We start from the raw sequence: 72,089 nt of genomic DNA on the forward strand, positions 1-72,089 counted from the left end.
ACGAATATTCAGGACTGATTTCCTTTAGGATGGACGAGTGGCATCTCCTTGCAGTCTAAGAGACCCTCAAGAGTCTTCCAACACCACAGTTCAAAAGCATCAATTCTTCGGTCCTCAGCTTTCTTTATAGTCCAACTCTCACATTCATACATGACTACTGGAAAAACCATAGCTTTGAAGCATGAAGCCATCATAATTATGCAGCAACACACAGGGCAACCTGTCCTCTTCATTGGACATGCAGTTTCCTGGTGTGTGGTTGACATTTGTCTTTTCTGTTGTCTCAACTTTCAGTCCAGGAAACACAGATGAACAATGATGTGTTTGTGTGTTCGTGCTTGCTCTCCTTGTCCTCTTAAGACATTTTGGACCACGTCTATGAAAACGTGATGGCTAAACCCAGGAATACTTTTGAAACTGTAAGACAATGCCTCTCATTTGAATTACAAATAGAGGTTCAATCCCTGGGTCAGAAGATCCCCTGGAGAAAGAAACGGTAACCCACTCCAGTATTCTTGCCTGGAGAATCCCATGGACAGAAAAGCCTGGTAGGCTACAGTCCACGGGGTCACAAAGAGTCGGACAGGACTGAGCGACCGAATGGAACGGATAATACAAACAATAATGTATGTGATAGGTAATTATATGTTTACAAGCATGAAACATTGTAAAGAGCACAAAAATGTCTTAAGGAACTGATGTGTGATGCTATAGACCATAGAATAGGTTATTATGTAATCACTAAAACTTATCCAACTCTATGTGACCCCATGGAATGTAGCCTGCCAGGCTCCTCTGTCCATGGGATTTTCAGATAAGAATACTGGAGTGGGTTGCCATTCCCTTCTCCAGGGGATCTTCCTGACCCAGGGATCAAACACAAGTCTCCTGCACTTCAGGCAGATTCTTTACCGTCTGAGCCACCAGGGGAGACCAATATTTTGAAAAATATTTAGTAAGGGGAAAATATTCTTTTTTGTTCCATAAATAATTTTGAATGGATAAATTATTTAATAGTGAGAGATCAGAAAGGCTTCTCAATGGCAGTTTACAGATATGTGAGGGTAGAAAAATAAAGCATTGTGTGAAATAATTCCAGTGGTTGGGAATCTGCCTTCCAATGCAGGAGGCACGGGTTCAGGAAGATCCCACATACCTCAGGGCGAGTAAGCCTGTGTCTACAACAAGGAGCCCACACTCTGACACTACGGAAGCCCACACACAACTAGAGAGTCCAGGTGCTGCAACGAAATATTCTTCATGACACTGCAAGAATCCTAGGTGCCGCAACTAAGACCTGACACAGGCAAACAAACATTTTTTTTTTTTAAGAGAAACCTGGGAGATTCCATTAACCCTCACACTCTAATCCCTAACCCTGGTCGTCTTCTCCAACCACTGACTCCAGTCTCATTTCTAGTCACATGCCTTGTGACTAAAAGTACTTGAAAAGAAACCAGAAGAAGATGAGAGAACAAGTCTTGCTTTTCATCTGGAGAAATAACTTTCTAGGCAAGTGCAAAGGCCTAAACTGGGACCGTGCCTGGCTTGTTAGCTGAACAGCAAAGCAACCGGGAAGGATGGAGCAAAGTGAGTGAAGGAAAGTGGTTTTGGGTTTTGTTTTAAATTTTTTATTGGAGTATAGTTGATTTAGAATGTTGTGTTAATTTATGCTATACACCAAAGCGAGACAGTTATACATATACCCACCCCTCTTTAGATTCCATTTCCATATAGATCATTGCAGAGTATTGAACAGACATCCCTGTGCTATACATCAGGTTCTTATTAGTTACCTATTTTGTATATATTAGTGTATATATCGGAGAAGGCAATGGCACCCCACTCCAGTACTCTTGCCTGGAAAATTCCATGGACGGAGGAACCTGGTAGGCTGCAGTCCGTGGGGTCGCTAAGGGTCGGACATGACTGAGCGACTTCACTTTCACTTTTCACTTTCATGCATTGGAGAAGGAAATAGCAACCCACTCCAGTGTTCTTGCCTGGAGAATCCCAGGGATGGGGGAGCCTGGTGGGCTTCCATATATGGGGTTGCACAGAGTCGGACACGACTGAAGTGACTTAGTAGCAGCAGCAGCAACAGCAGTGTATATATGTCAGTCCCAATCTCCTAATTTATCCTTCCCCCCACCTTTGGTAACCATAAATTTCTTTTTTACGTCTGTGACTCAATTTCTGATTTGTAAATAGGTTCATCTGCACTTTTTTTTAGATTTCATGTATTAGCAATATCATATATTTGTCTTTCTCTGTCTGACCTACTTCACTCATATAACAATTTTTAGGTCCATCCATGTCATTGTAAATGGCACTGTTTCGTTCTTTTTTATGGCTGAGTAATATCCCATCATATATATGACCTACATCTTCTTTATCCATCCCTCTGTCAATGGACATTTTTGAATAGGTTGCTTCCATGTCCTGGTTATTGTGAACAGTGCTGCAATGATCATGCAGGAGCACATATCCTTTTGAATTATGTTTTTATTCAGAGATATACTCAGGAGTGGGATTGTTGGGTCATATACAAGAAGGAAAGTGTTAATAGAAGTCAGAAACAGCAAGAGGCCAAGTTACATTTTCTTCTCACAAGTTGAGCTTGGACCAAGAGAAAGGAGAGGAGTCAAAAATACTAAAGCTCAAAAAAAAAAAAAAATACTAAGGCTCTTGACTCAATCAACTGGACTAACGGAGTCGACTTTACTTAAGCCGTGAGGCCTGTGAGGGGTCAGGGCAGGATGTCAGGATTGAGGTGGGGAGTTTTAAGTTTGACTTATGACCTATGAGACACCCAAGCAGGGATACTGAGCTGGGACTTTGGATATATAAGCCTGAAGATTCAAATCCAGATCTAATCACCGTGTAGGTGGTAAACAAATCATTATGATTAGATTTTCATGCCTGGACAGTATATATAGGATTGCAGAGCTCTGGAGGTGTCACCTTGCAAGACGCAGTAGGTTCAGAGTTGGAGAGAGGAAGAGAGAAGGAGAAGAAGCAAAGAACACTCGGAAGGAGCTGCCACTGACAAAGAAGGAGTCTCAGGAGAGGACTGGGTCCTGGGAGCCCTGAGAAGAAAGCCTTTCAAGGTGGACAGAGCTCCAGATATTCCAAGTAAGAGAGGGCTGGGAATTGATCACTAGATTTTTGCAATGTTAAGATCATGGATTTGTGACTTTCACAGGTTGGGTGTCTATGTAGGTTGGAGGTGAGGCTTGATTGGGATAAATTAAAGAGAGAATGTGCAGGAAAAAAAGATCACCACACAGCAAAGACAAAGAACTTTTTAGAAGAGTTTTCCTGTAAAAGAAATGTTAAAAATGGGGTGATAGCAAAAGAGCCTTGTGATATTTAACGGAGTTTTGTTTTTTCCTCCCAAAGCTGGTAATAATTAGTTTGTCTATATGGTGGATGGAAATGACAGAGGAGACTAATAGAACCAATCAAATTAATTATATTAAATGACAGCTATAACTAATTATTTGAATCCCACAAATTTGAAGTTGCAATTTTTTAAATATAATTGCTAGCTTATTTAAATGTAAATAATTGTTTCACATGCCTAAGCAATTTAGTTTAAGTCTGGTCTATACTCCTGGACTGTCTGAGCACTTTAAAAAACTGGACATAATGTCCAAACCATAAAATTCACTCTTTTAAAGTATAAAATTCAGTAGTTTGTTAGCATATTCACAATGTTGTACAGACACCCCACTATCTAATTCCAGAGCATTTTCATCACTCTAAAAGAAGTCTATTAGGAGACACTTTCCATCCTGCCCCACACTATTTCCTGACAACCTCTAATTGATTTTCTATCTCTACAAATTTGCCTGTACTGACTGTTTCATTTAAGTAGAATTATATGCCTCATCACTTCATGGGAAATAGATGGGGAAACAATGGAAACAGTGTCAGACTTTATTTTTTTGGGCTCCAAAATCACAGTGGATGCTGATTGCAGCCATGAAATTAAAAGACGCTTACTCCTTGGAAGGAAAGTTATGACCAACCTAGATAGTATATTAAAAAGCAGAGACATTACTTTGCCAACAAAGGTCCGTCTAGTCAAGGTTATGGTTTTTCCAATGGTTATGTATGGATGTGAGAGTTGGACTGTGAAGAAAGCTAATCGCCGAGGAATTGATGCTTTTGAACTGTGGTGCTGGAGAAGACTCTTGAGAGTCCCTTGGACTGCAAGGAGATCCAACCAGTCCATTCTAAAGGAGATCAATCCTGGGTGTTCATTGGAAGGACTGATGCTAAAGCTGAAACTCCAATACTTTGGCCACCTCATGTGACGAGTTGACTCACTGGAAAAGACTCTGATGCTGGGAGGGATTGGGGGAGGGAGGAGAAGGGGACGACAGAGGATGAGATGGCTGGATGGCATCACTGACTCGATGGACGTGAGTTTGAGTGAACTCCGGGAGTTGGTGATGGACAGGGAGGCCTGGCGTGCTGTGATTCATGGGGTCGAAAAGAGTTGGACACGACTGAGCAACTGAACTGAACTGAACATAGTATATGACCTCTTGTACCTGGACTTTTTAACTTTGCAACTTTTCAAGATTCATCCATGCTGAACATGAATTGGTATTTTATTCCTCTTCATGACTAGATAATATTCCACTGTATACCATGTTTTGTTCATCCATTCATCAATTGATGGACATTTGGGTGTTTCTACCTCGTGGCCATTATGAGTAACATTGCTATGTTCGCCTGAAAAGCTTTTTGTGTGGAGCTAGGTTGTCATTTGGAGAAGGCAATGGCACCCCACTCCAGTACTCTTGCCTGGAAAATCCCATGGATGGAGGAGCCTAGTAGGCTGCGGTCCATGGGTTCGCTAAGAGTCAGACATGACTTAGCAACTTCACTTTCACTTTTCACCTTCATGCATTGGAGAAGGAAATGGCAACCCACTCCAGTGTTCTTGCCTGGAGAATCCTAGGGGTGGGGGAGCCTGGTGGGCTGATGTCTATGGGGTCGCACAGAGTCGGACATGACTGAAGTGACTTAGCAGCAGCAGGTTGTCATTTCTCTTGCATATGCTTTCTGAAAGGACTGGCTGAGCCATAGGGCTTCCCAGGTGGCTCAGTTGGTAAAGAATCTGCCTGCAATATAGGAGACTGGGGTTAAATCCTGGGTTGGGAAGATCTCCTGGAGAAGGAAATGGCAGTACTCTTGCCTGGAGAAATTCATGGACAGAGGAGCCTGGTGGGCTTTAGTCCATGGGGTCACAAGAGTCGGACACGACTTCTCATATGGCAACTCTATGTTTAACTTTTACAAAATCAGTTTTTTTCAGCCTCTGTTGAGATGATGATGTAGTTTTTGTGCTTTATTCTATTGACAAGTTACATTGATTGCTTTTCATAAATCTGATCAACCTCACAATTCTGATATAAATTCTGCTGAGTCATGGTGTATAATCCTTACCTTGTCTGATTCAGATTGTGGGGATTTTGTTGAAGATTTTTTCCCTGTATTCATAAAGGATATTAGTAGTTTTCTTGGGATTCCCCTGTGTGGCTCAGGCACCAAGGTGTGGTTTTGTGGAATCTTGGAGGCTACAGGTATTTTTCAGGTATATTTCGATGTAATTAAAATCCATATCAATTGACTTTAAAGAAGCAAGATGATCCCAGATAAACCAATTAGCCTGATCTAATTAACAAAGGCTTTGAGTCGAGTTGAGGTTTCCCTAAAGAGAACACATTCTGTCGTGGAGAGCAGCATCCTTGGTACCAAAGAGTGCCAGTCTGCCTTTTCTCACAGCTGCGCCCAGGATCTCAGGCTTGCCTAGACAGTTCCCTCAGTCGTGTAAGCCAATTCCTTGTGAGAAATCTCTTAATACACATCTCCTACGGGTTTGGTTTCTCTAGTAGGACCCTCGGAGAAGGCAATGGCAAGCCACTCCAGTACTCTTGCCTAGAAAATCCCATGGATGGAGGAGCCTGGTAGGCTGCAGTCCATGGGGTCGCTAAGGGTCGGACACGACTGAGCGGCTTCACTGTCACCTTTCACTTTCACACATTGGAGAAGGAAATGGCAACCCACTCCAGTGTTCTTGCCTGGAGAATTCCATGGACGGGGGAGCCTGGTGGGCTTCCGTCTATGGGGTCACACAGAGTCGGACACGACTGAAGTGACTTAGCAGCAGCAGCAGCAGCAGTAGGACCCTGATTGATAACACAGGGTAATGAATACTGGCCTGTTAGAGTGAGCTGAAAGTCTTTCTTGCTCTTCTGTACTTGGGTTTGTGAAAGGTTTAACTATTTGAATGTTAGTAGAATTTCCCAGGGAAGCCTTCTGATTATGTGAAGATTCATCGGATCTGTTTTTCAATTTAAGAAACTTATTCTACTGTGTTAATCTGATTTATCTCAAATATAGCTTGGATGTCATTTCATGTTGGTGTGTATTGTCCTACTTCACACATATTTTTTTTTTTTTTACTGCTGCATTTTATTCCACAGTATAATAATGAGGGTTTTTAGTTTGGCAGAGCTGGGTGTGGATCCTAGCCACAAATCTTACCAGCAGTGTGAGTCTGAGCTGCTCTTTTTCTTGTTTTTCAGGAACTGGGATAGACTGTGGATCAACCCGTGACTGAGGAGCTTGTGTGTACTCTGTGGTCCTCCTATTCCCCAAAGGCCATGTCCCTGTAAGTTACCAAGCCTTCTGTTTTCAGTTTTCTTCTGTCTCCCCTCATGTAAACCTTCATCTTTGAAAATCTGTTGAAGAAAGGGAATGAAACACTCACTCAGTCCTCTATCCCTCCCCCACTTCCCACTCCCTAAAGCCCACATCCACTATAAGCCTAACACCTGTCCACCCAGTGCCCCCTTGTCCACAGTGGCTCCCGTCTAGTCATTCCCCCTTGACAGGCATAATCTCTTTCAAAGAAAACCATTTTCTGTTACTTTTCCACTTAAAACCTTATGCAAACTTACCTTTGTTTTTAGCAAAAAACCTAAGCCTTTCACTATACATACAGACAATTGCCTGGCACACAGAAAAGTGCTCAGATTATAGTGAAGTGAATAAATACGTAATATGAAGAAAACAAAAATAATAAAATTGATTTAAAAAGTCCAAACTGAATGGAAGGTTCATTGAAAGAAAAGGCATAGCAATAGTATAAAAAATAAGAACTATTTGAGCATAGTAACTAGTTTTGAGTCAAAAGTTGATTAAGAGTTACTGATTTGGGTCTCTAGAGGGTCAGAGCTAAAAGACACAGATGATTAATCTTTGAGAGAATACGTTAGTTGTCTGGAGAAAGTAGTTTAATTTTCAAAAATAGTAATTTTATTGGAGTATAAATTTAACATGTGATCATTATAGAGAAGCATCTCAGCTGGACTATGAAATGATCTCTGGAACATCAGACTGCAATTCCAAGAGTAGGCAGAAGAAACTTGCCCTCCTATGATCTAATCAGTAAATTCATATTCCTATCAAGAAACATCCATTTTGTGACTCGGTGATGGTCCAGTGGCTAAGACTCCGTGCTCCCAACTCAGGGGGCCAGGGTTCATTACCTGGTGAGGGAACTAGGTCTTGCATGCCCCAACTAAGGCCCGGTACAGCCAAATAAATAAAACTAATAAATATTTTTGAAAAAGAAACATCAGTTTTACATACCAAAGCCTTGAAAAGAAGAGAGAGGTGACCATAATCCTGTTATCCCTTCCTAAACAGGCAGCTTCAGAAGAGTCCAGTGGGGGCCATGCCTGGCACCACCATGGACATGGACCAGGATGACTTCGGGAGCCCTGCCGAGTGGGGTGACCAGCAGCCAGAAGACGGTGCACTGGGAGAAGAAGATGCCCAGGTCCAGCAAGAATGCCTGCAGAAATTTTCCACCCCAGATTATATCATGGAGCCCTCTGTCTTCAACACTCTGATGAGATATTTCCAGGCAGGAGGGTCTCCGGAGGAGGTGATCCGCCTCTTATCAGACAACTACACAGCTGTGGCCCAAACCATCAACCTGCTGGCCCAGTGGCTCATTCAGACCGGGGTGGAACCAGTGCAGGTTCAGGAAACTGTGGAAAACCACTTGAAGAAATTAGTGATGCAACACTTCGACCCCCGCAAAGCAGATTCTATCTTTACAGATGAAGGGGCGACACCCGCCTGGCTGGAACAAATGATTGCACACCCCACCTGGAGGGATCTTGTTTACCGGCTGACGGAAGTGTACCCAGACTGTCTGATGCTGAAATTCACGGTCAAGCTCATTTCCGATGCAGGATACCAAGGCGAGATCACTGGCGTGGTGGCAGCCTGCCAGCAGCTGGAAGTGTTCTCTAGAGTTCTCGGGAGCTCTCTAGCTACCATTTTGGATGGAGGAGAAGCCAACCTTGCAGAAAACCTGCCTCAGTTTGCTAAGATGGTGTGCCACGGGGAGCACACATACCTGCTGGCTCAGGTCCTGATGGCCATGCTGGCCCAGGAAGGCCAGCGGGGTGGGGCAGTGCGCAGGGTCGCACAGGAGGTCCAGCGCTTCGCCCAGGAGAGTGGCCACGATGCCAGTCGTATCCCGCTTGCCCTGGGCAGAGCTGCCTCCTACCCCCAGCTGCGTCAGGCCCTGGGGGCCATGCTGTCCAAGGGGGCCCTGAATCCAGCCGACATCACCGTCCTCTACAACCTGTTTGTTACCAGCAGGGACCCACCTCCTGTCGAGCTCATCCGGGTGCCCTCCTTCCTGGACCTGTTCATGCAGTTGCTCTTTAAACCCGGGGCCGGGATCAACCCAGACCACAAGCACAAGTATATCCATCTCTTGGCCTATGCGGCCAGCGTGGTGGAGATCTGGAAGAACAACAAGCGCCTGAGCATCAATCAAGATGAGTTGAAGGCAACAGCGAAGGCTATTGAAACTGTTCACAGTTTGTGCTGTGCTGAGAACACAGGGGCGAGCGAGCTCCTGGCCGAGCTGGGCACCCTCTACAGGTGCATGAGATTTCCAGTGGTGGCGATGGTGTGCTGATGTGGGTGGACTGGACCGTGTCAAAGCCCAAGTTCTTTGAGCAGCACACCCACCCCACTCCGGTGCCCCTGGCCCTGCTAGATGAGGTCAGCACCTGCCATCCCCTCCTGCATCCCCACGTCTTGCAGCTGCTGATCAAGCTCTTGGAGACTGAGTACCCTGAGCTGGATGCCATGAAGCAGCTCGAGGTGAAGAAGACCCTCCTGGACAGGATGGTGCACCTGATGAGTCGTGGCCATGTGCTCCCTGTGGTCGCCTACATCCGCAGGCGTCTGGAGAAGCTGGACACCGACCTGTGTCTCATCCGCTACTTTGTGACCGAGGTGCTGGATATGATCATCCCTCCCTACACCTCTGACTTTGTGCAGCTTTTCCTGCCCATCCTGGAAAACGACAACATTGCCAGCATCCTGAAAAGGGCAGGTGAACATGACCCTGTGATGGAGTTCATAGCTCACTGCCAGTCTAACTTCATGCTGCTGGACTGAGTCAGAGCAACCTCAAGCCCACAGCAGAACATTCCAGGAGGCCCACTGTGGAGAATCCTTTTGTAGAAGCTACTGGTGAAGAGAGGCCCAGTCAACACCTTGGAAATGGGTTCTGGTGGGAAGAGGTGGAGAACTTTTGTTAAAAAAAAAAAAAAAAGGAATGTTAGCAATCTTAACAAAGTTAACTTAGCTTTTTTCACAGGACCTGATTGGTTACTTCATATTATTGTAATTGCTTTAATTTTCCAAGAACAAATAAGTCTTTCTACAGTTGGAAAGTGTACATTCTGGTGTTGGCTTTCTACTGAGTAAATAAAGCACTTGGGTCCAAAAAATATATAATAAAAAGTCAAATGACTTTCCAAGTTTTCAAGAAATACTGTCACCCCAGATTCAAGAGGCAGGATTAAATGTGAGTCCACCACCAGCATCAGAAACTCTACACGTAAAACTGAGCACGTGCCATTGAACCTACAAATGCACCCAAACACTCAAGTTTCCCGGCAAGTAAACAAAGATTTTCAAGGAAGCATTTACTGTCTCTATTGTGAATTATCAGAAGACAATTATATGACTCTATTGGACAACTAGAAAGATAATGTGGGAAAACAATGCTTTCAAATACATGGAAATTAGAGTCATTTTGACCAGTCCTGTGCTGGGATAGTGACCATCGAAATTTTAGTAATAAAAATTCTTTGTACTTTACATTCTTTACCTGTTGATTTTTGTCATAAGCATTATTACTTGGCAACATGTATATCATAAACAATACTTATTTTATTCTCTATATTTTGAACAAAATCAGAACAATGAAGTTCAAGTTACAAATTCAATAAATTTAATGTCTTTTTTTTTTCCAACTTAGAGACATTCTAGGAAATGGAAAATTTATCATTTACTTAGAATCTGAATGTGTTTCTACACCTATAAGTAGTTTGGACTCTTACAAACAAGGTATAAGAGGTGTGGCCTCAGGAATTCCTTGGGAGTACAGTGGTTAGGACTCCCTTCTCTCACTGGCAAGGCCACAGGTCCATTCCCTGGTCAGAGAACTAAGATTCGGCAAGTCGCTTGGTGTAGACAGGAAAATAAATTACTTAAGATGGCACTAGTGGTAATGCAGCAGACATAAGAGATGTGGGTTCGATCCCTGGGTCAGGAAGATCCCCTAGAGGAGGGCATGACAACCCATTCCAGTATTCTTGCCTGGAGATTCCCATAGACAGAGGAGCCTGGCGGGCTACAGTCCATAGGGTCACAAAGAGTCAGACACTACTGGGGCAACTTAGCACATGATTTTAAAAACAGGCTATCTCAAAGATTTATGTTTTCAAGTAATCTTTATGAATATATTATATCCAATCAAAGTAAAATGGGTGGTCTTCCCTGGTGGCACAGTGAATAAGGATAAGAATCTGCCAATGCAGGGAACATGTTCAGTCCTCAGGAGGATACCACGTGCTGCGGAGCCACTAAGCTCATGCACTGCAACTACTGAGCCTGTGCTCTGGAGCCCACAAAAAATGTGCAGCTTATCAAGAATTACATGTCAGTAAAAAAAGAAAAAAGAGGTGAGTCTAAAACAGAAGTCCTATAACATTCCCAACACATACTGTTACCTACACATTTCATCAGCTCATCTGTACGTCTCCTTTATCTTAGTCTGTTTTTCCAACCACCTTCCTGAATTTCCTTTATCCTTTCCTCAGTTTTATAGCTTTCTTAATCACATATTTATGCACCCTTCAATAATATTATTTGATTTTTGAAGATTATGTATTTCGAGACTTGCTCTTTTTACCCAAAATGATGCTTCTAAAATCAACCGAGTACTTGAAAGTGAGAGTCGCTTAGTCATATCCAACTCTTTGCAACCCCATGCCAGGCTCCTCTGTCCATGGGGCTTCTCCAGGCAAGAATACTGCAGTGGGTAGCTGTTCCCTTCTCCAGGGGATCTTCCTGATCCAGGGATTGAACTGGGGTCTCCTGCACTGCAGCTCAGCGTTACCAGCTGAGCTACTAGGGAAGCCCCAACCAAGGACCCGAATTAACTTTAATTGATTAGCTTCCTTCTGACAATACTATTTCCCCTTCTGATGTTTCAGACCATGAATACTACCACATTCTTCCTCATGTATCCTGATACACATGTGGAAGAAGGTCTCCATGTATATATGAAGGATAAGAGAATGTATAATTTTACAAGACAGTGAAAACTTGTTTGACAAAGGATTTTCTTGATGGCCCAATAATACCTGCACTCCTAGTGCAGGAGACCTGGGTTTGATTCCTGGTCAGGGAACCAGATCACCCATGCCACAACTAAAGACCCACTGCATGTGTACGTGCTAAGTCACTTCAGTCATGTCCAACTCTGTGTGACCCTATGGACTGTAGCCCGCTAGGCTCCTCTGTCCATGGAATTCTACAGGCAAGAAGACTGGAGTGGGTGGCAATTTCCTCCTCCAGGGGATCTTCCGAAGCCAGGGGTCAAACCTGCGTCTCTTACCTTTCTTGCATTGTTTGGGGGGTGGAGAGGGGAGTCTTTACCACTAGTGCCACCTGGGAAGCCCAAAGACCTGCTCAGCTCAGTTCAGTTCAGTTCAGTCGCTCAGTCATGTCCGACTCTTTGGGACCTTATGAATCACAGCACGCCAGGCCTCCCTGTCCATCACCAACTTCCGGAGTTCACTCAAACTCATGTCCATCGAGTCGGTGATGCCATCCAGCCATCTCATTCTCCGTCGTCCCCTTCTCCTCCCACCCCCAATCCCTCCCAACATCAGAGTCTTTTCCAGTGCTACAACCAAGTAAAAAAAGCACAGGAGACAATTGTTTAAAAAAAAAAAATTGTTTGCCAAACAAGTGGAATCAATTTACACTTCCACCAAAAACACGAGTTCTTGTCAATCTACAACTCTCTAACATGCAGCACCATTTGACTTCTTCATTTCTGCCTATCAGGTGGGTATAACATGGCAGCTCATTCTTGTCTTCATCTTGATTTTTACTAAGGTTGAAATACTTTTCAAAATATTAGCCTTTCAGGTATTCTTCTGACTCCTAGGCTTCACACACACACATCTTTTACACATCTTTTAATAAGGATCGTTTTCCTTATTGATTCTGGGAATCTTGTTTCAGATACTACAAATTTGTCACTATACTTTCCGCAGATTCATGACTTTTCTTTCCACTTCATTCCTGGAATCTTTGGAATACCAGTTTTCAATTTTTATATAAAATTGATATATCTTTTCCCCAGCATTTATTATATAACTCATTACTTGCCACACTGGTCGTAATTCTCCATTATCATACATTAAAATTAGATTATACACTTGGGTCTGTTTGAAGACATATTTATGGATTATAAATTTTTGTAAATATTGTATCATAATAGAAATAATTTTTTGTATATGTATATCTCCTTATTTAAGGTTTTGTTTCTCTGCATCTTGATTAAATTGAATATGTTTCATATGCCTGATGGAAATGTATTCTTTTGGGGTTTTTTGTTGTTTATACACTTTGCCCACTTTACCACTGGGGCTCATTCTTGTGGTCCACTTATATGCAAGACAAGAATGACAGCTACCTTAGTTCTAGGCACTGTTATCTCTGTAACCTCTGCAACAAGCAATTTATTGGTCCCTTAATCTCCTTCATCCATCCATCTTCACCACAGTTTACTTCATCATTTACAAACCATCAGGGATGCCCAATAGCCTTAAATATTTAGCTCAGTTGGTAAAGAATCTGCCTGCAATGCAGGATACCCCGATTCGATTCCAGGGTCAGGAAGATCCCCTAGAGAAGGGAAAGGCTACCCACTCCAGTATTTTGGCCTGGAGAATTCCATGAACTGTATAGTCCATGGGGTAGCAAAGAGTCACATGTCACTTTCACTTTATTTCTTTTTTTCACAAAATCCTTAGCCTGAATTGGAACATCTTCAGGTTCCTGGCTGGTCTCCAGTTTTGGAGAGTTCTCATCAATTCTCTAATTTAAACTTTTCTTGATCACAGCCCAAGTTCAAACTTCCCGAAAGAGTGCACCCTCACATTCTAATCCCAAATCGTTAACTGTCGTCTCCATGCACTCCTGCTGCTGCTGCTGCTAAGTCACTTCAGTCGTGTCCGACTCTGTGTGACCCCATAGATCATGCACTGCCTACTACGGTCTCATTTCTGGTCACTGCCTTGTCAATAGAAGTACTTGAAAAGAAATCAGAAGAGAGTAAGAGAACAAGTCTTGGATTTCTCTGGAGAAAAAACTTTGTAGGCAGAACGAACAGCAAGTGCAGAGGCTTCAGCTGAGCCCCACACTGTTAACTGAAAAGCAAGGCAATCTGAGGGATGGAGCAAAGTGAGTGCAGGAAAGTGCTTTTTTTTTTCCCAAGAACTTGCAGTTCTTTCTTTCTTGCAAGCTAGCTTTCTTTAGTTTTGTAGATCAGGATCTACTCTCCAGTTGCAATGAGTGGGTTTTTCATTGCAGGGGCTTCTCTTGTGGAGCACGGGCTGTAGAACACTTGAGTTTCAGTAGTTGTGGCGCACAGGGGCAGTTCCCCCGAGGCAAGGGAAATCCTCCGGACCAGGGGTGAACCCATGTCTTCGTTAGCAGGCAGATTCTTAACCACTAGACCAGCAGGGAAATACAGGAAAGGGTTAACAGAAGTCAGAAACCTAGCAAGGGACCAAGCCGAATTTTTTTTTTTTTTGACAGATTGATTTTGGCCCAAGAGACAAGACAGCAATTGCAGAAGCTGAGGTTCTTGACTCAATCAACTGGATCAATGGAACTGCCTTCACTTAAACAGTGAGGCCTGAGAGGGGGTCAGGGGTCAATGCGGGGCTTCGAGGTTGAGGTTGGGAGTTTTAAGTTTGACTTATGACTAATGAGACATCCAAGCAGAGATACGGAGCTGGAACTTTGGATATACAAGCCTGGAGATTCAAATCCTAACCTAATCACTGCCTGGGTGGTAACAATGTCATTATGATTAGATTTCCGTGCTTGGACAGTGTATATATAGGAACTCAGAGCTCTAGAGACACAGACTTGAGAGTCGAAGTAGGTCCGTAGTCTAGAAGACCAGGAGAGAAAAAGGAAGAAGTAAAGAAACCTGAAACGAACATCACTGACAAAAACAGAGTCTCAGGAGAGGATTTGGTCCTGAGAGCCCTGAGAGAAGAGCCTTTCAAGATGGACAGAGCTCCAAATACTCCAAGTAAGAGAGGGCTGGGAATTGATCACTGGATTTTTGCAATGCTAAGATCATTGATTGGTGACTTTGACAAGAGAGATGTCTGTGGAGTTGGATGTAAAAGACTGGAGTCAATTCAAGAGACAATCAGCAGGAAATATATCACCAACATGCAAACACAAATAGGACTCTAAAAGCAGTTTTCTTGTATAAGAAAATAAACACACGGAAGCAATAGAGACTTGGGCTCTAGAGCGTGTGCATGGGCTTAGTTGCCCCAACAGCATGTGTAATCTTCTCAGAGCAGGAATCAAACCCATGTTCCTTCCATTGGCAGGCAGATTCTTAACAACTAGACCACCAGGGAAGTCCCATAAGAGCTTTTACATAATAATAATACTTTTATTTATTTTTGGCTGTGCTGGGTCTTGGTTGCTGTGCCGGCTTTTTCTGTAGTTGTGGCAAGCAGGGGCTACGTTTCATTGCAGCAAGTGGGTTCTCGCTGGTGACTTTTCTTGATTCGGAGCACAGTCTCTAGGACACATGGGCTCCATTAGTTGTGGCACGTGGCCTCAGTAGCTGCAGCTCCTGGGCTCTAGAGCAGAAGCTCAATAGTTGTGGCACATGGGCTTTGTTGCTCCAAGGCATGTGGGATCTTCCTGGATCACGGATTGAACCTATGTCCCCTGCACTGGCAGGCAAATTCTTTACCACTGAGCCACCAGGGAAGCCCCCATAAGAGCTTTTGAATGTGTTTCTATTACAAACTCTTTCTCTGGATTTTTCTTAGGTCAATCTGAGTATTTGATTTCTGAAAGTCAAGGACAACATCTAGTACAGAAAACCCAAAGGAAGACAATCATGGACCTATGTCAACAAGGGCTGGAAATGGGTGACAACTTCACAAAATCAGAAAGCTGGAGTAAGTACGAATTCAATGGAAATCAAATAATAAGCAAATGCACTGCCTCTTATCTTTCACTCCATTCTTAATTGTTGTGGCGTGCCTGTGTGCTAAGTCGCTTCAGTCACGTCTGACCCCATGGACTGCAGCCCACCAGTCCACGAGATTGTCCAGGTAAGAATACTGGAGTGGGTTGCCATTTCCTCCTCCAGGGGATCTTCCCGACCCAGGGATTGAACCGGAGTCTCTTATGTCTTCTGTGTTGGCAGATAGGGTTTTTACCACTAGTGTCACCTGCGAAGTCTAATTGTTGTGGCACCAATAACCAAATCACAGAAGCTCATTCCTAATGGACTCTTAATTTTCAGGCCACATGAATACATCTAGGTCACAGAATAACTGGACAGTCCTAGGTACAACATATATTACAGATGTCATATAACCTTACTGATCTAGGTATAGCGTTATTAATGTATTTCATCAGCTTTTCTGTAAACCTCTTCTAGCCTACTGTGTTCTTCCAACCATCTTCTGAAACTCCTTTATCATTTGCTTAGCTTTATATTTTTTATCACATACGTATGTACCCTTCAATAATATTATTTGGTTTTTGAACACTATGTACTTTGGAGAATTCTTCTTTTTTGGTTTATTTTTAATTGGAGGATATGAGACTTGTTTCTTTTTACTCAGAATTATAATTCTAAAGTTCACCAAATTCTCGAATTAGCTTTAATCATTAACTTCATTCTGATAGTGCTGTTCAGTTATTAAGCTGTGTCCGACTCCTTGAGACTGCCATGGACTGCAACACACCAGGTTTCCCTCTCCTTCACTATCTCTCAGAGTTTGCTCAGACTCACGTCCATCAAGTTGGTGATGCCACCCAACCATCTTATCCTCTCCCACCCGCTTCTCCTCCTGCCCTCAATCTTTCCCAGCATCAGGGTCTTTTCCAATGAGTCGGCTCTTCCCATCAGGTGGCCAAAATACTGTCATTCTAACAACAGACATTGAATTATTTACCCTTCTGATGTTTCAGATCATGAACACTACCAGATTTTTATTTGTGTCTCCTCTTCAACATATCAAGGATACGAGAATCTATAATTTTACAAGACAGTGCAAAATTGTTTTCCAAAGGAGTTCAATCAACTCACACTTCTAACAAAAATACCTGTAAGTTCTTGTCAACCTACCGCTGTCTCAACATTTGGTATTATTTGATTTCTTTATTTCTGTCTATCAAGTAACTATAAAAAGGCAGCTCATTCTTATCTTCATCTTGATTATTCTTTTCAAAATATTAGCCATTCAGATCTACTTTTGACTCCCAGCCCTCACACACACGCACAGCTTTTGTTTTCTCTCTTGGATGTTTTTTCCTTATAGATTTATGGGTGCTCTTTCCTATAGATACCAAAAATTTGTCAGTTTTCTGTTACATATATTTTCTGCCAACTTATGGCTTTTCTCTCCACTTTATTCATGAAATCTTTGGTGAATAGCAGTTGTCAATTTTTATATAAATTTGATTAGTCTTATCTAGCAGCACTGATTAAACAGCTCATTACTTCCCACCACTGATCAGAAATTCTCCATTATCATACATCAATTTTTGATTATCTACTAGGGTCTAATTTTAGCCCCTCTTTCCTTTTCAGTGGTGAACTTGTCCATTTGTACAATCATTCTTTTTTGTTTCAATAACTATTGCTGTTCATTATGTTCCTAATGCCGAGAAGGCAATGGCAAGCCACTCCAGTACTATTGCCTAGAAAATCCCATGGATGGAGGAGCCTGGTAGGCTGCAGTCCGTGGGGTCGCTAAGGGTCGGACATGACTGAGCGACTTCACTTTTACTTTTCACTTTCACACATTGGAGAAGGAAATGGCAACCCACTCCAGTGTTCTTGCCTGGAGAATCCCAGGGACGGGGGAGCCTGGTGGGCTGCGTCAGTGGGGTCGCACAGAATCGGACATGACTGAAGTGACTTAGCAGCAGCAGCAACATGTTCCTAATTAAACTCTTCTGATGTGTCTTGGTTACCTTTAAGTTACTGATTTGGTTTCCTAAATAATGTAAGTGATGGAATCACATAATATATAGTTTAAGCCAGAGTACTTTAAGGTAAAAGTGGTGATATTAGTACTTATGCCAAGACATGAACATATGCCAGGAAGATCCTGGGAAAAGTGAACTATAAGGACAAATTTCTAAAACTTAGCAAAATTTTCTGAAATAGAAATAGAAAGCCAGTACAGTCCTTAACCTGCCTGCTGATGCAGGAGAACTAAGAGAGGCGGGTTTGATCCCTGGGTCAGGAAGATACCCTGAAGGGCATGGCAACCCACTCCGGTATTCTTTTTTTTCCCTTTTTTTATCCCAGTATTCTTGCCGGGAGAATCCTATGGACAGAGGAGCCTGGAGGGCTATGGTCCATAGGGTCGAAAGGACTCAAACAGGACTGAAGTGACTTAGCATGCATAGTCCTTTAAGGAAGGTCAATCATAGCTTATTTCATTTCAAGTTCACTTATTTTTGAGTACTTAACATCACATACAGATGTTTCAACTTCAATAAATATCCTTTCCTTAGGAAGTATTTATTTATCACTACTTAACATTCAAAAGAAAATTTTTTTCACACCATTCTTTTCATGAAAATCTTCACTGGTTTAGACAACTTGACTTTTCCTTTCCTCTGCTTCCCAACAATGTCTGACACTGCTGTCTTATGAAAATCAAATATAGTCTCACATTGAAGAATACTAGGATCTGAGTGACCAGTTTAGCTGCAACTTGATTTTATTCCACAGATTCTGGCGCACAGAAACAACCAGGGATGCTCTGTGATCAAAATCATCTTGAAGTTGAAAGGAAGACAAAGAAGAGAAAGAGAGAAGGAGGAGGAGAAAAGGAAGAAGTCGTAGAAGAGAAGTTGGAAAAGCAACAGGACAAGGAGGAGGACAAGAAAGAAAAGAAAAATAAGGAACGACACCCGAAGAAAAAATTTGTCAGCAGACCCCTCATGGACCGTCTCTGGGCAACGTTTAAATTTAACAAAAATCCCACATTTCAGGATATTTCATCACTAGCATTTGAATTTAGCATGACAGAGACTCAGGTATGACCACATATTTGTTTACTGACAAAGTCCCCGGTGTAGAACTCTTACCCATATAAACCATTATCCTTATTTCTGGATGAATCACCTCCCAACCTTTTTTTTTTTTTGCAGATAAACAGATGGTTTTGTAAAAAGAGGAAGATATACAAAAAAGAAATATACTGGAAGGCATATAAAACAAAACAGAAGAGGTAAGGATGTTTGACATGTAGAACATAAAATGGAAAAAATACATTGACCTCTGGAGACACATTGTGTTCCCACAGTTGTTAAGTATCCCATCAACTTTATGTCCTATTTTTCAGTCCCCTCGACACACATAAATACACCTGTGGTCATGTCACCATTTATCATGCAATCATATTACCAGACACAGAATGGCAGCCATTAGATTTTTATTGACTAAATAATTTTGTCTTTTCTTTGTTTCTTAGATGTTGAATACATTTGGTGCTCATCTTTCCCCTCTGTTGTTTGGAAAAAGCTCATTTGATGGGAAGGAAGGAAGATAAAGATAAAAACATCAACACTTTTAATGGCATTGGTTGTTTATGGAATTTGTATATATTATTTACGGATATTCATGTACAAATATTTAATATTACCTCACTTGATTGTTATTCTAGACCCAAAATGAGGAAACTGAATTGTTAGGAAAGAATGTGAGGACTTTCTTGATGGTGCAGTGGATAAGAACCCACCTGCCAATGCAGGGGAAAAGGGTCCATCGCTGGTCTGGGAGAATCCCATATGCCAAGGAGCAACTAAGCCGGTGAGCCATAACCGCTGAGCCAGGGCTCTAGAGCCTGACAGTTGACTGCTGAGCTCGGGCACCACAAGGACTGAAGCCTGCCCACCGTACAGCCAGCACACTGCAACTACTGAGCCTGCGCGCTGCAACCACTGAAGCCTGCGTGCCTGGAACTGTGCCCTGCAACAAGAGAAGCCACTGCAGTAAGAAGCCCAGGCTCCAGGACTAGAGAGAAGCCCCACCCTCCAAACCCAGGGAAAGCCGGCGGCAGCATCAAAGAACCAATCCAATTGTAAACAATTCAACTTTTGAATTAAAAATAAAAAATGTGATTTTATCAACAAGCACCAGTTCCTAAATGTCGAAGCCTGAATTTGTAATTTCATCTCTCTGGTAGAAATGCTCTGTGTTTTAAATTTTACTTGATCACAAGTTCGAACAAAATTTCCCAGAAACTTCCACTAACCCTCAAGCTCTAAATCACAAATTCTAATGGTTTTCTCAGGTACAGATTTAAATCCACTTCTGGATACTGCTTTGTCAACAAATACATTTAGAGAAAAACTGGAGGAAGGTGAGAAAAATTATCTGATAGAAAACAAACTTATAGTTACCAAATGGTAAAGAGGGTGGGAGAGCGATAAAAGGAGCTTGGAATTAGCAGATGCAAACTACTAGAAATGAAATGAAAAACAAGAAGGTCCTGCTGTAGAGCACAAGTCCTACTGCAGAACTGTTCTTTAAACACATACACATATTCAGCTATACAGCTATACGATTCAGCTATAAATATACACACACACACACACACACACACACACATATGTATAACTGAATCACTTTGCTGCTGGGCTGGAGGAAGCACAAGCTGGAATCAAGATTGCCAGGAGAAATATCAGTAACCTCAGATATGCAGATGACACCACCCTTATGGCAGAAAGTGAAGAACTAAAGAGCCTCTTGATGAAAGTGAAAGAGGAGAGTGGAAAAGTTGTCTTAAAACTCGACATGCAGAAAACTAAGATCATGGCATCCGGTCCCATCACTTCATGACAAATAGATGGGGAAACAGTGGCTGACTTTATTTTTCTGGGCTCCAAAATCACTGCAGATGGTGATTGCAGTCATGAAATTAAAAGACACTTACTCCTTGGAAGGAAAGTTATGACCAACCTAGACAGCATATTAAAAAGCAGAGACATTACTTTGCTGACCAAGGTCCGTCTAGTCAACGGTATGCTTTTACCAGTGGTCATGTATGGATGTGAGAGTTGGACTATAAAGAAAGCTGATCACTGAAGAGTTGATGCTTCTGAACTGTGGTGTTGGAGAAGACTCTTGAGAGTCCCTTGGACTGCAAGGAGATCCAACCAGTCCATCCTAAAAGAGATCAGTCCTGGGTGTTCATTGGTAGGACTGATGTTGAAGCTGAAACTCCACTACTTTGGCCACCTGATGCAAAGAGCTGACTCATTTGAAAAGACCCTGATGCTGGGAAAGATTGAGGGCAGGAGGAGAAGGGGACGGCAGAGGATGAGATGGCTGGATGGCATCACCGACTCAATGGAGGTGAGTTTCAGTGAACTCTGGGAGTTGGTAATGGACAGGGAGGCCTGGCGTGCTGTGGTTCATGGGGTTGCTAAGAGTCGGACACGTCTGAGCAACTGAACTGAACTGAACTTGCTTTACAACAGAAACACAACAATGTAAATCAACTATATTTCAATCTAGAAAATACTTTTGGAAAATAAGTCTTGGAAATTCCCTGGCAGTCTGGAAGTTAGAACTCAGCATTTGCACTGCCAGGCCCAGGTTCAATCCCCCATCAGGGAACTGAGATCCTGCAAGCCATGGGGCATGACCAAATTAAAAAAAAAGGAAAAAAAAAAGAAAAAAGACTCTTACTTTTATATGAAAATATAAATTTCTGCACAGCAAACAGCAAGTGCAAAGGCTGAAATTGAAACCATACTAGGTTCATTTACTGAAAAGCAAGCCAAGCAGAAGGGATGGAGGTAAATGAGAGGGTAAGTGTTAAGACATAAGAAATGGAGCAAGGAGCCAAATTCTTTCAGTTCAGTTCAGTTGCTCAGTCGTGTCCGACTCTTTGCGACCCCATGAATCAGAGCACACCAGGCCTCCCTGACCATCACCAACTCCCAGAATTGGCATCATCGAGTCAGTGATGCCATCCAGCCATCTCATTCTCTGTCGTCCCCATCTCCTCCCACCCCCAATACCTCCCAGCATCAGAGTCTTTTCCAGTGAGTCAACTCGTCGCATGAAGTGGCCAAAGTATTGGAGTTTCAGCTTTAGCATCAGTCCTTCCAATGAACACCCAGGATTGATCTCCTCTAGAATGGACTGGTTGGATCTCCTTGCAGTCCAAGGGACTCTCAAGAGTCTTCTCCAGCACCACAGTTCAAAAGCATCAATTCTTCGGCGATCAGCTTTAGAAGTTTGCAAAATCTCTGGCTTTTCCTCTGTAAGATATTGAAAGCCACTGTTAAGGTTTCAGTCATGGCATGATATTGTGTAATTTACGTTTTAAAAGAACTACCCTGCTGCAGCTGCACCCTTATGGCAGAAAGTGAAGAGGAACTAAAAAGCCTCTTGATGAAAGTGAAAGAGGAGAGTGAAAAAGTTGGCTTAAAGCTCAACATTCAGAAAACTAAGATCATGGCATCTGGTCCCATCACTTCATGGGAAATAGATGGAAACACAGTGGAAACAGTGTCAGACTTTATTTTTTGGGGCTCCAAAATCACTGCAGATGCTGATTGCAGCCATGAAATTAAAAGACGCTTACTCCTTGGAAGGAAAGTTATGACCAACCTCAACAGCATATTAAAAAGCAGAGACATTACTTTGCCAACCAAGGTCTGTCTAGTCAAGGCTATGGTTTTTCCAGTGGTCATGTATGGATATGAGAGTTGGACTGTGAAGAAAGCTGAGCACCGAAGAATTGATGCTTCTGAACTGTGGTGCTGGAGAAGACTCTTCAGAGTCCCTTGGACTGCAAGGAGATCCAACCAGTCCATTCTAAAGGAGATCAGTCCTGGGTATTCATTGGAAGGACTGAGGCTGAAGCTGAAACTCCAATACTTTGGCCACCTCATATGAAGAGTTGACTCAATGGAAAAGACTTGGACGCTGGGAGGGATTGGGGGCAGGAGGAGAAGCGGACGAGAGAGGATGAGATGGCTGGATGGCATCACCGACTTGATGGACATAAGTTTGAGTGAATTCTGGGAGTTGGTGATGGACAGGGAGGCCTGGCGTGCTGTGATTCATGGGGTCGCAAAGAGTCGGACACGACTGAGCGACTGAACTGAACTGAACTCTGCTTGGTTGGAAATAGACCATGGGATGGGAAGATGAGGTAGAGCCAGACACCAGGAAATGTTTCTAGTTTAGAGGTGATGGTGGTCAGAAGTTGAAGATTTGGGGGTATATTTTGAAGAAAGGAAAGTAGATTTTCTGACAGACTGAGTTTAGACTAGAAGATGTAGCTTTGAGATACACAGTAGGTCCTCAGCCAGGGAGGGGGAGAGAGGAGTAGTAAGAATCAAAGAAAACCTGGAATGTGCACCATCGACACAGAAGGAATCTCAGAAAAGGACTGGGTCCTGGGAGCCCTGAGAAGAAAGCCTTCCAAGGTGGACAGGGCTTTACTGATTATGATTTATGAAATTCTGCGTTACAGATACCCCAAATTTGTCATTTTCTGTTACATGCATTTTCTGTAGATTTATGGCATTTCTTTCCACTTCATGAAATCTCTGAATAGCAGTTCTCAATTTTTATATAAATTTTATCAATCTTTTCTAGAAGCATTGATTAAATAACTCATTACTTCCCCCTCTGATCTTTAATTCTCCATTATCTCTCCTCTCTCTCTCTCTCTCACACACACACACATACACTTATATACATTCACTTAATACTTATTAAAATATTTACTGAACCTCTTTCTATATAATTGACATGATTCTAGGTGCCAGATGAGCAAAGTGGGCAAAAATCTTGCTATCATGGCATTTTCATGATTGAGGTATCTAAGGGGAACATGTAAGTCATTTGTCCAGTTTCTTAATTTTCAAGTTATCCTGGGCAATTATTATTTATCTCTATTTTGGTCATAATCAGGTGTCATATTAGCAACCTATGTTAGAAGATAAGTGGTCAGCACAGAAAATTAAGCCTTAAAAACTGATATACTGCTTTTGGAGTCTTCATTTTCCTGTGAAGAATCCATATGTAAAATCATCAATTAAAGTGAAATACTTTTCTCTTTTTAATCTCTTTCGTGTCAACTTAATTCTTGAGCCCAGTCAGGGACTACATAAGAGTAGAGGTGAAGTTTTGCCTTCCCTGCAGCTGCTTTACAGATAAAAGAACTAGAAAATCAGGTTAAATGAACTTGGCCACGATCCAAATAGCTCTGGGATTCAAACCCTGGTCTGGTTAACCTCAAAGCTAAAACTTGCCTTTCCAAGTTCTTTCCAACTGAACTGAATGAGTATAATGAAAGACCTGGGAAAATAATATATGAAGTTTAAAAAATAAAGCAAGACACAAGAATGTGTGAGTGGGTATGATCACAGCTGTAAATAACATTCCAGTTCACTTCAGTTCAGTCGCTCAGTCGTGTCCAACTCTTTGCAACCCCATGAACCGCAGCACGTCAGGCCTCCCTGTCCATCATCAACTCCCGGAGTCCACCCAAACCCATGTCCATTGAGTCAGTGATGCCATCCAACCATCTCATCCTCTGTCGTCCCCTTCCTCTACTGCCCTCAATCTTTCCCAGCATCAGGGTCTTTTCCAATGAGTCAGCTCTTTGCATCAGGTGGCCAAAGTAGTGGAGTTTCAGCTTCAACATCAGTCCTACCGATGAACACCCAGGACTGATCTCTTTTAGGATGGACTGGTTGGATCTCCTTGCAGTCCAAGGGACTCTCAAGAGTTCTCCAACACCACAGTTCAAAAGCACCAACTCTTTGGCGCTCAGCTTTCTTTGTAGTCCAATTCTCACATCCATACATGACCACTGGAAAAACCATACCCTTGACTAGATGGACCTTGGTTGGCAAAGTAATATCTCTGCTTTTTAATATGTTGTCTAGGTTGCTCATAACTTTCTTTCCAAGGAGTAAGTGTCTTTTAATTTCATGACTGCAATCACCATCTGCAGTGATTTTGGAGCCCAGAAAAATAAAGTCAGCCACTGTTTCCCCATCTATTTGTCATGAAGTGATGGGACCAGATGCCATGATCTTAGTTTTCTGAATGTCGAGCTTTAAGCCAACTCTTTCAGTCTCCTCTTTCACTTTCATCAAGAGGCTCTTTAGTTCTTCTTCACTTTCTGCCATAAGGGTGGTGTCATCTGCACATCTGAGGTTATTAATATTTCTCCCGGCAATCTTGATTCCAGCTTGAGCTTCATCCAGCCCAGTGTTTCTCATGATGTACTCTGCATATAAGTTAAATAAGCAGGGTGACAATATACAGGCTTGACATACTCCTTTTCCTATTTGGAACCAGTCTGTTGTTCCATGTCCAGTTCTAACTGTTGCTTCCTGATCTGCATACAGGTTTCTTAAGAGGCAGGTCAGGTGGTCTGGTATTCCCATCTCTTTCAGAAGTTTCCACAGTTTGTTGTGATCCACACAGTCAAAGGCTTTGGCGTAGTCAGTAAAGCAGAAATAGATGTTTTTCTGAAACTCTCTTGCTTTTTCTATGAGCCAGTGGATGTTGGCAATTTGATCTTTGGTTCCTCTGCCTTTTCTGAATCCAGCTCGAACACCTGGAAGTTCTTGGTTCACGTATTGCTGAAGCCTGGCTTGGAGAATTTTGAGCATGACTTTACTAGTATGTGAGATGAGCGCAATTGTGTGGTAGTTCGAGCATTCTTTGGCATTGCCTTTCTTTGGGATTGGAATGAAAACTGACCTTTTCCAGTCCTGTGGCCACTGCTGAGTTTTCCAAATTTGCTGGCATATTGCATGTAGCACTTGCACAGCATCATCTTTTAAGATTTGAAATAGCTCAACTGGAATTCCATCATCTCCATTAGCTTTGTTCATAGTGATGCTTCCTAAGCCCACGCAACTTCTCATTCTAGGATGTCTGGCTCCAGGTGAATGAACACACCATTGTGATTATCTGGATCGTGAAGATCTTTTTTGTACACTTCTTCTGTGTATTCTTGCCACCTCTTCTTAATATCTTCGACTTCTGTTAGGTCCCTACCATTTCTGTCCTTTATTGAGCCCATCTTTGCATGAAATGTTCCCTTGGTATCTCTAATTTTCTTGAAGAGATCTCTAATCTTTCCCATTCTATTGTTTTCCTCTATTTCTTTGCACTGATCACTGAGGAAGGCTTTCTTACCTCTACTTGCTATTCTTTGGAACTCTGCATTCAAATGGGTATATTTTTCCTTTTCTCCTTTGCTTTTGTCTTCCCTTCTTTTCACAGCTATTTGTAAGGTCTCCTCAGACAGCCATTTTGCTTTTTCGCAGTTCTTTTTTTTTTTTTTTTTCGCATTTCTTTTTCTTGGGGATGGTCTTGATTCCTGTCTCCTGTACAGTGTCATGCCAAGTATATAATAAAAAGATAAAATAAATTACTAACTATGGCAGGGAAGTAAATGAATGACTTTGTCTTCCTTCAATATTTCAGTTCACTACTTTAACTTGCATTTATAATAACTGTTTATATTACATTTATAGGAAAATGTTTTAAAATGAAAAAGAAACATAGGGGAATTCCCCGGCAGTCCAGTGGTTAGGACTCTGATCTCTCACTCCCAAGGGCTCTGGTTGGATCTCTGGTGGAGGCACTAAGATCCCGCATGCTGCAGGGCACAGCACCTCCCCCTCCCCCAAAAGGTAAAATCTTTGAAAATATGAAGCATGTGTTTTGGTTAATGACAGTGTATCAATGTCAGTTCATTAATTATGACAATTGTACCATACTAATCTAATATTTAATAACAGGAGGAATTAGACATGGAGTATATGAGAATAATCTGTACTGTTTACTTTTTTGTAAATCTTAAACTATTCTATTTAATAAAATAGTTTTTTTTAAATGTACCCCCAAATGAATAAAATATACCTTGCAAAGTATTTTATGTTTTTATCAATGTATGTTTGCTAATATCACTCAATATCAAAAGTGAGCTTTTAATGTATTTGTTTAAAAATCAAGAAATAACTTATATAGGCCAGATGAAAGTGAAAATCACTCAGTCATGTCTGACTCTTTCTCCAGGGCAGAATGCTGGAGTAGGTAGCCTTTCCCTTCTCCAGGGGATCTTCCCAACCCAGGTCTCCCGCATTGCAGGTGTATTCTTTACCAGCTGAGCCACAAGGGAAGCCCATATAGGCCAGATGAAAAGAACTTTATTAATAATGAATGCCATATTCAACAAACCAAATATGTCAACTGCCACTTTCAACACCTAGGTATTAATTTTGACTTTATTCATAGGTAATATACAAGACAGCTAGAAACAGAAGCAGTGGGTTATACAACTGTATATAGATATTTATTTCAAGGCATCAGCTATGTGGCTCTGTGTATCTAGTAAACCCAAAATCCAGAGGGCAGGCCAGCTAGCTAGAAATTCTCAGACAAGAGCTAAAGCTGCATTCCAGAAGTGAAATTTCTTCTTTGGGGAAACCTCTATCTTGTTCAAGAACTTTCAACAGATTAGATGAGGCCCACTCAGATTAGTAAGGATAATGTTCTTTTACTAAAAGTCAGCTAATGGTAGATGTTAACTACATCTATAAAAATGCTTTCACAACAACACTCAGACTAATGTTTAATTGAATACCTGGGTACTGCTGACTAGCCAGGTTGACACATAAATTTAAGAATCATAGCTTATCCCTTGTCAACATGGCACCCATATACATCTCCTTAAACTATATTTAACCTACAAATAAAATAGCAAAGTCATATTTCTACCTAACATAATAAAACTATCGTGTGTAAAACCAAAAATGTGCTCTTTCCCAACAAGATAATACAAAATCTGGGTGATATTCACTCCTCTTGATATGAAAGTTACTCAGTAATGTCTGACTCTTTGTGAGGCCATGGACTATAGAGTCCATGGAATTCTCTAGATCAGAATACTGGAGAGGGTAGCCTTCCCCTTCTCCAGGGGATCCTCCCAACCCAGAGATCGAACCCAGTTCTCCCGCATTGCAGGTGGATTCTTTACCAGCTGAGCTACCAGGGAAACCCAAGAATATTGGAGTGGGTAACCTATCCCTTCTCTAGATGATCTTCCCAACCCAGGAATCGAACCAGGGTCTCCTGAATTGCAGGCGGATTCTTTACCAACTGAGCTATCAGAGATTTCCTTGATACACTGTATCTTAAATACACTGATGTAAGTCAATTATTATCTATACATCTTATGTTAGCTGATACAGGCATCAGAGAAGGATGCAAACAAAAGGATTTGCTACACACACACACACACACACACATAACTCTTATGCAATGAATTATATTCTCCTCAAATTCAACTACCTCCATTCTTGACATGTCTCTTTAAGGATGGAAATAACGATTCCAAATGTGCTATACAAGATGAAAATCTGTGGATGCCAGAGTACGTGTAATCTAGTTAGTACACTGATAGTAGTAATAGTTATTTTTGTTCATGGAAAGGTTCATTGATATTGAAAGTGAAAGTGTTAGTCGCTTAGTCGTGTCCGACTATTTGCGACCCCATGGACTATAGCCCACCAGGCTCCTCTGTCCATGGAGTTCTCCAGGCAAGAGTACTGGAGTAGGTAGCCATTCCCTTTCTCCAGGGGATCTTCCCAAACCAGGGATCAAACTCCAGACTCCTGCATTGGCAGGTGGGTTCTTTACCACTGCACCACCTGGAAAGCCCACTGGGAAGCATGCATAATCCACTTCTTTATTCCAGCACCTGACACTTCAGAGATGCTTCATAGTATTCGCTGAGTGAATGAATTCATGGACTTCCAAAAACAGAGCATGTGTTAGACTGTGCTCAATTGCTTCAGTTGTGTTTGATTCTTTGTGACCCCATGGACTACAGCCCACCAGGCTCTTCAGACCATGGGATTCTCTCCAGGTGAGAATCCTGGAATGAGTAGCCACGCTTTTCTCCAGGGGATCTTTCTGACCCAGGGATTGGACCCACATCTCCTGTATCTCCTGGCAAGGCAGGCAGATTCTTTATCACTGAGCCACCAAAATATAGCATACAGAGCGAAAATAATAATAGCTAACACTGACTGAGCACTTACAAGATATACCTGTAAGGTGGGGGAAGGGAATTTCCCCCTCTCATGCTCTTGAGTTCTTGCGTCTGAACTGATAATGTTTTTGCTTAAAAAAAAGAGAAAGAAACAAATTTTAATAGTGACCATCTCATAGAAATAGGACCTAAGAGGTGGTCAAAGAAAGCAGCGTTTATACTTTTAAACCAAGAAACAATAGATTTGCAAAAGAATTGACAGGACCAAGAAACTCAGACTTCAGAGCTCAATTAGTGCAAAATCTAAAGAGTTAGAGCCTAGGGTAATAAATTAAAGAAGTAACAAGTTTTGCTTACAGACTTCTTGGCCAGAATTCCCTGTCACTGGGGATAAGGGTGGACTTCTCTCTCCACACGGGGGAGTCCATGTTTCACAGAAGAGATCTATTTCCTGCTTTCAGGGAGACAAAAAGGAGAGTCAGATTACCCCTGTTGCATTGATCGTGTCTTCAGTTCAGTCACTCAGTTGTGTCGACTCTTTGAGACCCCATGAACTGCAGCACATTAGATGTCCATCACCAACTCCCAGAGCTTGCTCAAACTCATGTCCACCGAGTGGATGATGCTATCCAACCATTTCATCCTCTGTCATCCCCTTCTCCTCCTGCCTTCAATCTTTCCCCGCACCAGGGTCTTTTTCAATGAATCATTTCTTCATATCAGGTGGCCAAAGTATTGGAGTTTCAGCTTCAGCATCAGTCCTTCCAATGAATATTCGGGATTGATCTCTTTTAGGATGGACTGGTTGGATCTCCTTGCAGTCCAAGGGACTCTCAAGAGTCTTCTCCAACACCACAGTTTTCCGGTGCTCAGCTTTCTTTATAGTACAATTTTCACATACATATATGACTACTGGAATAACCATAGCTTTGACTAGATGGACCTTTGCCAGCTATCTGCAGTGATTTTGGAACCCAAGAAAATAAAGTCTGTCACTGTTTCCATTATTTCCCCATTTATTTGCCATGAAGTGATGGGACTGGATACCATGATCTTTGTTTTTTGAATGTTGAGTTTTAAGACAGCTTTTTCACTCTCCTTTTTCACTTTCATCAAGAGGCTCCTTAGTTCCTCTTTGCTTTCTGCCATAAGGGTGGTGTCATCTGCATATCTGAGGTTATTGATATTTCTCCTGGCAATCTTGATCCAGCTTGTGCTTTATCCAGTCTGGCATTTCACATGATGTACTCTGAATATAAGTTAAATAAGCAAGGTGACAATATATAGCCTTGACGTACTCCTTTCCCAATTTGGAACCAATCCATTGATCTATGTCCAGTTCTAACTGTTGCTTCTTGACCTGCACACAAATTTCTCAGGAGGCAGGTAAGTTCAGTTCAGTTCAGTCGCTCAGTTGTATCCGACTCTGCGATCCCATGAACCACAGCACGTGCAAAGAATTTTCCAGTTTGTTGTGATCCACACGGTCAAAGGCTTTAGCATAGTCAATGAAGCAAAAGAAGACGTTTTTCTGGAATTCTCTTGCTTTTTCTATGATCCAGTGGATATTGGCAATTTGATCTCTGGGACCTCTGCCCTTTCTAAATCCAGCTTGAACATCTGGGAGCTCTCAATTCACCTACTGTTGAAACCTAGATTGGAGAATTTTTAGTATTACTTTGCTAGTGTGCGAGATAAGTGCAATTGTGCAGTAGTTTGAACATTCTTTGGCATTGCCTTTCTTTGGGATTGGAATAAAAACTGACCTTTTCCAGTCCTGTGGCCACTGCTGAGTTTTCCAAGTTTGGTGGCATATTGAGTGCAATACATAGATCCTGTCTTAAGCAACTTTAATTCAAAATAACCAATATGCCATTGAGGTACATTTAAGTGCAGCCCACTCTGGGACCCAGCATACCTTTCTGATCAGTTACTATATGTCTTTTTTTTCATGTACATTCATGAAATTGAGGCATAGAAATGTGAATCTACTGGTTATGTAATAGACTCACAGACATAAAAAACAAACATGGTCACTAAGCAGGGACAGTGTTTGGGATTAATATATACACACTGTGCTGTTCCGTGTTTAGTCGATCAGTTGTGTCCGACTCTTTGTGACCCCACGGACTGCAGCTCACCAAACTCCTCTGTCCATGGGATTCTCCAGAAAAGAATACTGGAGTGGGTTGCCACGCCCTCCTCCGGGGGATCTTCCCAACTCAGGGATCAAACCCAGGTCTCCCACATTGCAGGTGGATTCTCTATCAACTGAGCCACCAGGGAAGCCCAAGAATACTGGTGTGGGTAGCCTATCCCTTCTCCAGTGTATCTTCCCGACCCAGGAATCTAACTGGGGTCTCTGTATTGCAGGCAGATACTTTTATCAGTTGAGCTACCAGGGAATCCTACTATATATAAAATAGATAAACAACAAGGATCTACTGTATACCACAAGGAGCTATATTTAATATCTTACAAAAATTCATAGTAGAAAAGAATGTGAAAAAGGACAGATACATATGTAAAACTGAATCACCTTGCTGTACACCTGAAACTAGCACAATATAAATTAACTATATGTCACTAAAAAAAAAAATAGCTTCCTTAAATTTGAATTCTTTCCCCACATCCTGCTATTTACCTTAGCATTGACTTCTCTCTTTCTGGGATTGAATTTATTTACTCCTGGGAGGCAGGAATCTGTTGTTCCGTCTTCCTCTTATATAATATTGGAATACCCTGGTGTCCTGAAATATTCTAAGTACAGTATTTAGGTGCAGTGTTATTAGGGTTAACAGCTTTATTTCATCCCAACACCAGTCAACTAGAGCAGCAACTAAGGTGGTTGTTTCTTCCACACCCCCTCCACATCACCACCACCACCACCACCACCACCACCACCACCACCACCACCTTACTCCTTCCACAAAGACCTACTTTTCTAACTTCTTCCTCTTTCTCTAAAACCTACTGAGAAACTGGGAAGCTTATTCTCTTCTGGGCCAATAATACGGCCGAGTTCCAGAGCAACTGTATATATCTGCTAAACTTTGGTAGACATTCCTGTAGGTTCCGCCTTTCCCTGGGGGCTAGACCTAACCTGGATGGAAAAAAAGAAAAAAATCCATTTCTACTGTAGGTGAAGGATCCCCTGAGGGTAGGGCGGAAAGGGAGTTACGCTGTCCATAGTGTTGCAGAGGGTCAGGATTCTGACAATTCAAATTGATGGTTTGACCTTTAGAACTTGACGCCAGGAGACTTTACAATTTGGGAGACAGAGTAATTTAGTCCTTCTGTATCAAAAGCCTTTAGGGAGAGCAAGATCTGACGAATCAGAACCCCAAGGAAGAAATTTGATTTGTTTTGCTTTGGTTTTTGAGAGTTCTCTTAATTCTCCAGCTTTCTGAATATCAGTGTTATAGCCACTGGAACTGATTTATTAACTTAATAAATATGTGTTAGCTGCTCAGTTGTGTCCGACTCTGCGACCCCATGGACTCTGTCCACGGGATTCTCCAGGCAAGAATACTGGAGTGGGTTGCCATTTACTTTAGGGGAACTTCCCGACCCAGGGATCAGACCCAGGGATTAAACACAGGTCTCCCGCATCGCAGGCAGATTCTTTAAATATTAATTGAGATTTTCCCCTACTGCCAAGCACTGTGTTCTAAATCAGTGCTCCTCATACTTCAGAGCTCACAAAAATCAGAGATTCTGAAAAGACAGATTCCTGGGCTCCACTCCCAGATTCTGATCCAGTAAATCTGGGGTAATACCCAGTCCAAGAATTTGCTTTTCTTACAAGCTCCCAGGTAATGTTGATGTGATCTGAAAGCAGGACCATTCTTTGACTAGTATTGCACTAGGCTGCAGTAACAAACCAGACTCTCAATAAGTTATTATTCCAGATAGAATCCAAATACAAAAAAACAAAAGCTATAACTAAAATGCAAAATGTTGGGACTCCCTTAGTGGTCCAGTGGTTAAGACTCCAAGCCTCCAATGCAGGGAATGCAGGTTCAATTCTTGGTCAGGGAACTAAGACCCCCACATGCCTTGCAACACAGACTACCTTCCCCCCACCAAAATGTTTTTAAATTAAAAAATAAATGCAAAGTGACAACTGCCATGGGAGGAGTTAGGTACAGAAGAGGGATGCCTAAGTCACTGAGAGAAAGGATATTATAGCAGGTGACACCTGATCTGCATCTTGAAAAACTAAAAATGCGCCCAAGCAGAGAGGAGAAAAGCATCAGGACAGAAGGGACTGGTTGGGTAAAGCAATCTGCCAAAGCTGAAGAGGCAGGCAGAGAGCAGGCTGTGGTCTTCTTTAGGGACAACTTCAGCCAAAGGATAATATGGTTGATTTGAAGGTCAATCACTCAGGCACACAGTGGGCTCCACCTATGTAAGGTTAAATGGAAGTCTGTGGAGGTCTGCGCAAGAGATGATGCCTGAAGGAGGGTAAAGGGGGTGGGACTGAACATATAGGCTTTCCAGGTGACTCAGTGGTAAAGAATCCACCTGTCAAGCAGAAGACGGGGCTTCGATCCCTGGGTCAGGAAGATCCCCTGGAGAAGAAAACGGCAACCCAGTCCGGAATTCTTGCCTGGAAAATCCCATGGACAGGGACCCTGGTGGGCTACAATCCATAGAATCCCAAAGGGTCGGACAAGACCTAGCAACCAAACAACAAGGACACCGAACATCCAAGGGACAGACTAATGAAGTATTAGGAGATAAAATGATCACAAGAGTTATTAAATTATGTAAAGGTTCAGATGCTGGAAAAAGGTGTCAGTGACGTGTCACCTATTTTCCTGTTAGGTGAATCTTTTATTGGATGTCCAAGCTTGTACTCACGGTAAGGTCACTGATGAAACAAAATTGGCCATGAGTAATTTACTAAAGTTGGATGCCAGGTACATTTTGAGGGCTTATCATATAGTCTACTAAGTAAGTAAGAAGCTTCTTCGCTGGCTGGGTGGATAAAAGTGTGTTAATGCTCTTATAACAGCCAAAGTCAGTGGAGAACATACTGTGAAATTCCATTAGTAGCCTCTGAAATGGCAGTTTGGGTGGTTGTGTGGTTCATTTTTTTACAACACAAGCAATTTAAGAGTAATCTATCTCTCAGAGGACCTAGAAAGAGCTAATTTGTTGCAAATTAAAGTCAGCTCTTTCCCAAGAGTTCCAGGCTCACTGCATTCATTTTAGGGAACCTGAGGCCAAAAGCATTGTTTTTTGTTTTTTTTTAAGTGCTATTTTGTATTTCACATTGAAGTACAATTTAAAATTTAAATGTAGGAAATGGCTTCTGCCTTCTATTTACTTACAAAGTTCTAGATCTTTTGAAACCCATTCCTTCATCAACAAACAATGATTGAGAGCATCCCTTCTATTGCCCATGACTGTTCTATAATAGTACTTCTCAAACAACCACTTGTCAAAGATTCACCTGAAGAACTTTTAAACACAGATTGACAGATTCCGGTCACCCGGACCAGAGACTCACATTCAGCAATTCTGTGGTAAAGCCCATCCACTTATGTCCCTAACAACTCCCAAGAGATACCTATAATGCTGGCTTGTGGACCACACTCTTCTAGGGCTGGAAATACTAAACGAAACAGACAAAAATGAAAATAATGCCCTCACAGAATTTAATAGCGGGGAACAGAAGATGGTGATAGATGGATAGAGCAGACAGAAAAAATATATATTATGCTACATGATGATAAGTGCTAAAAAGAAATGTAGAGAAGGACTGGGAAGAGGAGGCATTACTGAAGAGGCAAGTGATAGATTTAAAGGGAGGGAGAGATCAAGTTGGGTGTAATTCTGGGGGGGCGGGGAAGGGCAGGGAACTGATCAGAGAGAAAAGTAAGGACACAAAAGCCCTGATTCTAGAGCTTGCCTGGCTCATTCCAGGATCAGCAGGGAGGCCAGCTTCCTGGAGATGGCGGAAAACACAAGGACACAAGCCTGAAGTACATGGCCAGAAGAGGGCTTCTGTAATTCAGTGTACTGACTTGTTACTCTGAATGTGCGAAAAATAAAGGAGGGTTGTGAGCAAAGGAAGAGCTTAATGTGATATGTCTTTAAAAAAATTTTTTTTCAAAGATGAGAGGCTACTGGAATAATGCCAGCAATATAGATGGTGGTTCGGTGAGGGCCGTAGCCTTGGAGATACTTAGAAAAGGTCAGGTGCAGCCCCATGTCTCTCTTTTTAAGAAAAAAGGATTTATTTTTGTCTGTGCTGGGTCTCAGTAACTGTACAGGCTTTCCTCTAATTGTGGCGAGGGGGGCTACTCTCTAGTTGTGGTGCTCAAGCTTCTTACTGCGGTGGCTTCTCTTGCTGCGGAGCACAGGCTCTAGCGTGCATGGGCTTTAGTAGACGCAGCTCCCGGGCTCTAGAGCACAGGCTCAGAAGTTGTGATGCACTGGGTTAGTTGCTCTGAGGCACGTGGGATCGTCCTGGATCAGGGATCAAACCTATGTCTCCTGCATTGGCAGGCAGATTCTTTACCACTGGGCCACGAAAGGAAGCCCTGCGCTTTCTCTTTTCCCAGAGGACACAGGACACGGGTAATTTCAAGCCCCCAGCTCTCTTGTGACATGAACAGTAACAAAATAAATACATGTTCTTTATATAAAAAAATAACCATTTCTTGCTGTCCGTTGATTTTCTGTGCCCTAGTCTATATGATGATCAAAAACAGTGGAAAAAGGAAACATGGAGAGAAAAAAAATTGAAAGAAATAATTGGATTCTGGGCTGGTTCACAAAGATCTCTGGAGAAGGAAACGGCTACCCACGCCAGTATTTTTGCCTGAGAAATCCCACAGACAGGCGAGCTAGCAGGCTACAGTCCAAAGGGTCAGACATGACTTCATGACTAAACAACAACAAATTGGATTCTGCTAAATTTTGATGGTATGTTCAATCCCTACTGAGTGAACTGAGATCCCACAAGCCATGTGACCAAAAAAATAAAATTATAATATAGGCTAAGATAACTAAAGCAGTGACTGTAGGTAGCAGTTTGAGAACTAAACTTGCTGTGTGCTTTGTTTAGTCTTTCAGGTGTGTCCAACTCTTTGCAACTCCATGGACTGTAGTCCACCAGGCTCCTCTGTCTATGTGGATTCTCCAGGCAAGAATAACTGAAGTGAGTTGCCACGCCCTCCTCCAGGGGATCTTCCCAACCCAGGGATCGAACCCAGTCTCCGGCACTGCAGGAGAGTCTGCCACTCTAAGTCTGAGCCACCAGTGAAGCCAGATAGCTAAACTTGGGTACACTCTAATTTTTAGATGTAGGAGTGAGGAAGAACCAGAAAGAGACAGAATCACCAGGTTAGTAAGAAGAACACCAGGAAAGTGCAAACTAGTAAGAGGAGGGGATTTAATTCAAAACGCAGTTTTGTTTTGTTTTTTTATTATTCCTGTGATCAGTTTTCACCTCTTAGGTTTCTCAATTCTAATTTGCAAAGACCTATTAAATTATTAAAAGCACAAAGCTCGAGCATATACTGCACATCAGATGCTGGGCTAGATGCTAATTAAGGTGCCTACAACACAGACCCAACAGTGCCTTATATAGCAAGAGCTCACTTATACTCTTTCTACCATCTTCCCACGTTGCCTTACGGTGCCCACGCATGTCCTGGCTGATGCTCTCAAGAGTATCAACAATGCTGAAAAGAGAGGCAAACACCAAGCTGTGCTCCAAAGTCTTTGTTATGTTTCTTTTTTTTTCTTTGTTATGTTTCTAACTGTGATGATGAAGCATGGTTACACTGGCGAATTTGAAATCACTGATGACCACAAGGCTGGGAAAACTGTTGTGAACCTCACAGGCAGATTAAATAAGTGTGGCGTGATCAGCCCACATTGGATGTGAAAGATCTGGAAAAACAGAATAAACTGCTCTTGTCCTGTTGGTTTGGTTTCATTGTACTGACAACCTCAGCAGGCATCATGGACCATAAAGAAGTAAGATGAAAACACATAGGAGGGAAAATCATTGGACTCTTTAAACCTGTATTAAATGTAATATACATTTAATACAACACACCTGATTCGCTGGGAAAGACCCTGATGCTGGGAAAGATGGAAGGCAAAAGGAGAAGAGGGCGGCAGAGGATGAGATAGTTGGACAGCATCACTGATTCAATAGACATGAACTTGGGCAAACTCCAGGAGATGGTGAGGGACAGGGAGGCATGGTGTGCTGCGGTCCACAGTGTCACAAAGAGCTAAGCACAACTTAGTAACTGAATAACAACAATATGTATGTGTGCAAATAAAATGCCTCAGAGGCCAAAAAAATAGAGCTCGCTCTAGATGAGTTCCGGTCACTTTCCCTCACAGCCCCTTCCACTGCACCCTGCCTCTGAGCCATGTTAAGTGACCGTACCGGAATCCATCATTTTCCCTAATGCCTTTGCCCACATTGTTTATTTCCTGGAATTCCCTTCCTTAGTCTCTCAACATTTTCCTATCTTAAGAAGTCGAGTTCTTAAGTTGAGAAGTCCTCTTCCAAGAAGACTCCAAGTCTCCTCCAAGAAGTTTTTCCTGACTCCCTTCCTCGACTCTACCTTCCTTGTTTATTCACCCCCAGTATCTCTTGTATACATCCTGGTGCTGTTTGGTTGATTTGTTTTCAATATTTATCACACATTTAATCTACTCTATGAAATGGTTAGCTCCTCAAAAGTAGAGATAACATTTACTTATTCATTTCCTCTCAAGCTCATGGTAGGTACCTCTTTACTATGAGCTGTAACAGCAACAAATAAATATTTCCTGGCCAATCTACTGTTAAATCACTAAATGTATACACACACACATGTACACTGACAAGAAGCTGTTACTAATAGAATGGGTTTACTAGGCAGAGTGAAACAATGTGAAGAGGAAAGAAATAGTAGCAAAAACTTACTTGAGAATTACAAAAAAATAATAAGTGAATGTCTACCAATTTGGGCATACTCAAGCAAACTCAAGTGGATAAAGGGGTGAAGCCTAAAAGCAATGATATATCAATAATAAATTCAATAGTTCTACGACTAATAAATCAACAGTACATTTAATAATTTCACATTTGATGTGTATGTCATGCCTGAGATTTGAGGGGAGGTAAAGTCTGTATAAACACTTGTGATGGAACTTCCTTGGTGGTCCAGTGGCTAAGACTCCACACTCCCAGTTCAGGGGGCTGGGAGTTCAATCTCTGGTCAGGGAACTAGATGCCACATGCCGCAACTAAAACTCACCGCAGCCAAATAACTAAAATAAATATATTAAAAAAACACTTGTGATGACTGTTAGTGTTAGTCACTCAGTCGTATTCGACTCTTTTGTGAACCCATGGACTGTAGCCCACCAGGCTCCTCTGTCCATGGGATTTCCCAGGCAACAATATCGGAGTGGGTTTCCAGTCCCTTATCCTTGACAAATCAACAAAACCCAATGAAAAGTTAACAGGGCCAGCTCTCCTAAAAGACTGTGTAGCCCAAAGTACATTTCTTTCTTTTTTTTAAATTAAAAAATAAATAAATAAAATAAAAAATTTATTTTATGGGCTGTGCTAGGTCTTAGTTGCAGCATTTGGGATTAGTTCTCTGACCAGGGATCAAACTCAGACATCCTGCATTGGGAGTGTGAAGTCTTAGCCACTGGACCATCAGGAAAGTCCCACAAAGTGCACTTCTTGTCTATAAGTAAGGAATAAATCATAGCCATAAAATATTTCTCCTTTCTAGTATTTAGTTTTTTTTTTTTTTTCCCTTCTCCTTCCCATATGTTGCTCTAGAACCAACAAATTTAAAATCATGATTTCATTGACTCAGTTTTGCATTTGGCGCTCTGGACTTCAGCACATTATCACATACCCCTCCTCCACCCACACAGCCCACCCCAACAAACCCACGGTCTCTGACAGCTCCCGAGGCATTCTCAGCCTCATTCAAATTGCTTTCTAGGTCAAGGAATGTAGTAAGCCTACCTTCCAGCTACCAGCCCCCTGCCCTTTGGTCTTTCTCTCCGGAGGCTCTTCCTTTAGACACAATGGGACACAGGTAGGGGGATGGGGTGAATTCATCTCAGGCTTTCATGCAAAGACCCCCACCAGCAAAGAACAAAACTTCCCGTACCAGCAGTTTAGAGAGCTGCAGGCAAACCAACGTACCTGGTGGCCTTGACTGCCCCCAACTACCAAACAGTGCTAATTGAGAGCCTGGAAGTCGTTTTCCCCCATTTAAACTTATTTTCCCATTTTTGTTGAAATGTAATTGATATATTATTACAATATTGTATTAGTTCAAGGTGTAATGTAATAATTTGATATACGTATGTGTTGTAAATACATCACTGACTCTGCACATGAGTTTGAGTGGGCTCCAGGAGCTGGTGTTAGACAGGGAAGCCTGGCATGCTGCAGCTCATGGGGTTGCAAAGAGTCGGGCACAGCTGAGTTATTGAACTGACTGACTGATGTGTTGCAAGATCACCACAATAAGTTCAGTTAACATCCATCACCTCACATTCTTTTTTTTTCCCCTCTTTGGCCATACTGCAGGGCATTTGGGATCTCAGTTCCCTGCCTGGGGATGGAACCTCTGCTCCCTGCAGTGGAAGCACGCAGTCTTAAACACTGGACTGCTAGGGAAGTCCCTGACATTCCTTTTTTTTTTTTTTTTTTTTAAAGAAATCATCTTCTATTTCTAATGAGACAGAGACTCTCTGCCTGAAACACAGTGTATTCCACCCACCCTCTCCTTGAGGCCTCTCTTCCAGACTCTTTTCCCCTCCAGGATAGTGGTCCACGAAGACAAAGATTACACAGAATTTCATCCCCTTGTTTGGACCCTGCAATAATCCTACTCTTGCAAGTCTGCATCTTTGTATTGTGAGTCAAACTCAGCTCGTGTGGGAGCTAAGCCAGCAGGTGGAGACCTGAGCAGCAGAGTGGATGGGAGGATTAGTCAAGAATTGTATTTTAGAAAAACATATAATAGCAATTTGCCAAGGGCTTGCTTTTAGAATTGGGAGATTGGAAACAAAGAAATCTTAAAGATTCTTGAATGTTGAATTTGGGAATGAGGAGGAAAATTGAAGGCGCAGATAGTTATCTTTTGTCCATAAACATGTTAGTGCTGGAATTCAACTCTAAAAACTGTTCCTTTGGGAAATAAACCAAAAGAAAAAGAAAGAGGATGGTGTGAGGTTTAAGGACCAGACAGGATTTCCATGCCTGAGAAGGAAAATCTATTCAAAGAAAGAGCCAGAAGAAGCAAAAAAAAGGCAAGATAAAGATGACTGTTTAGGAAGGAGAAATAGTCAGGAGGGCAAATGTTGGTTCTAAAATAAATCTATCACATTTGCTCTGGCAAGTCTATTCCAGGAATATCAATTGCCTAGAGAATGTTCTTTTTCTCCTTGTTTCCAATGCAGGAGACACAGAAGACCCAGGTTCCATACCTGGATTGGAAAGATCCCCTGGAGAAGCGAATGGCAATCCACTCCAGAATTCTTGCCTGGGAAATCCCACGGACAGAGGAGCCTGACGGTCTACAGTCCCTGGGGTCGCACAGAGTGGGACAGGACTGAGCGAGGAACACTTTAACTTTTCTTTTCACAGGTCAATAAATCTTATTATTTTATATCTAGCAATGTCCCAGATAAAGAAAGTGGTGCTTTCATTCTATCATGCAATGTTAGATTTCATGTTCACTGGATGAGAACAAAAATCTCATTAAGTATTGTCAGACTTAGAGGTCATAGGCATAGGGTCCTGAAAGAATTTCTATTAACAGCCATGGGTGTAGATCACGGACATGTCAAATGTTATGAGCATTTTACTTTCCTTGATTCTTACAATAACACAGAGAAGGTACAGATAAGGTACTTTTGCCCTTATTTGTAGATGAGGAAACCGAGACTTAGTAAAGTGGCTAAGCCAAGCACTTATGTGTTTATGTGTTTTTAAAAACCAATTTAAAATCCTCCACAGTAAAGGTTTATGTATGATGACTAACCAGGCTCCCAGGATTCTAGGTCTGCAGGTCCTTTCCTCTGGCTCTTGCCCTGCTGAAGAGATTTGGTGGTTTTTCTGAAAGCCAAAAACCAAGACACAAGTTAGGTGGGGGCTGACAACAAGTACGATTTTTTAACATCAGCTGATGCCTTAACATTCCATATGTGTTTTACTGTGACCTTAGAGTGAACCAAAGAGGAAAATGGAGTTAGTTGCAGTTTTTGCCATAAATTAGCCTGATTTCGAGACCCTAAGGGGGTCTCAAGTCAAGGGAATTTATTGTCCCAGTGAGAGTTTCAGTCACCTTTGGTGGTCACAAGAATCGGAGGTGCATCTTTGACTTTTAAAAGGTGGAAACAAGGTGAAGCTAGGAGTATCTCTTTGCTGGGTTCATGATGTTTCCCATTTCCTAGGTCCTAGTTTTCCAGTTTCCCACCGGGTCTGGGTTACTCTGCAACTCTCTTTTGCATTACAATGGCCTTGGTGAGACTGGCAGACGGGATTAACCGGGAATTCGCAAGGGTGTGTGTGGGCGTGGGGTTGCCAGGAGGGGCGGGGCGATGTATGGATGAGCCTTACTTATAAATGTAGAGCCTCTAACTATATGTTTTCATTTTCCTAGATTGGACTGCTTGGTACTTATCTCACAGGTGACTCCTTTCATTCCGTCTTTTTTTAATAAAGACTTTCACACCTGGAGATCTTCACCTTTCTCTAAGTTCTTCTACATAGATTCTTCAGCCTGGACTTTTCCTAGCATCTAGCTCTCAGGCTTTTTCCTTCTCCTTAAACTCAACAACATGAGTGCGGACCCAGCTTGTCCCCAAAGCCTGCTTGGCTCCGAAGCATCCAACTCTAGGGAATCTTCACCCATGCCTGAAGAAAGTTACGCGTCCTTGCAAATGTCATCTGCTGACACCCTCGACACGGACACTGGTAAGAAAATACTGAATCCTTGAAGGGGCTAAGTTCCTTCAGGGAAAGAGAAAGAAGAAAGGGACTGAAGGTCATTTGTCTTCCTCTTGAGCCCATCAACATAAGCAGGTGTCATGATCTGTTAATCCTCTCGACACCTCTTTTCCAACTATAATCTGATGGGGTCGTGCGCTTCCCCGGTGTCTCAGGCGTCAGACGGGGTCCCGGGAGGAGCAGTTCGAATGTATACGGTGTATTTGAGAGTTTACGAGCCACAGGCAAATGCGATATGATACACTGATGAGTAAAACCTTAGCGTCATGCGGAGCACCCAGTAACGGAAATGTTACTGCGAAGCCATAAGTCAGAGCATCATGGCTTGGCACGGGTGAGCATCGCCTTTTCCGTCTGTCTATTCAAGGTGTGCTAGAGATGGCATCCTTAATGATCCGAAACGCACCTTTTGGAAGTATTTTACCTTTCTACTATACAAGTAGCCGTGGTGTCTTCTCCTAACCTCTGGATGTCTGGATATTACTGGGTAGTTTTTAAGCACCTGGTATGCTCAGGTCTCCTAAATCCAGGGGAAGTAAGTGTTCACCTCACTTGATGGTGGATGATTCCAGAAGGTTTAATAGGCTGTCTAAATGGGTAAGAGCTCAGATCTGAAATCCAGTTTGGCTTCAAAATCTATGCTCTAGTACTTAAGCTTCTAACTGGTAACTCTGAATGTAAGAGATGCTCAGGATACTGTAAAGACAGCACCACCTTTTTGGGAAATCAACTTGGCAGTCATTATGGAAAATAAAAAGGTAAAAGGTAACACTAGCCATTTACCCAGGAATGAGATTTTTTTTAACATTTATGGTGTAAGACAGACAAAGAACTATTTATGATTACAACTGTAGAACTTGGTTGTGGAGAAGAGAATAATAAAATAACTGCTGTATTTGAGGCAAGATGTCCCAACTGCGATATTTGAGTGTTGGATTTTAATGTTAACCCCATTTTCCTAAATTTTGTGTTTGTATCCTTTTATAATTTCACATGGTGAAAATACAGCACTTAATACAAGGAAATGGGCATGTCCTCCTAGCAAGCTAACTGCACATTTGTAAAGATGATTTTAAAAAATTTTGTTAGACCAAGCCCCTTGCTGTGTGGGATCTTTGTTCAATCAGGGATGGAAGCCGTGCACCCTGCATTGGAAGCCCACAGAGTCTTAACCACTGGACCACCAGGGAAATCCTAGATAATTTTTAAGACACACCTAACCTCTAGTCATGAGTTGACTTTCCTACTTGTGAAATTGTGATCTTTTTTTAAATTTTTAGTTGTGGCTGTTTAAGGGGCCTGTCCATTTATTCCATGACAAGGGTAGAATTCGAGTTGAGCACTGGGAATACCTCTATACAAATAAATCTAATACAGGAAATAAAATTCTCAGTTACAAAGTCAATAATATATGTCAAGCCTTTGCTAGACAGTGTTTTTCTGTTACCTTGTTGTGTTCTTTTAAATTTTTTGTCTGTTGCATCATCCTAATCAATGGAAAAACTCCATGAGATATACAACATGGAAAAGATAGCAAATATTTTATAATTATAACCTTTAAAAATTGTAAATAACTATATTGTACACCTGCGATTTACATATTATACAGCAAGCATATTTCACTTAAAAAAACAACTATGATAAGCTTGGCCCAATTGCCAAACCAAAACAAATAAACTCCATGAGGAAGGGATAATCCTGGAAATGAGACCACAGAGCTAACCAAGGTCTGGGTTGCAATAGGCGTTTATTGGAATTCACATTTTCTGACAGTCCTGGTATTAAAACTGGGTAGTAAACTGTTAATTCTATAGGGTCCCCAAGAATCTGGATCATCTGTTTTATCAAAGAGGTTTGAGTCCCTCTTTGCTTCCCACCCAGGACAGGGGAACCTGGTGAGCTGCAGTCCACGGGGTTGCAGAGTCTGGACAGGACTTCAGTTCAGTCGCTCAGTCGTGTCCGACTCTCCGCAACCCCATGAATCACAGCATGCCAGGCCTCCCTGTCCATCACCAACTCCCGGAGTTCACTCAAACTCATGTCCACAGAGTCAGTGATGCCATCCAGCCATCTCATTCTCTGTCGTCCCCTGCTCCTCCCACCCCCAATCCCTCCTAGCATCAGACTCTTTTCCAGTGAGTCAACTCATCGCATGAGGTTTTGCAGTTTCAGCTTTAGCATCAGTCCTTCCAATGAACACCCAGGATTTATCTCCTTTAGAATGGACTGGTTGGATCTCCTTGCAGTACAAGGGACTCTCAAGAGTCTTCTCCAACTTAGCCACTGAACAAAAACTGTTCCCCAGCAACACATGATATTAACCATGTCTATTACATGTAAAATGTATTTTGTGCAAAACTTGCCAGTGTTCAGGATCACTTAAGAATAAAGTTATTACAAGAATAAAGTTATTACCTACCATCTTGCTCTGAGGACTTTTAATAGTGCTTTGAAAACAGTGCATTTTTTAATATTTGAAATTTTAGAGAAAAGTGTTGTTTTATTCCCAACAGTCTCTCCTCTTCCTTCCTCCATGGATCTGCTTATTCAGGACAGTCCTGATTCTTCCACAAGCCCCAGAGTGAAACCACTGCCCCTGTCTGCAGAGGAGAGCACAGAGAAGGAAGAGAAGGTCCCAGTCAAGAAACAGAAGGTCAGAACTGTGTTCTCACAGACTCAGCTGTGTGTGCTGAATGACAGATTTCAGAGGCAGAAATACCTCAGTCTCCAGCAAATGCAAGAACTTTCCAATGTCTTGAACCTCAGCTACAAGCAGGTACAGTTGTTTTGTTGTCCATGCAATAAGAAATATAAAACAAGGGATTTCCCTGGTGGTCCAGTGGCTAAGACTCAGCACTGCCAATGAAGGGGGCCTGGGTTTGATTCCTGGTCAGGGAACTAGATCCCACATGTCACAACTAAGACCCCACACAGCTGAATACTTTTTTTGGGGAAAAAAAAAGAATGTTTATGCATCTCTACAAATAAGTTAATTTTTAATAATGAAAATGGAATCTTTTTGTAATGTGTTTTGTGACCATCTTTCTTTCACTAAATATCTATTGCAAATGTGTCATAATTTATTAAACCATTTCCCTTGTTAAACAAGCCAAAATGTGAAAATGTTTCCAGTTTTCCCTTAAAGAAAGGAAAAACACTCCTATCATCTTGAGTTAGAAGAGTCCTAGACAACTACTGGTTCGCATTAAAATTAAAGTTGCATGTTTTATCTGTATACATCTGATTACTGATGAAGTTAATCATTTTTTCATATATTTATTGGCTAGTTTATTCAGGCAAATGGTTTTCTATCTCTGGTACCATACTTGGAAAGTCCTCTATCAAATGATCTTAACTTTTTGTATAGTTGTCCTTGTGAAGTATGTTTCATAATTCTTGAATTAAAACACGATTGTCATATTAAATGTAAATGTGCTAATATGGAAGGGGGGGTGCTTATTATTGCAAACAAGTTACTTTTAACTGTGGCTAATGAACAGTATGGGTAGACATTTGAGTGTGAACCTCCTAGTTCATAGCCATAGCCTCCTAGCCATACTCTCAGTGTATCTAACTGGTTAAGTTTATTAAACATAAGTTTATTTAAAAAGCCAACTGACTTGAAAGGCTTGAAATTCACTCAGATTCAGGATTTAAGAAAAGAGTCTGATAATTAGAATTTTTGTTTCAAGTTTGCGATAGTTGTAGCTATTGGGAAAATAACCAAACCTTAATCTTCTTTGGTTCTTACTATCAATACATCCTGCATTACTAATATTTAATTTTAAATTTATTTGTGGGTTTTGGGGGAGATTTTTGGCATGCAACACATGGGATCTTAGCTCCCTGACCAGGGATTGAACCCATGCCCCCAGCATTGGAAGATCGGAGGTCCTACTAATATCTTAAACTTTTTCTGGTTATCTTTTCCTTGTCAGGTGAAGACCTGGTTCCAGAACCAGAGAATGAAATGTAAGAAATGGCAGAAAACCAACTGGCCGAGGAATAGCAATGGCATGCCTCAGGTAATAAGAGAAAACTTAAATTTTTCTGCTTCTTCCTAACAAAGACTTTTCAGTTTTGTCCATTGCTGCAGCATGCTATCTCAACCATGGGCAATTCTGAACTTCCAAGTACTTTTTTAGTTAATCCATTCTTCTTTTTTCAAAAGGGCCCAGCAACGGCAGAATACCCGGGCTTCTATTCCTACCACCAGGGGTGTTTGGTGAACTCTCCTGGAAACCTGCCCATGTGGGGTAACCAGACCTGGAATAACCCCACGTGGAGCAACCAGAGCTGGAACAGCCAGTCTTGGAGCAACCACCCCTGGAACAGTCAGGCCTGGTGCCCCCAAGCCTGGAATAACCAGCCTTGGAACAATCAGTTCAACAACTACGTGGAGGAATTCCTGCAGCCTGGGATCCAGCTCCAGCAGAATTCTCCCATCTGTGATCTGGAGGCCACCCTGGGAACTGCTGGGGAAAATTATAATGTAATACAGCAAACTGTCAAGTATTTGAGTTCCCAGCAGCAAATCACAGATTTATTCCCAAACTACCCTCTCAACATACAGCCTGAAGATTTGTAACGGCTATTTGTGACAGCTATTGTATGCAATCTTAACGTGAGCAGAGACTGTGTGTCCGCTAGAATTTTTCTCGTTTTAGAATTCTGTACCACTTCCCCTTAGTAAGCTGCTTTTCACTATACCTTCTGTGTCAATTTGAGGGGGAAGGGTAATAAGTCCAATAAGAGGTTTCAGAAGAATTGTACAACATGACAAAAGGTGTCTGGCTATAGATAACTCGATAATAGTATTTTGGATATAATATATAATATTTTGGATACTTTTAGGATCTAGAATCTAAGCACAGGGAGCAAAAGTACAAAGACATGTGATGAGGATTATTCACATTTTCTGGGATAAGGAGGCTTTACTTGTTAGAATCTCGGTCCTTAAGATGAAGAGTGCTTTACTGATTTCCTCCACCCCTTTTAGCTATTTTACTACAACCCCTAATTTGTTCATCACTATTTTTGGAGAACGATGTTTTGTATTTTGCCACATCATAGTAGTACCAGTTTGGCTGGTTTGTTGTTTAAGTACAAATAAATAAAAAATAGCCATTTTACATTTAGTTGTCTCTCCCCGATTTCAGGCAGTGATTCGAAGAGTTAAAAATCTGACTAAACATAGAAAACTTTTTTTTTTTTTTAATTTATTTGGCTGTGTTGGGTCTTAGTTTAGTTGCAGCATGTGGGATCTAGTTCCCCGACCAGAGATTGAATCCAAGGGCCCCTGCCTTGGGAGCTCGCAGTCTTAGCCACTCGACCACCAGGGAAGTCAGCATGGGAATATTTTTTGATATGGAAGGAAATAAACTAATCTTCTCTAGGCATCCAGGAGACTAGAAGTGAGTAAAGGAAAGGTAACCAGATACACAATATTAGGTGATGGATTAATTAAACTTGAACAAACTTATTTCCTTTCTGTGTGTGTAATATTGAAACAATAAAATCTGTGGTTTGCAGTTAAGGAGGAATGCCACATGTGGAAGATCTGGAGCAAAGGTTTATAAAGAAACTAAGTGATGGGCAATGCAGGGAGATGAGGGAGGAGGGGAAAAGGTGGAATTGGAAGCTCTCCTGTAACACATGACAGGTTCTGTGCTATTCTGCCACAAAGTCCAGCTTATTTTTTTTTTTTATTCTTAATTTTTATGTGAAATTAAGAATGATTCTTTTAAGTTAATTTTTATTGGAGTATAGCTGCTTTACAATGTTCAAGTTTCTGCTGTACTAGCAAGGTGAATCAGCTATATATATATATATATATATATACACCCCCCACTTTTTTTTTGCAATTCTTTCCCATTTAGGTTACCACAGAGCATTGGAGGGAATAACCAGAGTGGTTTTCTTATTTTCCTCCTGGTTCCCCTAGTTTTCCAATGTTGATCTATCATACTGTCCAACCCAGTGAGTTTAGACATTTGACTAAAAGAGGAAGTAAGTGAAAATTTCTACCAACACCAAAGTTCAATGAAATATTCTTTTTGACTGGCAGACAGGTGAATTTTGTGCCAAGCAGCATATTTAACTGAGTAGATAATGGAAATAGCACTGATTGATTGTATCATCAGTCACTTTAACATTTACAAAATTCTTGGCTCTAAACAAGTGCACAAGATGAACTGACAGATGTGAGAAAAGTACTAAAGGATGAACCAGAAACTGGAAAACTTGGGAAAACAACAGTTACTGTAAAGTGTTATTGGGGGTGGGAGGAGGCTCAAGAGGGAGGGGATATGTGTATACACATAGCTTATTCATGTTGTAGGGCAGAAACACAACATTGTAAATCAGTTATATTCCAATTTAAAAGTAAAGTGGTAGAACCCAGGAAACACCAAATTTAGTTTTCCACTACTGAGATGAACCATTGTTAGTTTTTTTACAACTTTGTGCTTTGGATTAAGTGTAGCTATAAGACATTGGGAATATATTGGTAAGGAACAGCTAATTTAGGAAGATTTATTAGTGCCAGAAAGGATAGGAGCACCTTGTTTAAAGCATCATGCTAGATAATGGAAAAGAAAGGAAGCAAGTAAAAGGGGGGGAGCAGAAAATTGATGGAATTTTGACAATCACTACTTGCTTAGACTGGAGCTTTTGACTGCAAAACTAAATCATTAAAAACTAAGCAGTAGAGAAATACATAATGAAGTGAGTCTAGTAAACAATATCAACAAGAAAGCATATATTCCTACAGGTGTTTTAGTATATGTAATATGGGTGGTTTCTATACGTTGATTTTAATAGACTGTTACTCCACTATAAGAGGATTATACCATATATTCTCTTCTGAAAAGCTTTCATCCACTTTTTTTCAGCCTCTGCACGTCAAAATAGATCTGAGATAATTTAGATAAGTAATAAAAATTGACAACTACATTCAAGAAGAGTCCTTATTTTCCTTATTAAGCAGTTAATGTTGAGATGGTTTCTTCCTCAAATATTCTCAAAATATTTCTGTTAATGAAGAGTGAGATTCAAGTTAGTGAAACCAGGGAAAGATTTTAAATTTTTTGGAGTTTCCTGATATCTCAGTGTGACTTTGTCATTTCCTTAAAAAAGAAAGATTGTTACTTTAACTCTGATATCTTTCCTGACATTTTCATGCATACACGTGACATAAACATAACTCACTTTTCCTATCCAAATAAATTATATGCATTTTTTGCAACTTTTTCTAACTGAAATCTCCACATCAATGAATTTAAATGCTGTACTGACACATACTAAATGCTGCAATACATATTACAAATACATTAATTTGCTTCTGTTTTGGTTATTTGCCATTACAAATCATTTTGCTATTACCAACAGCAATTTAAAGACTAATAAGTGTTTGCTTTGGGTCATAGGATTACTAAGAATATAAACTAGTATAAGAGGAGGAGACAGGCAAAAAAGGAGATTATTAAGTCACCTGCCAACCTCTCCCATCTTTCCACATCCCTTCTCTTGAGAAAATCTCGCTCTCTCCATCCTCCCTTCCAATGTCATTTTACTGCACGTGGGGATGTCACTTCCAATGTCATTTTACTGCACGTGGGGGTGAATTTGCCTAGGTCTTCTGAATTCCTCAGCCTGGAAGCCCGAGTGGGAGGAGTAGAGGCCTTGCTCACGGAGATTCAAGCACCCAATTCTCGGGGTAAAGGACAAATTTCATCCTGTTACGAATAATCCTACTATTCAGAAAACCTGGTGTCTAGGGTGTGGGGGAGGTAGTAGGTAAGACATGATTTGAGACCCAAAGTAATGGCAGACAACCGCCAGACAGGGCAGGAAAGGGGCAGGGCCCTTAGTAAACACTGCTGGCCCCCCGCGGCCCAAGGAGCTCACCGCAAGTGGAGATAAAGGGAATTTGTTAAAGAAAGAAGCAGTTGGGGCCGACAAAAGCTTCTGGCACAGGAAGTGAGTCCGACTGAGGAGACTGAATGTAGGCATTTGAATAGATGCCTTGGTGTGAGGCTGAGGTGAAACCAGACTGAAAGCAGCAGCTGGTGGCGAGCTCTTCCTTAAGGGGATGCCGGTTTCTGGGTGTTTGATGTGGCCTGGGAGAAAGTGTCCTTGAGAATTTAAAAAGGTTAAAATCTTGGGAAATGAATGCAAAGTAGCTCTACCTCCAAAGTATAACGACCAAGCGAGGTATTGAACAGAAAAATCTCACAGATGAAATCAAGATGATAGAAGCCTGCTGAATGAATTAAACTGGGACAGGTTCATGCACTTAGGGTCTCAAGGGGGAGTTATAGAAAGGTTGACAATGTTCATACAACCCGTGTCTTGGGTGCAAGATGTGACAGGGACTAAGGATGTGGTCAGACTGGATTAGGGCCACATCTTTGCAGAAAAAATGCAGCTGGACACAGTCACCCAGGCTTTTTCCACGGGGACATTGAGGGCAGGTACTCCTGGCCATAAGTATAGCTCTTCTGAACTTGATGAACAGCTGTGGAATTTATTTTCACCACTTGGGTAGAATACAAGTAGCACCGGAATGGGTGTTACCAATGGACCACCAATTTAAAAGCTATGGATGGTGGCACAATCTGATCAGAGAATTGTGCACAAGCTGATCACAAATCCTGTGATGCCCCTCCCTCACCTGGCTTTTAAAAGTGCTTCTCAGAAACCCTCTGGGGAGCTTCTGACTCTTTAGGGCATGAGGAACCTGTCTCCTTGCATGGCTTTGCAATAAACCTTTCTCAGCTCCAGAAAATAAATACATAGATAAAAGCTATGGATGTTGGATGCCTCTGGTACATAAGGAAATTTAGTGTTGGACTAAACAAGAGTATTGATGCCTCTTGCTCCTCTGGTCCCATTCTGTGTTCTGTGTACATGTACTCTGCCTACCCAAATCAGTCATGCTTACTTAGCTATAGCTAATGTGCTATATAGGGATTCCCAGGTGGCTCAGTGGTAAAGAATCCACCTGCCAATGCAGGTGACACAGGAGACTCGAGTTAAATCTGAAGGTCAGAAAGATCCCCTGAAGTAGGAAATGGCAACCCAGTGCAGTCTTCTTGCCTGGAATACCCGGACAGAGGAACCTGGCAGGCTACAATCCACAGAGCTGCAAAGAGTTAGACACAACTGAGCACTCATGCACACATAGGTTACATAAATTACACTTATTTTCAACTGTCAAAGTGAACATTCTCAGACAATATAGTAAATGCATTTAATACTTGATGAGTCACCCAATTCCTGTCCTTCTGCAATTCCTTCCTTCATTCTTCCAGATCCTAGTTCTCATTTTTCAGGTTTTTTATCCGTCCTCAGCCACTTGACCCTATAGTCATACTTAACATTCCCCAAATTGTGTAAGGCTTTGTGGATTCCTTCAGCGTTGTCTGATAAACCATTAAACACAAATGCACTCATTCCCACGGATTCCCTGATTAATTTCTATCTCATTAAGTCAATAAAAATGGTTCCCTTTATCTATTGAGACTACCCTCTATAGAGAAAAAGCCCTTGTGTAAATATCTGCTGTATCAGTCTTTGTCAGGATAAGAGAAAAATGACTATTACTCTTAACTCCATGGCTGGCTCTGTGCTGTGCCTTTCCTTATGCTGTTTGCACCTTCCAAAAGAATTGTGAAAAAATCAAGATTCCACTTGGAAGAAAATACTTATAAATGTATTTCACACTTATGCTGGCTCATAGCACTATAATCCACCCTATTATCATAGCTAGAAGCCTGATCATTATCCTAGGATATTTTCTTTCACCTACCATATCCAAACAGTTACTCTTTTGGGAGGGTTTTTTAAATTAATTTTTTAAAATTGAAGTACACTTAATTTACAATGTTTTGTTAGTTTCAGGTGTATGGCAAAGTGACTCAATGATATATATATTTTTTTCAGATTCTTTTCCCTTATAGGTTATTACAAAATATTGAGTAGAGTTCACTGTGCTATACAGCAGGTCTTTGTTGGTTATCTATTTCCTATATAGTAGTGTGCATATGTTAATCCTGGGCTTCCCAGGTGGCGCTAGTGGTAAAGAATCTGTCTGTCAATGCAGGAAACATAAGAGACACGGGTTCGATCCCTGGGTCAGGAAGATCCCCTGGAGGAGGACATGGCAACCCACTCCAGTATTCTTGCCTGGAGAATCCTCATGGACAGAGGAGCCTGACAGGCTACAGTCCATGGGGTAGAGTCAGACATGACTGAAGTGATTTAGCATTCATGCACGCACGCACATATGTTAATTCCAAATTCCTAATTTATCCCTCCCCCTGACTTTCCCCCCCAACCATAAGATTGTTTTCAATGTCAGTGGGTCTATTTCTGTTTCATAAATAAGTTAATTTGTATTATTTTTTTAGAGGTCACATATAAGTGCTATCATAATGGTATTTATCTTTCTGAGTTATTTCACTTAGTATGATAATCTCTAGGCCCATCCATTTTGCTGCACAAATAATCACTAGTTAAGCCTATCTCTTTAATATTTTTCAAACCAATTAACAGGTTTCCATATTAGCTTCTACTACTGAGGAACTAATGGGTAATCAGGTTTTTCCACACTCCCCCAAATATTCATATGAGAAAGAGATTATTGAAATCAATTTTTTATATCAAAAAAGAAGCCAAGAGCCAAAGCAACATATCAAAGATGGTACCTAGGGGGGATGGTCAAAATCTTTATTCAAACCCTTAATTACCTGACTCCAATGCCCCAGATGTTTCTTTGCTACACGATTCTCCAATGGAGAGACATAAATATAATGTGGAAAGATATATACAAAAAGCAATATTTAAGGAAGGAAAAATTTGAGGGAATTTTCACTTGCTATTACTTGCTGTTACTAGTAATAGTAACCCTATTACTATTATTTCACTTGCTATTACTTGATATTATTGCATATCACTTGCTATGAATTTTTTTAGAGAATATATTATCAGACAAAAATAATAAATATATCCATTTGGAAAGAACAGGAATAGCACATATAGGAATAAATAATTACCAGTGAAAATAACTTTTTTGAAACATGAAAATAGATCATGCATTTGTCTTATTACCTTTCAGTTCAGTTCAGTTCAGTTCAGTCGCTCAGTCGTGTCCAACTCTTTGCGACCCCATGAATCACAGCACGCCAGGCCTCCCTGTCCATCACCAACTCCCGGAGTTCACTCAAACTCATGTCCACAGAGTTGGTGATGCCATCCAGCCATCTCATTCTCTGTTGTCCCCTTCTACTCCCACCCCAATCCTTCCCAGCATCAGAGTCTTTTCCAGTGAGTCAACTCATTGCATGAGGTGGCCAAAGTTTCAGCTTAAGCATCAGTCCTTCCAATGAACACCCAGGATTGATCTCCTCTAGAATGGACTGGTTGGAACTCCTTGCAGTACAAGGGACTCTCAAGAGTCTTCACCAGCACCACACAGAGAGGCAAAAATCCTGGAACTCTGGGTTCTGAACCACAGATCAGACAAGGCTGCTTTGGGCAAAGCCACCAGAGGCAGCATTAAGCTCACTTGGAGGGTCACACCTACCCCCGGCTTCCACTACCTGTTCTGGGTTCATCAGCTGCCTGTTTCAGAACCTTGGGAAGTTTCTTTCTTATCACCAAATCTTCCATGACAAGGAAATATTTGTCTAGACATGTCCCTCAATTCTGTGTGATCGACGTATGATGGTACAGATGTACATAGATACGCCTGATGAACTGGGGAGAGGTCCTAAAGGGAACTAACTGGAGACCATGGAGTTGGGGAACAAGGGAGAGAGTTCTCTGGTGGTCCAGTGGTTAAGACTTTGCACTTGCAATGCAGGGGATGTGAGTTCGATCCTTGGTCTGGGAACTAAGATTCTATGTGCAGTGTGACCAAAAAAAAAATCTTTTTTTTTTAAATTAAGAAAAAATGAGAAAGCATATCAGGGTAAAGGACACTTGTTTGACAAGTGACTCATAGTGGGGAGTAGTGAAGGAAACACCCAAACATTCTTGGCCGAGTGTGATGAGGTACTGTAATGGACTGGACGTACGAATTGCTGAGGACAAGCAGAAAAGAGATCTGCTGTTAAAGGTTTTAACTGAAAGCATTATCAACCTCTTTCATATTGTTTCAGTGTATCAGCAGCAAGACTGGGGCAGGGGTCCAACAAGAAGCACTGGAGAAAACAGAAGCAAACCTATTTCAAAATGTCCAAGGAGGGAACTCCATTCAATGTATCAGGTTTCTCCACTCTGATGTTGTTCTTTTCCTGCCTTTTCCATATTGTACTTTGGGGAAGGAAGTCAATGTCTATAGCTGTTGTAGCCACCCATTCCAGGAAATAAACTCACTCACAAGCACGATGCAGACAGTGGAGTGCAGTTTATTACACCGGGCCCAAGGCAGAATCTCCTCTTAACCAAGGACCCCGACCAGTTTTTCTGAAAACCTTATATACCCTAAGTGTACATGCCCAAACCCACCTCCCCAAATTCCCTGAAACTAGTCTGAACAAAGGAAAAGAAAGATATAATCAAAGATAACCCCTGATTCATTTGCCTTAGGTCTAGGTAATTAACAGTGGACAATTATCAGTAGGCCTGTGGTCATCCCTAAATAAGCATGATAGAATTTATGGTTCTATTTGGTTACACGGACAATTAGGGTATTCTTTTAGGCGACAGAGAGTCTAGGTACGAGCCCTGGGGCTCTTCCATCCTGGGGGTTTGGTTTTCCAGTTGGTATGTCCTTTCCATAGATACTGGGCATATAGCTCAAATTCCACAGTCTGGCCCAAGATGCAGTCCTGCTTTCAAGATGGAGCCTGTTCTGTCGGTTTCCTCCTTCATAGCCTCACTTAAGGAGTGGGGAGTTATGCCTTCCCTCTGCACAAGGTTGAATATTCTCTCCTCCGAAGTACACATTCACTGAGAACCTTTGTTTAGAATCTTTTTTGGAAAAAAGGTCTGGGAAGACCCAATTAGTAATAGGCAAGACCAGGCTTTTTTTCCCCTTCCCATAGTGTTCATAGGGTTCTCGAGGCAAGAGTACTGAAGTTGTTTCCCATTCCCTCCTCCAGTGGACTGCATTTTGTCAGAACTCTCCACCATGAACCGTACGCCTTGGGTGGCCCTTCCTCTTCTACTTTCTGAAAGAGCTTGTGTGAGATTAGTATTATTTCTTCCTTAAATATCTGACAGAATTCATCATGGGAATCTTCTGGACCTGCAGATTTTTGTGGAGTAATTTTTGCTAACTAATTTAGAGAGTTTCAGAAAAACATCTATTTCTGCATAATTGACTATGCCAAAGCCTTTGACTGTGTGGATCACAATAAACTGGAAAATTCTGCAAGAGATGGGAATACCAGACCACCTGACCTGCCTCTTGAGAAACCTGTATGCAGGTCAGGAAGCAACAGTTAGAACTGGACATGGAACAACAGACTGGTTCCAAATAGGAAAAGGAGTACGTCAAGGTTGTATATTGTCACCCTGCTTATTTAACTTACATGCAGAGTACATCATGAGGAACGCTGGGCTGGAGGAAGCACTCGCTGGAATCAAGATTGCTGGGAGAAATATCAATAACCTCAGATATGCAGATGACACCACCCTTATGGCAGAAAGTGAAGAGGAACTAAAAAGTCTCTTGATGAAAGTGAAAGAGGAGAGTGAAAAGGTTGGCTTGAAGCTCAACATTCAGAAAACGAAGATCATGGCATCTGGTCCCATCACTTCATGGGAAATAGATGGGGAAACAGTGTCAGACTTTATTTTTGGGGGCTCCAAAATCACTGTGGATGCTGATTGCAGCCATGAAATTAAAAGACGCTTACTCCTTGGAAGGAAAGTTATGACCAGCCTAGATAGCATATTAAAAAGCAGAGACATTACTTTGCCAACCAAGGTCCATCTAGTCAAGGCTATGGTTTTTCCCGTGGTCATGTATGGATGTGAGAGTTGGACTGTGAAGAAAGCTGAGCGCTGAAGAATTGATTCTTTTGAATTGTGGTGCTGGAGAAGACTCTTGAAAGTCCTCAGTCCATCCTAAAGGAGATCAGTCCTGGGTATTCATTGGAAGGACTGATGCTAAAGCTGAAACTCCAATACTTTGGCCACCTCATGCGAAGAGCTGACTCATTGGAAAAGACCCTGATGCTGGGAGGGATTGGGGGCAGGAAGAGAAGGGGACAGAGGATGAGATGGCTGGATGGCATCACCGACTCAGTGGACATGGGTTTGAGTAGGTTCTGGGAGTTGGTGATGGACACGGAGGCCTGGCATGCTGTGATTCATGGGGTTGCAAAGAGTCGGACACGACTGAGCGACTGAGCTGAACTGAACTGAATTTATTTGACACACGAAAGGTTAATCAGATTTTCTGTCACCTCATGTCTGTTTTGGTAATTTGTGCCTTTCAAGAATTTTTTCCCCATTTCATCAAATTGTTGCATTTTGGTGTAAAGGTGTTCACACTAACTCTGTATTTCCCTCCTGATATCAGCAGGATATCCCATTTAAAAATTTCCAATATTGGTAAATTGTGTTTCCTCTCTTTCTGTTCGGTCTTCTTATTGATTTATCAAGTTTATTACTCTTCAAATAACTAATTGTGACTGAATTTGTTTCTCTAGACTGTTTTCTATTTCAATGATTTCTGTTATTTTTTTACTTCTACTAACTTTGGGTTTGTTTATCTCTGAGTTTTGTAAGGAAAAAACAGGGCTTCCCAGGTGGCCTAGTAGAAATATCAACAACCTCAGATATGCAGATGATACCATTCTAATGGAAGAAAGGGAAAAGGAACTAAAGAGCCTCTTGATGAGGGTGAAACAGGAGAGTGAAAAAGCTAGCTTGAAACTCAGACATTCAAAAAATTAAGATTCTGGCATCTGATCCCGTTACTTCAAGGCAAAAAGAAGGGGGGAAAAGTGGAAGCAGCGACAGATTTTATTGTCTTGGGCTGCAAAATCACTGTAGCCATGAAATTAAAAGATGCTTGCTCCTTGAAAGAAAAGCTATGACAAGCCTAGACAGTGTATTAAAAGCAGAGACATCACCTTGCCGACCAACATCCGTGTAGTCAAAGCTGTGGTTTTTCCAGTGGTCATGTATGAATGTGAGAGCTGGACCATAAAGAGGGCAGAGCATCAAAGAATTGGTGCTTTTGAATTATGTTGCTGGAGAAGACTCTTGAGAGTCCTTTGCACTGCAAGGAGATCAAACCAGTCAATTCTAAAGGAAATCAACCCTGAATTTTCATTCGAAGAAACTGAAGCTCCAACTGGCCACCTGGTGTGAAGACCTGACACATTGGAAAAATGCTGGGAAAGACTGAAGGCAAAAGGATAAGGGGGTGACAGAGGATGAGACGGCTAGATAGCATCACTGACTCAACGGACATGAATTTGAGCAAATTCCCAGAGATAATAGAGGACAGAGGAGCCAGGCATGTTGCAGCCCATGGGGTCACAAAGAGTAGGACGTGACTTAGCAACTCAACAACAACAAAAATAATTGATTTAAGTCTTTAAAAAAAAATCTATTTAAATATTATTTAGAGCTATAAATTTCTCTCAAAGCACTGATTTAGCTGCATTTAACAATTTTTGATACATTGCATTCTTTAATCATCCATTTAGAAATACTTTTCAATTTTCTTTGTGATTTTTTCTATATTTTGATGTGAACCATTATTTAAAGTGTTGAATTTGTTAAAATTGAATTTGTTAAAATATTGTTTCTGTTTTATGTTTTGCTTTTTTGATTGCAAGGCATGTGGAATCTTAGCTCCTTCACTGGGGATTGAACCTACACCCCTTGCATTGGAAGGCGAAGTACTAGCCAACAGACCACCAGGGAAGTCCCATGACTTATTTTTTGACCAATAGATTACTTACTTACAAGTCTGTTCTAAGCACTTTGTGCTTTTCCAGTCATAATGTCATTGCTGCTGCTGCTGCTGCTAAGTCACTTCAGTCGTGTCCGACTCTGTGCGACCCCATAGACGGAAGCCCACCAGGCTCCCCCGTCCCTGGGATTCTCCAGGCAAGAACACTGGAGTGGGTTGCCATTTCCTTCTCCAATGTGTGAAAGTGAAAAGTGAAAGTGAAGTCGCTCAGTCGTGTCCAACCCGTAACAACCCCACGGACTACAGCCAACCAGGCTCCTCCATCCATGGGATTTTCTAGGCAATAGTACTGGAGTGGCTTGCCATTGCCTTCTCCGCATAATGTCATTACTGATTTCTAATTCAATTCTATTGTGCTCAGAGAATATATTCTGTAAGAGCTGTTTTGAGATTTCTCAAGACCTGTTTCACAGCCCAATATATTGTTACTCCATGTGCACTTGAAAATAATGTAATTCTTCAGTCATTGGGTGTAACAAGGTATAAATGCAGCCTGAGTAAAAGTGGCTGGTGATATTATTCAAACTGACTATATACTTGCTAGCTTTTTTGAATAGTGCTCAATCTGTTACTGAGACGTGGTAGTTAAACTTGGCATTTTTTTACCAAACCGTGAGGTATATGGGATCTTAGTTCCCAAACCAGGGTTCGAACCTGTACACCTTGCATTGGGAGCATGGAGTCTTAACCACTGGACCCCCAGGGAAGTCCCTAAATGTCTAATGTTCCACACTCATGTCGTGAAGCCCCTCTTTTTCTATCTGCCATTAAGCTAACCTTGGAGTATGTCCTCGGTGTATTCATGTATATAAAGGTGCGCCTATAATTTTATTTTAAAAAATAATAAAAAATATTCTTTTTTAAATTTATGGCTGCACTGGGTCTTTGTCGTTGCACAGGCTTTTTCTAGTTGCAGTGAGTGGGGGTTGCTCTCTGGTTGCGGTGAATGGGCTTCTCACTGAGGTGGTTTCTCTTGTAGCGGAGCAGGGGTTCTAGGGCACTCAGGCTTTAGTAGTTGCAGCAGATGAACTTATGTACCCCGTGGCATGTGGAATCTTCCTGAAACTGGGGCCAAACCTGTGTCCTATGCATTGTCAGGCGGATTCTCAACGACTGAACCACCAGGGAAGTCCTATAATTTTAATGTAAAAGTTTTGAGTGCTGGTACCTAGGTCATTTCTGATAAGCATTTAACTTACATTCTATACTGTGCTGTGCTTAGTCACTCAGTCTTATTTTCAAGAACTCATTTCTATCCCAAGTTTTTCTTCAGAATGAGCACAGGCTGCAATAGGCTATTTTTCCAGTCTCTTTTTTCTAAAGGAAAAGGCCTCAAATAATTGGCAAACTGCAGAGCAGGGCACCAAATAACAAAAAGATGAATGGACTGGACGTAAAAATTTAAAACTTTTATAGACTGTCTTAACTGTTGTGGTCTGAATATTTGTGTCCTTCCAACTCATATGTTGAAATCCTAATGACCAATGTGATGACATTAGTTTGTTGGGTCCTTTAGGAGCTGATTAGGACATGAGGGTGGAGCGCTCACTAATGGGACTAGTGCATTTATATATATATATATATAAAAAAACAAACCACCGAACAACCTCTATGGAAAGCAATTTAGCCCAATCTACCAAAATTGCAAATATCCATACCCTTTGACCCATCAATCAACTCCATAGCATATGTACTGGCATGTGTGTGACATGATACACTTACAGAGTTCTTTAATGCTGTACTTTTTGTTGAAATGGCAAAAAATGAGAAACATTTTAAATGCAAATCCATCAGGGGGATGGTTGGATCCATTGTGGTATCCACACTATGATGGAGAACCTAAAAAGAAGGAAGACTGTTCTTTAGTTACTAATATGGGGTAATGTCCAAGGCACATTGGGAAATGAGTAAAACAGAATTACCACCATATTAAAAAAACCCAAACCCGTGAGAAAGCTCTCTTGCCCTTTCTGCCATGAAAGAATGCAAAAAGTTTGCAACCCCCAAACCCCACCCCCACCCAAAAAAGAAGTCTGCAAGATGGCCCTCACCCTCACCGAACCAAACAGACCTAAGTTTGATTCCTGGGCTGGGAAGAACCCCTGGAAAAGGAATAGGCTACCCACTCCAGTATTCTGGCCTGGAGAATTCCATGGACAGTCCATGGGGTCGCAAAGAGTCGGACATGACTCAGTGACTTTCATTTTCAATATGAAGCTGTATACCCATCAAACAACTCTAATTTCCCCTTCCCCAGTTCCTGGTAACCAACACTCTACTTTGTTTCTGTGAATCTGACTGCTTTAGATACTTCATACAAGTAGACTTACACAGTACTTGTCTCTCTGTGACTGGCTTATTTCACTTAATATTGTGGCCTCGAGGTTCGTCCATGTATAAGGATATGCAGGATTTCCGTCCTTTTCCAGCCTGTATAATATCCCCTTGGGTACATATTCTAATTGTGTTTATCCATTCACCCACTGCTGGACATTAGTGTCGCTTCCAGTTCTTGGTTCAATCTCATAATAAAAATGAAGATTTAAAATATAGGACCTCTTTCTCACTTCAGGTTGATAAACTTTTCACAATAAAACATTTTGGTGCTAAACAAACAAACAAAAAACTGGCACCCTTACACCTTGTTGGGTATTTAACTTTAAGAACTGTCCAGTTCTTAAGCACTTAACCGACAGGATGCAGTTCCAGTTTTAACGATTCATTCAATTTTTTATAAAAATGAGATCTGAATTTAATCTCTGAAACCGATCCAATTTCGGTGACTCAGTCTATCAATTAAATCACAAAACCCTGAACAATCCAGAGAGGGTAGCTAAATTCTCTTCAGGATAAGAAAGGCGCGGGAAGTACGGGCATTTGAAGGTCTGCTAGGGCTGCCCAGGTGGCTCAGATGGTAAAGTGTTTGCCTGCATTGTGGGAGACTCAGGTTCAATCCCTGGGTTGGGAAGCTCCCCTGGAGAAGGAAATAGCAACCCACTCCAGTACTCTTGCCTGGAAAATTCCATGGACGGAGGAGCCTGGTAGGCTTCAGTCCGTGGGGTCACAAAGAATCGGACACGACTAAGGTACTTCACTTAGTTTCCAAGCACCGCTAGGATTTTAGCCAGAAAATGCTGGAACGAAAGCGAACCGAATCCAACAGAGTGCCGAGGCCGCCCGCGCCTGCGCAGTGAAGGCTCGCGGGAGGACCCTACACACAGTCGACCCCCACCCTGTGAGGCCAAAAGCCCCGCCTCCTGCAGGCTCCGCGGTTTGGTCCAGCGCAGCGCGGCCTCCGGTGACTGCGGCGCTGGGGAGCCGACGGACGCGGGCGCCGGGAGCTCCTTGGGCTGGAGCGGAGGGAGCGGAGGGAGCAGGGCGGCCACTGCCGGAGGAAGAGGGACCCAGAGCGGGACCCGCAGTTTCAGCGGTGCCGCCGCCACCGTGGCCTGGGATCACGGACACTGATGCTGCTAGTGTCGTTCGTGCCGCTCTTTGGGAATCGGTATCCAGAAGGACGGCGGTAAAGACCCAGAGCGTCGAGCCAGAGCGAGTGGGCCGAGGCCTCACCTGCAGCCCCGCCCCGAACGTCATCCCGCGGCTCTGAGGCCCCGGGGCTCAGGGCGGCTCCCTCGGCATCTCCTTTCTCACTTGCCCGGCTCTGGGGAAGGGCCTTCTGGCCCAGCCTTAGCTGGGACCACCCAGTTGAACCTTGGCCAAACTTCTGCAGTAAACACATTTGGGGCCCCCACCCCGACCCCTGAGTCCCCCACAAAGGCACGTTTCAACCTTAATTGCATCTGGAATCTGGCGGCTTTGAGAGTTGTGGAAGGAGGCGATTCCGTCCATCAAGGTACTGCTTCAGCCCGCCATCTCACATGAATCCTGCCGGTTATCAGTCTACTGCCTCAGCTCCAAATTCATCCTTCAAGACCTGTCTTGTGGTGCTCGGAATTCTCTATAAACCGTCTCGTTGGCGTGTTGAGCCAATGAAGTTTTTTCAGAAGATTGTGCTAGGCGGATACTGTATAGGGAAGAAGGCTTCTGCTGTCACTTGAGTCGTGTGTGTTTTTTGCGACCCCATGGACTGTAGCCTGCCAGGCTCCTCTGTCCATGGAATTTCCCAGGCAAGAATACTAGAGTGGGTTGTCATATCCTCCTCCTGGGGATCTTCCTGACCTAGTGATTGAACCCAGGTCTCCTGCAGGGGGCAGGCAGGTTCTTTACCCGCTGAACCAGCGCAGATCAACAGGGTAGATGAGAGAATATCTGATGGTGTCCCAGTCCCAGCCATGCAGGCAGGATGCCAGCTCCCTCAGCCATCTTACAGCAACCACCATCCCCCCCAACCCCGGCCTTGAGCAATCAGTCTTCACCAGGCCCCAGTCCTCTCACCTGTTGTTGGCCTCAGGTCCTCTAAACACTCAGGTATCTGGCCACCAGTTGTGGAGAGTTTGTCTGCTTGCCTGGGGAATACACACCAGCACTGGCCTGCGCAATCCTCTGCTAGCAGGTAGATTGTGACTGCACCTTTTCCAGTGAGCTCTGAACCTCAGCTTTGGGGAGGTGGCCTCCCAAATTTGAACTTCCTTGGATACACTCCTTCAGCCCTGGGATACCATACTGAGTTCTTTTACATCCCTTTTTTCATTTGTTATCATAACTTTTTTTTTTTTTAATTCAACTTTCCCTGTTTAAGTCAATGTGTGGTTTCAGTCTTTATGTTTTTTTTTTAATTAACCAATTTATTCATGGCTGTGTTGGGTCTTCATTGCTGCACAGGCTTTTGTCGAGTTGCAGCGAGTGGGAGCTATTCTCTAGTTGCAGTGCACAGGCTTCCCACTGAGGTGGCTTCTCTTGTTGCAGAGCACGGGCTCTAGAACACAGGCTCAGTAGTTGTGGCACATGGGCTTTGTTGCTCCAAGGCATGTGGGATCTTCCTGCATCAGGGATCGAACCTGTGTCTCCTCTAATGGCAATTGGATTCTTTACCACTGAGCTGCCAGGAAGCCCTTCTTTATGTTTTTAGTTGTAAAAGTTTTCGTCTTGATAGAAGTCAGATTGATACACTTAATAAAAATTCTATGTCAGGCAGTGTGCTAGGCGTAACAAGACAAGGTACTTGCTTTTTTGGAGCTTATTCTCTGCAGAGCGTTACTAAATCCTCATGCACAAATAGACTCAACATTGCAAAATTCTGAGGCAGGATATTTCAAGCACAAGAGAAATGACAAGAACCTAAGTGATCATGAACTTGATGTATAGGAGAACTAAAAAACCAGTGGGGCTAGACTTCATTCAGCAAATAGAGTACAAGAAATGAAGCTGAAGAAGCAAACTTTTTAGGTAAGGGAAGCAGAACTTAGTGTCAGGACAGTTATAAGAATGAATGAAAGCAGATAGAAAAGTTGCACCAGGGTAATAGGAATAAACTGGGATGTATGGTCACCCAGTTTATAGGCCATAGCAAAGGAGTCTGGATACTATTTTTTTTTTTTTTTAACTGCTCAAACATTTCCATTTCATTTATTTATTTTGGCTTGTGGGATCTGTTCCCCAACCAGGGATCTAATCCAGGCCTCTGCAGTAAAAGCACCAAAGGAATCCTAACCACTAAACACCATGGAATTCCACATCGCCACCACCACAAAAAACCCCAAAACCTCCGTTTTTATTTTTTGGGTGTATGGTATGTGGGGATCTTAGTTCCTCGACCAGGGATTGAATCCAAGAACATTGGACGCTCTTAACCACCAGACCTCCAGGAAAGTCCCTAGAAATCTCCTTTTTAAATTTAGCTTTCTCTTAAGTGTTGTGCTTTTGCCTTCAATACTTTCATGATTTTCTGCTCCCCAAGAAGGAAATCCTGCTTGATCCTGTCGAAGATACATTTGGCTCCCATGGACCCACCATAGGTCCTGCTAACGTGCTTTTTAATTTCAGACCACCTCATTAGATCTTCAGATCTCACAGCGTGAGCCCCCTACCATCTGTAGGCTTTGATGCTTCCCCAGCCTTCTTATAATTGTATCACTGGGAGTCCCAGACAGCCTAGTTTTGTTAGAGGTCATGTTGTAGGACACGGTCGTACCCTGGGCCACTCTGAAATCCTCTAGGTACCATCCCCTGAAGAGCCTGGATACTATTTTAAGCGTGACTGCTTTAAGTGGAATTGGAAGGCTTTAAACAAGGAATTGACGTTCTGATTTTTAAAAAATTATCTTTTGACCATACCATGCAGCATATGGGATCTTCGTTCCCTAAGCTGGGATCGAACCCATGCCCACCCCTCCAGTTGAAGTGTGAATGCCTAACCACGGACCACCAGTAAAGTCCCAACATGATCTGAGTTTAAAAGAACACTCTAGTCATGTGGAGAATGAATTATAAGGAAGCAAAGGTGGAAAAAAAGGAGCTGAAGCAACCAGTTTTGGAGAAAATGATGCATTCGCTGACGGCCAGGTATTCCATCCTTTCATTCCACTCCTAACGCACAGAGAACCACAATGTAAGGTTATGTTGGGAGCAAGGAAGGCTTTATGGAGCTCCTGCTTGGGCCTCGTAGAAATAAGAGAGTAGCCTTTCAAACATCTGTAGTAAATGGATGGAAACTGGGCAAGGGAGTTTCATAACGACATGAAGGAAAGCATCAAAATGTTGAGCGCCCATCGTGGGTATGAGGTGTTTTCTTATGTTAGTTAAGAAGTGTTGAATTAGAATGGACCTAGAGATGGGCTGCCGTCTATGGGGTCGCACAGAGTTGGACACGACTGCAGCGACTTAGCAGCAGCAGCAGCAGCAGAAGAGATGATCATACTAAGTGAAGTAAGTCAGACAGAGGAAGATAAATATGTCACTTATATATGTGATCTCAAAAAACAAAAAAATACAAATGAGCTTATTTACAAAAGAGAAACAGACTCACACACTTCAAAAACAAATCTATGGTTAACCAAAGGGTAAACAACATGGGGAGGGAGGGATAAATTAGGAGTTTGGGGTTAACATACACACACTGCTGCTGCTGCTAAGTCACTTCAGTCGTGTCCGACTCTTGTGTGACCCCAGAGAGGGCAGCTCACCAGGCTCCCCCATCCCTGGGATTCTCCAGGCAAGAACACTGGAGTGGGTTGCCATTTCCTTCTCCAATGTGTAAAAGTGAAAAGTGAAAGAGAAGTCGCTCAGTCGTGTCCGACCCTTAGCGACCCCACAGACTGCAGCCTACCAGGCTCCTCCATCCATGGGATTTTCTAGGCAAGAGTACTGGAGTGGCTTACCATTGCCTTCTCCGATACACACACTACCATATATAAAATAATCAACAAGGATCTACTGTATAACACAGTGAACTCTACTCAATATTCAGTAGTAACCTATATGGGAAAAAAATCTGAAAAAGAATGGATATATGTATAATTGAATCACTTTGCTGTACACTTGAAACTAACAACATGTAAATTAGCTGTTTTTGTAGTTTAGTCCCTAAGTCGTGTCCAACTCATTGCGACCCCCTGGACTGCAACACGCCATGTTTTCCTGTCCTTCACTTACCTTCACAAAATCAGCTGTAGCTGAATGTAAAATAAAAATTAAAAAAACAACAACAGTAAATCAAATGGAGAGGTAGCAGGGACCCTGCCCCTTTGGGGGGTGTTAAGCCAGGGTAGTAATTGATTGGAAGCTACTGAATTTTTCAGCAGTACAGTGATATAAACGTGTGTTACATGTGTATACATATATATAGATGTGATATAAATGTATATATGTGATATATATATATACAATGTGCTTGCTCAATTGTGTCCAACTCTGCAATTCCACGGACTGTAGCCTACCAGGATCCTCTGTCCATGGGATTTTCCAGGCAAAATACTTGACTGGGTTGCTGTTTCCTACTCCAGGGAACGTCTTCCCCTCCCAGGAATTGAAACTGCGTCTCTCACATTGCCTGCACTGCAGGCAGGTTCTTTACTGCTGAGCCATTGGGAAAACATATAATACACATATATTATATGTGTATATATATCAATACCCTGACATTAATGTAGCATGAATTTCAGAGATCAAAGACTGGAGGAGAAAGGAAATAGAAAAGAGCATAAGAGAAAAATCAGAAGAATTCTCACTGGTGAAAGCAAGCAACATAATTTATTAAGTATGCAAGGCAACGCACTAAGGCTTTTCCATTTCATCTGCGCATAATAAATGAGTATGGCTATTTTCATTTGTACAAAACTCTCGTGTAAGAAACTTATTTAGGTTACAAGTACGGAGCAGCCACACGGTGTTTAAAGCTGACTTGTTACAGAGGAAGGTTCCCCCCCCCCCGCCCCCACACACACAAAAAACCAAGCCTGTGATGTTATATATGTACATTCAGAATTTTATTTCAAAACAAAGAACCGTAGTAACAATAATAGAAAAAATCCATTTGGAAATTATTCACAACCTGGTCACTGAGAGCTGGGAAAAATTCCATGCTACACCACTGCCAACCCACTGGTCTGAGGAGTCGGAGCAGAGGTGCAGTTGGAGGACAGTCCCCTGTCACGGCAAAGCCCTGTCCCAAGGCTCTGCGAGTTTTGTACCCAAAGCCTCAGCAACCAGAGGGAATGGTGAGAACTTAGAACCAAAATACTGTCATAGGCAAGGGTTTGACTGAACGGCTTGAAATACGTAAGCACCAAAGAGGGAAAAGGAGATCAAGTAACATACAAAGGAGAGATGAAGAGCCCAGTCTCCACTTCTAAAAATACTGGATGATCCTGGAGGTGGCCGTGGGCTGCGGCAGTTGTAATCCCTCCATCTCAGCAAACCCTCTGGCCACCCCAGATCTAGAAGCTTACTGTCCCCTTAAGAATGCTTCCCTCTCCCCCATGACGCCCTTCCAGCGCACCCAGGAGGCAGCATGTCCTGGTCTCACACTCTTTCCTGTCTTCTCCTGCTGTCTGAGTGGAGAGTGGGTCCTCCACTCTCAGTCTCAACGTTTAGGGAGTTCTCTCTGTCCTCTCCACAAGGAAAGGCAGCCAGACGAGATGGAACTCTGAAGTTTCAAAGAAAACATTGATGCAGATTCCACCCAGCAGAGGCAGTGTTGTTTACATATACACGAGTCTGAACACATTATACCCAACAGGGGCCTAGGAACCTAACAAGATAACCAGCAACTGCTTCGTGACGGTGCACACACGTTCACGCTCACATGTGGGCCTTGCCGCACAGCCACACAGACAGTCACGTGTGGTCTACAGGAAAGTTCAAGTCCCTCAGGGGGCACCTGACATAACACTATGGTAACGTGGTAACAAGGGTAACTTGACATGGTAAACAGACATAAACAAGCATGAGATGACCCTCATGTAATAATAACACACGTCAACTGGATAATAATCGTTCAGGAAAAAAAAAAAATCATCTTCCAGCGCTGAGGTTACAAATTCCAAGTTAGCTATAAACAACTCTAAGTTCTTTTAAAGCTATGGCTTAAAGCAAAATAAAAATCAACATCTAAAATCCTCTAAACAACAAACTGAAGAAATAATGAACCTCTACCAAGAACCAAGATTTCTGGTTGCTCACTTGGGAGGCTCTCCCACCAGATGGGTGATAGGAATATTTTTTTTTTAAAAAGTGAGTTCACTACAGAGAAAGAAGTTGCTTGGTCCAGTGAGGGGAGAGAGGATTTGTAGAAATAACCATCCCTTCTCTGGACTCCATCCAAAATAAGAACCCATAAACCCCTATTAACTAAAATGCCCACCTTAGCAATAATCCTAGATTTCAAGTAATACTACATATAATCTTAAACGAAGAAAAAAGTTCCAAAGGAAACCAATAGCTTCTTTATACAGGCACATGACTTTTCTGAGAAAGTTGAGAGTTTTTATCTGAAGGATAGAAATTGTTAAGAGGCAACGTGCAAACCTCACACACCACATCATGCATCCTCCAATCATGCATGACCTTTCTCCCTAAATCCTTCCCTTCTTATTGCACCTTAACCTCTTCGGTATCAAATCTTCCACCCTATAACCTCTCTTGAAGCACCTCCCTCTAACCTCAATTTCCTTATGCTTTCATTATTTGGTAAAATTACTTTATATTTAAAAAAATAAATATTTATGCAATAAAACCAGAAGATAAAATAAATAAAACTCAAGTTAATTTGCTCAGCAGAGCTGTACGGAAGTGAAGAAGGAGCTCTTATGGGATCCCTCTCTGCCCTCCACTCTTAAGTGTACCTGTTTCCTGGTGAGTCTGAGGTTGGAGGAATGACACCTTCTAGCCCACTCCCCAAAATGCCTTGAGGCAATTTTAGAACCTAAGGGAGCAGGAGCTGGCCAAGTTGTCACATACCAAGCGGCCAATCCCTCCTGAAATGAAGGTAGGTTTACTTGGTCTCTCCTGAGCTGAAGAGAATGTCCAAGAAATGAAATTTTTAAAAGCCATTGAAGACAACAACTAACCCCAGCCTTGGGATCTTCTGAGCGCCCATCGAGTATGTGGATGAGACAGGAATGGAGTAGCAGCATTCAGAAACAGTCCTGGGTTACAACCTGATGAGGTCTCCCCGCTTGCTCAGGGGGAGGTTGCTTTTCGTGACGGGAGGGAGGTGGGTAGGAGGCATGTCTTAGGCATTGGTGTCCTTCGTGGGCTGAATGCTGTTCATCTCCATGATGGGGCCTTTCTCACCGCGGGTTCCTGTCTGCACCTGCCCTTCAAAGGCTCGTGTAATTTCCTCAAAAGTCCTGCCACGGGTCTCAGGAACTTTGAAGAAGGTGAAGACCCAGAAGATAACGAGGAAGACAGTGAAGACGATGAAAACGTAGGCACCTAAATAGAACTGGTGAAGAGATACAGAACAGAAGAGTCAGTCAGTTCCCTCACAATCGTATTTCCAATAGCCTTGAAGGCATAACCCCCCAGACTTCATCAAAACAGTGCGGTCTCTTCAGAGACTTGCTCATGATTTCATTGGTAACTTCCTAGATTTCTCTGCAATTTTGTGTCATTCTTTCTCCTAGTCATTAAAGTTAGCCATTTCCAAATACGTATTGAGTTTTTAGGACTTTAGATTAATATCATTATTTATTTATTTTTGGCTGCACCAGGTCTTTGCTGCTGTGGCTGGGTTTTCTCCAGTTGCCGTGAGGGCTACTCTTTGGTTTCAGTGTGTGGGCATCTCTTATTGTGAAGCATGTGGCAGGTGAAGTCTTCCCAAACCAGGGATTGAACCCCTGGTCTTCTGCTTTGGCAGGCGAATTCTTAACCAAAGGACCACCAGGAAAGTCCTTCTGATTATTTTTTAAAATCTGGGTTTCTAAAAGACTCACAGAAATTAGAAATGCATCCTAGATGTCCACTGCTAGTTCCTTTAACAAATCAACTCTAGGCCATTTTACAATAGGACCTACCTCATCATTAACATCCTATCCTCAGTGAGCCTTTTGGATCAGGCTATTAATGTTACACCAAATGATGGATTTTACAAATTGATTTGGAATCCTAAGGCCTATCACTGCCATTCTGTTCCTAAGCAGAACTATGTATTAGTTGGTTTCAACATGGGTTGGGTGAGTTTTAGGTTACTTACCGTGGCCGAGGGGAAGAGTAGTCCAACCAAAAAGTTGGAGGTCCAGTTGGAACAACCAGCCACTGCCATGGCAGCTGGGCGGGGTCCCTGGCCAAAGAGTTCAGCCACAATAAACCAGGGAATGGGGCCTGGGCCAATTTCAAAGAAGGCCACAAAGACCAGGATGGCCCCAATACAGATAAAGCTCATCCAGCTATAATTATCCTATGAGAAAGGAACAGAGGAAAGTTAGTATTAAAGACAGCATGCCCAGGTAGGCGCCAGCTTCCCACAGATGAGGACTGATGGAATAATGAAAAGCTCCTTCTATCCTATGATGTAAAGGAGTTACTGGACCTAGAAACTTTGGGCTTTGTTGTTGTTCTTGTTTTTGTTTTGGCTGCGCCATCCAGAATGTGGGATCTTAGTTTCCCGACCCTCTCTCCCTATGCTGGAAGGCAGATTCTTAACCACTGGACTGTCAAGTCCTAGCAGCCTTGGGTCTTGGAATCTTAGCAGTATGATCACACGTGTCATTCTGCACATTCTGAGACCATTTCATCAGCTGTAAAATCAGATTAATGACCTTAACATCTCTTTAAGAATGAAATGAGAGCATGTATTTTACAAGCTATATGTCATATAGCTATCGGGATGACAGCAATTTAATTATCTATCTCTGAAAATCCACTTTTCTTAAACCTCTGCACATACTGCTTCTCTCAAAGTTCACTTGTGTAATCGCCAAACCTCGACGACCCACATCCTCACCTTTCCCCACTCCTCCCTTTCCTTTACAAAGCGTACTCACCTTTAGTAACAAAGAAATCGTCATGAGGATGGAACAAAACGCCATCCCCCCAAGGCCAATCAGGTGTAGAGTCCTCCTCCCAGCCCTTTCCACCAAGAACACCTAAAAAAATGATTTAGAAAAAGTACCCGTGAAACAGTGTCACTTTTTCATGAAGACACTGTACGAGCTACTGGAAGCTGCCTGACCAGCAAGCAGCAGGGTACCTGTGATAGTCACTGACTCTCTTCTAGCTCTGAGTTAACAGCATCCTACACGGTCCCCTCTGTGCTTCCCTTTGCCCATCTATCATTCACCCATCATTCAATAGCTCTTTTCCCCCACAGGGAATTAGAACAAAAAAGGTTTAACTAAAAGGCAGCAGGGAGATGGAAGGACATGCCACCTATACTTGAATACGTGCAGCTAGAATTCTCCACCCTGCTTGAAAATGATCAAAACATCTGACTTACAGACACCACGGTGAAGATGGTGTTGACCACACCTGCACCAATAGTGGCATAGACTGGCTCTTGAACACCTGCATCTTTGAAGATTCCCGTTGAGTAGTAGAACACCTAACAGGGAACAAAAGGTGCAACTGTGAAATACAGTTGTGCGTAGCAATTGCACTGAACTCTCAAAAAATCAAGTCAAGAGTCCCAAAAGTTCAGGAGTACCTTCCAGCAATTTTTTGTTGTTGTTGTTCAATCACAGTATCTTTTCTGCAAACAAATGATCTTTTGTAACTTATTTTCTTCTTGCTGCTGCTAAGTCACTTCAGTCGTGTCTGACTCTGTGCGACCCCACTGACGGCAGCCCACCAGGCTCCCCCGTCCCTGGGATTCTCCAGGCATGAACACTGGAGTGGGTTGCCATTTCCTTCTCCAGTGTGTGAAAGTGAAAGTGAAGTTGCTCAGTCGTGTCCGACCCTTAGCGACCCCACGGACTGCAGCCTACCAGGCTCCTCCGTCCATGGGATTTTCTAGGCAAGAGTACTAGAGTGGCGTGCCATTGCTTTCTCCGTATTTTCTTCTTAGTTGTCTTCAATTCTAGCTACTTAGCTCCATTTTTCCCTTCCGAACTAGGCTCATTCTTACTGTTCCATTTAGTCACTTCCTGAAGTCTGCTTTAGTAACTTAGATAGACTGGCTTAAGTCCTGTTAAGTTTTTCAATTCTGCTTTACCGATAGACTCTTACCCCAACTCCCACCCCCACCGACAATGACAGGCATTGATGGATCAACTTTGAAGAAACAGAAGGGTAACCTCAGCCTGCTTGTTTTTAGAACGTGGACTGGAATTCCAGGCACTGGATCTTTGCAAGTGTTTTAGTAAATAACGCCAATGATTATTTTAATTGAATGCACACTATTAAATAAGCTACAATTTATACTTTTCTTATTATCTGGTCAACACTGTGCTGACACGTAGGGCTGCCACAACTACCCTAACTTAAGAGATATGCAAACACTGGACTCAGACCTGAGACAACAAGGCAACAGCATCTAGGCAGCTCAGGCCCTTAGGCTTGGTTCCGGAGTTTATGATTTCACCCAGAATGTCTGCCTCCATAGCAGCCCCTATTCAGCAGACTTTAAAAAAAAAAAAAAAATTAGTGTGGTACATTCTGTTTTTTTCTTTTGTTTTTATTGTTATTTATTTTTATTTTTTGGCTGCGCCATGCAGCATGTGAGATCTTAGTTCCTAACCAGGGATTGAACTCGTGCCCCCTGCATAGGAAGTGCTGAGTCTTAACCACTGGACTGCCAGGGAAAAGTTCTTCATCAGAGTTTTTGATCAACATATGCTTCCACATTGGGAGTGACTATCTCTAGAAACAAGTCTTCAAAGCCCTACAGCCTAAGATAGAAAACCATGTATATTTTCCAAAATAAGATTCAGGCTGTGCTCTTGGAAACTGAGATAAGTAGTGTCATCCTCACTAAAAACTGCTGCTCTGGGAGAGAAGGGTGAGCTAATTAAAACTTTGTTTTTTGAAAAAA

General features: G+C 42.2%; 3 protein-coding genes and 1 pseudogene across 5 annotated transcripts in view; 3 read left to right on the forward strand and 1 right to left on the reverse strand.

Moving 5' to 3' along the window:
- The first annotated feature begins 7,759 nt into the window (after nucleotides 1–7,759).
- LOC148777715 (negative elongation factor C/D pseudogene) lies at nucleotides 7,760–9,513 on the forward strand (annotated as a pseudogene).
- An 8,958-nt stretch (nucleotides 9,514–18,471) lies between these two features.
- Nucleotides 18,472–36,836, forward strand: NANOGNB (NANOG neighbor homeobox). Its single transcript, XM_088837050.1, is given in 3 exon segments — nucleotides 18,472–18,753; nucleotides 36,373–36,658; nucleotides 36,661–36,836. Coding segments are annotated over 3 exon segments (744 nt in total).
- Nucleotides 36,837–41,609: 4,773 nt separating this feature from the next.
- NANOG (Nanog homeobox) lies at nucleotides 41,610–46,366 on the forward strand. 3 transcript variants are annotated; one of them, XM_088836751.1, is made up of 5 exons: nucleotides 41,610–41,745; nucleotides 41,851–41,853; nucleotides 44,292–44,554; nucleotides 45,717–45,803; nucleotides 45,950–46,366. In XM_088836751.1, the coding sequence occupies exons 1-5, from the start codon at nucleotides 41,610–41,612 to the stop codon at nucleotides 46,364–46,366; spliced, it is 906 nt and encodes a 301-aa protein (XP_088692877.1). The 3 variants fall into 3 exon arrangements, with proteins under 3 accessions (XP_088692877.1, XP_055252149.2, XP_088692878.1); XM_055396174.2 differs by lacking the exon at nucleotides 41,851–41,853; XM_088836752.1 differs by lacking the exon at nucleotides 41,851–41,853 and having other exon boundaries at nucleotides 45,995–46,366.
- Nucleotides 46,367–66,083: 19,717 nt separating this feature from the next.
- The window catches only part of SLC2A3 (solute carrier family 2 member 3), a 12,894-nt gene continuing 6,888 nt past the window's right edge, over nucleotides 66,084–72,089 (reverse strand). Inside the window, exons 7-10 of the mRNA XM_055395473.2 lie at nucleotides 70,557–70,661; nucleotides 70,105–70,206; nucleotides 69,315–69,518; nucleotides 66,084–68,564 (exon numbers count right to left, since the gene is read on the reverse strand). Of these exons, the coding sequence (XP_055251448.2) occupies nucleotides 68,352–68,564; nucleotides 69,315–69,518; nucleotides 70,105–70,206; nucleotides 70,557–70,661 (624 nt within the window). The 3' untranslated portion in view covers nucleotides 66,084–68,351. The remainder of the gene's footprint in view (nucleotides 68,565–69,314; nucleotides 69,519–70,104; nucleotides 70,207–70,556; nucleotides 70,662–72,089) is intronic.

The sequence above is a fragment of the Moschus berezovskii genome, chromosome 6 (assembly GCF_049115385.1).
Source record: "Moschus berezovskii isolate FMDL1 chromosome 6, NW_MosBer_1.0, whole genome shotgun sequence".
Lineage (NCBI taxonomy): Eukaryota > Metazoa > Chordata > Mammalia > Artiodactyla > Moschidae > Moschus > Moschus berezovskii.

Coding starts and splice junctions, on each gene's coding strand:
- NANOG (XM_088836751.1), top strand. CDS start 41,610: ATGAGTGCGGACCCAGCTTGTCCCCAAAGCCTGCTTGGCTCCGAAGCA. Junction 44,555..45,716: donor TGAACCTCAGCTACAAGCAG/GTACAGTTGTTT, acceptor TTTCCTTGTCAG/GTGAAGACCTGGTTCCAGAA. Junction 45,804..45,949: donor ATAGCAATGGCATGCCTCAG/GTAATAAGAGAA, acceptor TTTTTTCAAAAG/GGCCCAGCAACGGCAGAATA.